We start from the raw sequence: 71,493 nt of genomic DNA, 5'->3' as shown, positions 1-71,493 counted from the left end.
TTGTGGGTTTTAATTGAATTGAGGGTTGGAGGTCCCTCCCTACCACAAATAAAAAATGTTTTGAAATCACTAGAAAACTTCCATGTTTGAACCAACTCTCAACTTTCACCCCTTCCTACCACAAAGTTCAAAAGTTGGCAGTCTCTCGAGTTTAACTCCCCAAATTCAATTCTGTCCTAAGCTGGGCTTTTCTATCTATAATGGTGGTTACATAGGTCAACCATTGTCTTAAACCCCTCATCCTCGATTCAACATTATGGAACCCATAAACCCACAAGGAAGCATTAGCAATTCAGAAAGAATGAACCATTTCAATAGGAACGCGTTTCTTCCTCCAGCCTCCGCTAGGAATCAGAAACACCTAACGTCAGCAAAGCTAGCAAGGCCTGTGTGGCTGTAACCTGCACATCTTTTCAACATATGAGGGTTGTGTGATGTGAAGAAAAGGATGAAACCATAAATATCTTTACGGCTCTGTGCCCCTAATAATAAGCTCCATGCAGGCAAATATTTCCACCCAGGTTATCCATAGCCTAAAACAGCTCCTGGCACATAACTCAGTAAATACTTCTTGAATGATGAACGAGTAGATGGGTAAATGAATTGAAAGCTTAGTATAAGTTCCAGACACTTTTCTAAATACTTGACGTGGAGCAACTCCTTTCATCCTGACGGCCACTTTATGAGGTGGCCACTAGTGTTGTCTGCTCTGGGATGAAGATACTAGAGGGAAAAGGGCTACCTTGTGCAGGCCCATGGAGCTTGATGGTCACTTTTTAAAGCACATTTACTGGTTGGGCCCTGCTGGGTCTCTGCTGCTACACTGGGGCTTTCTCTAGTTGCGGCAAGTGGGGTACTCTTGTTGGGGAGCACAGGTTCTAGGGTGCTGGGGCTCGGTAGTTGTGGGCATGGACTTTAGCTGCCCCAAGGCATGTGGAATCTTCCCAGACCAGGGACTGAACCTAAGTCCTCTGCATTGGCACGCTGATTCTCAACCACTGGACCTGCAGGGGAGTCCTGAGGTCACTTATAAGAGTGAGGCTGATCCCTTCTCTGGCCAGACCCTGAAGCCGGTGCTCTCCCAGGTAACAGGCCCAGTTCACACGGCCAACCCACACTCTACGCCCCCAGGTCTACGCTTCCATGCCATATGGATACCCAGCTCCATACATCTTCCCCGACTTCTAGGCATGGAGAAGAGCAGCCCGGCACATCCTACCACCCACCCCCCGCCCCCCCCAGTTAAAAGAGAGTCCGTCTACTTATTTTCTGTGCTGGGCTGAGTCACCCACCTGCAAAGCGTTCTATAAGCAGAGCAGGTAACTGGCAGGAGTGACAGGTCCTCGGGCTGAAGTAGAAGCAGCTATTCTTTGCTGGGGTCGCTTTTCCATATTCACTGGCTTCACTAGGCTGTGCCTGTGAAGTGAGGTCATGCTTATTTTTAAGGCCCGAGTACTTGTGGTAAAGACCCCGGGGCCTTCCTGCCCACGTCCATCCCGACTTTGAGCATCCACACCGTTGTCTCTGCTCTTCAGGACACGGCATCTCCCAAAGGCAAAGCCCTGTGTAAGTTACCCCACTTTTTCTTATAAAAGGAATTCCACCTCTTTCATCTCCCCAGCACAGATGACAGCAAACGTAGACTTTCACAAGAATGTAGAGGAGGTTCAAGGTCAGCAGAGAGATGGCCCCCTGGGTCACAGTCAGTCCTGGAACTGGGCACTCAGACTCCCAGGCCCCACCAGATCTCAGCATCCCTGCTCAGCCCAAGACACCCAGCTGGGGGCAGCCACCTCTGTCTCCATCAGCGGATATCTCTACGCGTCCCAGAGAGAGCTCCCCAAACTTGTCCCACGCTCATTCCGGCGAGAGTAGCCACAGCTATTTCCTCCAGGGTGGACCCTGGGGCCCACCCTTTAGCAGCAAATTCAGCAGGCCTGGACCAAACAATGACAGTAATTCACAGAGCAATACCCGAAGTCTTACGGATTCAGTGCTAAGTAACACCATGTGTGGGACCCACCAGCCAGATCCCAGAAACTGCTGAGTCCAATTCCATTGTCTGCGTCCCACACACGGGGAAAAAACACCAGGCCTGCTGGCTCACACCAGGGTCCAGGATTCCTACTTATCATCTAAGTGCTTAGAGAGGAACTCACTCACACACACACACACACACACACACACACACCCCAGGAACTAGCAAGGATCTGTAGACACAAAGCATTTAAGCCACAATTCAAAGGGGAGGAAGAACACGGTACACCATTCTGCAACAACGCAGCCTTGGTAAAGTCCACAGTTTTCATGCCTGGGCGGACAGTGATCCCCCCGGCACGACACATGGACCCTCACGTGATGCTGGGCGTGCAGGGCTGTCCAGAAACGGCCCACCTGCCCTTCCACACCCACTCCGCTCCCCACCCTCTGTGTTCTCTGACCCCCTGATCTGTTTGGTATACACAGGTCATGAAGCTCCACTTGGGCTTGGCCTATGAGGAGTCCAGAGGGAGCCTGGGAAGAAAGGCAGGGTCTTCATCCCCTCTGCTCCCTCCCTGTGTGGTCCCCCAAACTGGCTGTGCCCCTTTATCCTCCAAAAGTCATCCTCTCAGCGTGATGCTCAGTCGTGTCTGACTCTTTACAACCCCATGGACTGTAGCCCGCCAGGCTCCTCTGTCCATGAGATTTTCCATTGCAAGAATACTGGATTGGGTTGCCATGCCCTCCTCCAGGGCATCGTCCCAACCCAAGGATCGAATGCAGGTCACCTGCATTACAGGTGGATTCTTCACCGTCTGAGCCACTGGGGAAGCCCTGTGATGCTCCCAGGTCCCCGTAACTACCCTCACCCTTGTCTCCCTGGGTCTGGGTGATGGGCAGCTCTGGTCAGCACGGGTTACTGCTGGGGCTTTGGGGCTCCCAAACAGTGCGTCAAACCTTTGTGAAAGGTCCCTTCATTCCACCCTCCTTCACCCTCCGTCTCCTGGGGGGATGCCGACCGACACAAGAGTTTTCCAGGAATAGAGCCGATGACTGAAGAGCTGGATGTGTCTGAGCAAAAGAGGAGGCTGCTGGTAGCTCCTGAAAGCTGCCCACAGGGCAGCGATCCTAAACCCCTATTCTCTTCTGTCTCCACCCAATGCTCTCTTCCTCCTGTTGCAGCTGGGCTTTTGTTCCCGAACACAATAAAGAAAAGAGTCTGGAAGGGACCAGCACGAGTCTTGGCACCTACAGGCAAGATATATTATTATGCTTGTTTTCCTCTGACCTGGAAAAGAAACAGCAGGAGAAGGAGAGGAGTGTGCTTATGAGCTGGACAACCTCCATCCCAGCCTTCCTAGGCTGCGGTTCAGGGCTTGCTTTAGGCTTCCTTGTTTTATAGGGAACATTGGCTTGCAGGCATATTTCTTGCCTTTTCTAACCACTTGCTTTTTAGATATTATTAAATACGTGCTCCTAGACAGAGGTTCCATTGCATTTTTAAATTTTAATATTTATCAAATGATTTGGAAACGTCCCTATGGAGCTGTGTTCAAAGGGCCCTCACATATTGTCATGATGGCATGCTCTTAGCCGAGGAATGGGAATTGTTGCTCTCATGAAATACCCTTTTGGGGTCGAGGAGCTGCCTGCTCTGCTGAGGAGACAGTCCAGGGGATCAGATGGGAACAGAAGTTTGGGGCGGGTGGGGGGCGCTCTAGGCTACCCATGGGTCTGGAAATCTAGAAGCAAACTGGGGGTCAGGCGGGTGGGATCACTGTGCCATGGGCGGCACGTGGCCTGCCACTGTGCCTCTCCCCCTCTGTCTCTGGGTGGGAAGGACAAGCTGCCTGTGGAGACTGCAGGGAGGAAGGAGTCTTCTCTCTCCCTGCGGGGGGTTTTCTGTTCTCCCAGGAAGGCTTATGCAGGTGAGTGTCCAGAGTGCCCAGTGCATTTGTTTCCCCATGCCCGGAATCCTCATCTACCCCACTGTGGGGTTTTTATTTTTAGTTAATTTATTTATTCATCTGGTTGCACCGGGTCTTAGTTGCAGCAGGTGGGATCCAGTTCACGCACCAGGGATCGAACCCCGGCCCCTGGCCTTGGGAGCGCAGAGTCTTCCCCACTGGACCACCAGGGAAGTCCCTACCCCCCGTTTTTTGTGCTGATTGATTGGTTTGGATCATCAATTTGACCTTGGAAATTGCTTCCCAGATGGTGCTAATTACGGTAAAGAAACTGGCTGCCAGTGCAGGAGATGTAAGAGACGTTGAGTTCGATCCCTGGGTTGGGAAAATCCCCTAGAGGAGGGCATGGCCACCCACTCCAGTATTCTTGCCTGGAGAATCCCCAGGAGCCTGGCGGGCTGCAGTCCATGGGGTCACAAAGAGTCGGATACAACTGAAGCGACTTAGCACACACATTAGCAGACATGCGTGTCACTCACACAGTCTTTGCCTCCTTAGTTTTTGAGAGACTGACTTCACCTCCTTCATTGATAGGGACCCTCAAGCCTCCTGATCCCACCAGACCCTGCATGAAGCAGAAGCATCCTTCATCCCACTGTGGCCAGGGTCCCTTCCCAACCCGTCAGAGAAGGTAGGGGAGGCAGCAAGAGGTGGGTAGAAATACGAGGACAGGAGGATGGAAAGAGACCCAATATGCCCATCCCACCAGATGGACCTGGAGAAACGGCCTCGTTCGAAGTAAGAGGACCTACATTCAACTCTAGAACGCTGCCCTCACTTAAACCTCCCAAACTTCTATGTCTTTGGTAGGGAAACAGAGACAGTGACATCACTGGGCTGATGGGAAGAGTAGCCGAGAGAAGACAGGTGCAGGCGTCTGGCACCAGGACCGTCAGGCAAGGGGCACACTGTGATCAGCACAATATTAGAGAGAGTGGATTTTCGTCTCGTGATTCTTTCTGTTCTTATTCCATGGAATGCCTGTCACTTCCTCAACGGGAGTCTGCTGGACGTCTGGTCTCTGGAGGAAAGGGCTGGAACAGAGCACCCTCTCTGGACACCGAAACAGTTTCAGGGGCCAGTGATGAGGCTCCAAGGAAGCATTCCCCAACTGCTCTCCCGCAAGCAGGAGTCTAAAAAAGGATGGAAATGCGCTGGGTGAGAAGGGAACAATAGGGAACATGGAGAGGTCCAGAACCACAAAATCTGTAAAACCATGAAACACAGAGGCCTGTTAGCCTAAAGAAAAAGAAACTCTAGCGGAGATGACTAGGCACCTCCTTTCTTTCTCTTTTTTTAAGATCATTTTTTATGTGGATAACTATTAAAGCCTTTAATGAATTTGTTACAATATTGCTTCTGTTTTACCTTTTTTTGAGGGTTTTTTTGACAGTGAGGTGAGTGGGATCTTCGCTTCCCCACCAAGGATCAAACCCACATCCCTGGCACTGGAAGGTGAAGTCTCAACCACCAAACCCCCAGGGAAGTTCCTTAGGCACCTTCAGTAGTAACAACAAGGATAATCTGTTACTGAGCCCCACTGGATGTCTTCTACACATTTTCCTCAAATCTTCCCCACCGCTCTGTCGGTCAGGTCTGATAATCAGCACTGCACAGAAGAAGAGACTGAGGGTCAGAGAGGACAGGACCCTGACTGCCCACAAACCGTCCTCGCTCTCCTCACCGCCTCCCCCCTGAGAGCGGAGTGCCGTCACAATGGAAAACAGGGCCGGTTTCTTTTCGGGTAAGAGGCATGTACCTGGGAACAATGGGTGGAAATTACAGGAAGACAGATCTCAGTTTGATAGCAGGAAGAACTCTGGAACCCTGGGGTTGCTCACAGACGGAAGGTGCTGCCTTTGGAGACGCACAGTTTCCCATGACTGGAGAAACCTAAGCATTGTGTGGAAGTGGGGGGATGGGGTTCTGGGTAGGGCGGTGGAGCCGCAAAAGCACCTCTGCGTTAGATGACTGTTTTTTTCTTTCCTTTTGGTTGCACCACATGGCACAAGGGATCTTAGTCTCCTGCCTGGGAATCAAACCCCTGCATTGGCAGCCTGGAGTCCTTATCTCTGGACCACCACTAAGTCCCCGTGCATTAGATGACTTTTATTGGTCCTCTGCGGTCTTTTCCAACGAGTCAGTTCTTCGAATCAGGTGGTCAAAGTATTGGAACTTCAGCTTCAGCATCAGTCCTTCCAATGAACACCCAGGACTGGTCTCCTTTAGGATGGACTGGTTGGATCTCCCTGCAGTCCAAGGGACTCTCAAGAGTCTTCTCCAACACCACAGTTCAAAAGCATCAATTCTTTGGTGCTCAGCTTTCTTTATAGTCCAACTCTCACATCTGTACATGACCACTGGAAAAGCCATAGCTTTGATTAGACAGACCTTTGCTGGCAAAGCGGTGTCTCTGCTTTTTAATATGCATCTAGGTTGGTCATAGCACTTCGGTAATGTGTCCAGCCTGTGAAACGACCGACTCCCCAGTTCAGAGGAGAGAGGGCATCTTCGTTTTCCCCGCCATGTTCCTGCATGGTGACTGAACAGCAACTCTGACGTGCCGGGGCTCCAGAGAAGAGCTCCCCGACATCTGCCTCCAGCCCACCCCGTAAACTGAAGTGCTCTCAGTTCACAAGCTTTCAACAAGCCCTGAAACCCATCCCACTGTCCCGTGGGTGATCTTAGCTGGGAAGAGTCCTGAGCCCTTACCCTCGAGAGCACTGCTCCCAACTTCCAGACTCTTAGGATCATGCATTTGGGCGAAGTAATTCAATATCTCACAAAACCCCCAGCAAAACGAAATGAAATATAACATGCGAAACAGAACAACTTTCTTGCACACAAAACTTTCAAAAGAGAGCCAGCAAGTGTGTTCTAGACATCTCACAAAGTTCATATTGTATTGTGAACCTCTTTAATGAACCTGTTATTATGCTAGGAGAATGCAATAAAACATCTGAAACCTGAAATTTCCTATTTTTATCACCTCCTGTAAAATTTTCAAAAGGGCCAAAATGATTTGTTTCAAAATGTGTACAGAAATAATTGGATTGAGGGTTTTCATGCCAATTTTCCACTTGGAATGAAATCTAGAGACTGTTACTTCATAAACCACTGCAACTATGAGCACAAAATGAAAAGGGTAAAATATTATGAAATGTAAGTATAATCAAACATAACGTACCCTGGAAGGAACCATTGATTTACCATCTCCTGGTGTGGGGTTCGGCACAGGGACCTCTTTTACATCACAAATAATTGGTTTTAACTGAATCCCCTAATTACTTCTGGAAAGAGAAGCGTTATATACATGAACTTCTGTGTGTGAACACATAAGTGCAAATCCTACATTGCTTAATTTTTAAGCACAATAGTATTCTGGATTGTTCAGCAGAATGCTATCCTCGGTCCCTTAATTTTCTCTTGGCAACACAAATCCTTATTCCGTTACAAAACTTTGGCACAAATCAAATCCTTGTGTGCCAAGCCAATACATTTTAGCATACAAATTGAATATAAGAAGTTTATTTCAGATTGTGATTTGTTGTAACAGTCCTGCCAAATGACCAGGAATTAATCATACGCCCAAACGTGTAACTGTAACAGGAAGATGTTAGTTATCTCATGATTTCAGATTTAATTTTCAATTCGCACCTTTTTGAAAGTCATTCTGGAAGATCGGTCGCTTAGGAAACAGACAAACCCTCCTCGATTGCAAATCAAGTTTCTGGTTTGGGGAGCAATCTTTCGCAAAGCATTCATCTCTGTCAGTGTATCCAGTGCACTGTCTTTCATGAACAGCTTTCAGAATTAAGTAGAGCAATTCTGTCTACCATCTGGCTATCTGAGCAAAAAGGTTTTTTTTTTTTTTTTTTTTTTTTTTTCTACTATGTGAAAGTATAAAACTGATGTGTCCCTTGGACTAGACATATAATCTTTCCAAGGATATTGTCCATCTCCTCGTCCATTCCCAATGGATGGAATTTGAGATGGACCAGTCATCAGAGGTGAAATGAATGGAGTCTAATTTCATATGTTTACTTAAGTTGTTTTTAAAGGACATAGGGATTGGAATCACTTTTTTTTAAAGAGGACCACCATCCCTGGGAACTGGCCCAATATTTACTTTCTCCTATGTGACAATTGAGCACATTTTCAGGAGAAAACACTGCATAGTGGAGGCGGCAGGGGTCTTATTTAGCTGTTGCAGATGTTGGCGGTTAAAACCACAGCTTTTACTGGTTGATCTGCAGTTCGAACCCCTTCGGTCACAGTTTTAACCACATAGGTTTATGCTCACATGCTAGATAAAAATCACAGTTGGGAAAAAAAAAAAAAAGGCATAAAAAGCCACTACAACAAGAGTGTGATCTCTCTTTAACTGCTCTTTTAATGCAATGGATTGTCTGCATGGATTGGGTTGGCTGAAAAGCTTGTCTGTGTTTTCGCATGTCATCGTCTGGAAAAAGCTGAACAAACTTTTTGGCCAGCCCAGTCCAACGTGAGTGTGGGTTTCAGCCACGGAGTGGGTCTTCCCTCCGTCTTTCTTCCGCCCCGCCAGAGCAGTACTCTGGGTGGTGGAAAGCACAGTCAAGGTCGCAAAGCACGAGTACGCTGACTCGTGCTGCTGTGAAAATTTTAGAGTGGTCGTTTCTAAAACACTTCAACCACCAAGAAAAACTTTCTTAAAGAAATCTTGTCTGTGCTCTACAAATAGTGATTGATAAAACTGGTGCCCACGGGGGAGTAAGGAGCAATCTCATCTCTATCATGCAATCTGGTAGAAACTGAGGCCACCCAATTCCAACGAACTCAGCCTAGAATCCTGAAGAACAAGATAGAATTCTATGTGCTCAATCAAGCCGCAGTGAAACACTATCCTTTTAGGAAGAACTGATGTTCAGTTGCTAAGTTATGTCTGATTCTCTGTGACCCCATGGACTGCAGCACGCCTGGCTTCCCTGTCCATCACCATGTCCCCAAGCTTGCTCAAGCTCATGTCCATTGAGTCGGTGATGCCATCCAACCTTCTCCTCCTACCTTCAATCTTTCCCAGCATCAGGATGGACTGATAATCAATCAACAAGCCCTAAAAGGTCATGGAGATCTACTGCAAAGATCAGATCAGCTGATGCTTCAAAAGCTCAGCTCTGCTGCCCTTCTCCGCTGGAGGGCCAACTCCGGAACAAGTGCTAAGGTGCCAGCAGGGCTGGAATCCACCCTATTGCTTCCTCTAGGCAAGTGGCTTCACCGTCCTCTGCCTCAGTGCATCTCTGCAGTGAAGATTCTAACAGTGCATTCCTTGGCATGCTATTGGGAAGACTTAGTGCATTAATGCGTGGGTGCTAGGTTGCTTCATCTGTGTCCTACTCTACGCCACCCCATGGACTGCAGCCTGCCAGGATCAAGAATGCTCCAGGCAAGAATACTAGAGTGGGTAGCCATTCCTTTCTCCAGGAAATCTTCCCGACCCAGGGATTGAACCTGGGTCTCTTGAATTGCAGGGCAGATTCTTTCCCATCTGAGCCACCAGGGAAGCTGCATTAACACTCAGGTAAATGAAAGAAGAAAGGTCTTTCTCTCAACCCTTGACCTACACTGCTGAAATACGGAAGAGAGAAATTTTTTATAAAGACTCAGGAAATAGAAACATTTGAAAGTGGTGCCTGAGGACAGCTGGAGGGGAAGCTACAAGCCTCCCCGTGCCCCTACGAGGCTGCTCCCCCACCCTGTGTCCCCACGTCTCATCCTGTTCTTTAGTTTCCCGGGCACAAGAAAATAGACCCTGCTCCTTACAGAGCCCATCCCCACCTCTTCCCAGTGGCTCAGAGGGAGGCTTTCAGAGATTTAACAATGGAAGGGAAAAAGAGCCGAAGACTAATTGATTCTAATGACATCTGCCTCTTGATAGGAGCCTTTGCCTTTAGCTCGAGGTTAAGCTCATCATTTCAGACCACGTGACACTGGGTAACATTTTTTAACTGTAGAAGGCTCTTCCTAGTCTTCTTCATATCATCCAGCTCACCTACCCTCTTTTTTAAGTTATATTTTAGGACTACAGTTGCTTACAGAACTTGTGCGTTTCTGCTGCACGGCAAAGTGAATCAGTTACACATACATGAATCCACACTTTCTTAGGTTCTTTTCCCATATAGGTCAGCACAGTGTACTGAGGAGAGTTACCTATGCAATACAGTATGTTCTTATTGGTTATTTATTTTATATATTATATATATGAAAGTGAAAGTGAAAGTCGCTCAGTCGTGGCTGACTCTTGTCGACCCCATGGACTATGTAGTCCATGGAATTCTCCAGGCCAGAATTCTAGAGTGGGTTTCCAGTCCTTTCTCCAGGGGATCTTCCTGACCCAGGGATCCAACCCAGGTCTCTCACATGGCAGGAGGATTCTTTCTATGGACAGAGGATCCTGGCAGGCTACAGTCTATGAGTCACATCTATTTTATATATAATAGTGTGTATGTGTCAATTGCAATTTATCTCACGCCCCTCTTCAATTCCCCTCGGGTGACCATATGTTTGGTTGCTAAATCTGTGTCTCTGTTGCTGACCCCACTTCTTAGGACTATGGTCAGCCTTGGAAATACAGGCATAACCTAGCATTCTAACCCTAGGGTTCTCTTTCAGTAAACTAATTGATTCCACTCAAAAGGGCAATGTGACCAATGTCAGCTTTACAGAACCAGCTTCATTCAGATTGCAATTTAGATAAAGATGATCAGCTTAAGTTTATTTTCCATCAATTGTATTGTCATGTATGATAATACAAAAAACACCTAAAAGTCTTGATTATATGACAAAGTCTGATTTACATAGAAGTAATTTTTGGTGTTTAATTTCTTGTGTCTGTAATCAAACAATAAAGAACAAATACCTCACGATTTCCGAATGGACTGTCTGTTGTGCTTAAATCAGAAGCTGGACCTCCTCTCAGTGGTAAAGCTGGACTTTCTCTCCTTTCAGCATCTTTTCTATTTGCATACCAGCCTGGGAGCCTGAGCTGCCGAGACCCAGGCTCCCTCGAGGGATTTACCGAGCCTGCCGCTAGGGGGAGCAGAAGGGAAAGCAGTGACCAGGCCTGCAGAGGAGCTGGGTGGGTAGGAGGGAGGGGGGCAGGAGTGGAGGAGGGGGTGAGCAGGGGGGAGGGGTGAGCAGGGAGAGGGGTGAGGAGTGGGCGAGCAGGGGGGAGGGGGTGACAAGGGGGAGGGAGTGAGGAGGGGGAGGGGGAGGAGTGGGAGAGGGGTGTGAGCAGGGGAGGGGGTGAGCAGCGGGGGAGGAGGTGAGCAGGGGAGACCGGGTGAGTAGAGGAAGAGGGGAGGAGTGGGGGAGGGAGTGAGGAGGGGGGAGGGGGAGGAGTGGGTGGTGAGGAGTGGGGGAGGGGTGAGGAGTGGGCGAGCAGGGGGGAGGGGGTGAGAAGGGGGCGGGGTGAGTAGGGGGGGTGAGGGAGGGGGTGAGTGGGGGAGGGGTGAGCAGGGGGGAGGGGGCTGAGCAGGGGGAGGGGTGAGCAGGGAGAGGGGTGAGGGGTGGGGGAGGGGGTGAGCAGGGGGGAGGATGGTGAGCAGGGGGAGGGAGTGAGGAGGGGGAGGGGGACGGGTGGGGGTGGGGGTGAGCAGGGGAGGGGGTGAGCAGCGGGGGAGGAGGTGAGCAGGGGAGACGGAGACCAGACCGGGTGAGCAGGGGAAGGGGGCAGGAGTGGGGGAGGGGGTGCAGGGGGGAGGGGGGCGGGGCCGTGATGGTGCCTGAGCCCAAGCCCGGGAAGGAGGGGTGGCGCCAGGGTGCGGAGGAGCCCCGGCGGGGCCATCAGGGGCTTTTAGGGACTCTGTCATCCATGTCTGCGGGTTAATGATCAGGCGCCCCGAGAAACAAGCAAAGGTGGGGGCCTGCAAAGTAAGGTTGGGGGGGGCTCCCGTTTCTCGGTCGAGGGGAGATCTCTGTTCTTCTTTTTCCGGGCCCCCCGGCGAGGGGTGCAGAGAGATGAAGTCCTGGGCTCCGGATGAGAACCGGGACTTCTCGGGAATTATCAGCCACGTGGGACCGGCTCCTATCACGCTTGGTTTCCTTTGGCTGTTGTTTAGTTTTCCTATTTAATACAGACTTCCTCCATAACCTCGGTGAGGGGAATTGGGGGGGTGCTGGGCTGGGAGGGGACCCCCCCGTGTGTCCCTGCACACAGGCGCAGGGCCGGCTCAGCGGGAATGAGCGCTGCACCTGCGGTTAAAAAAAGCCACAGTTCTGTCCTAGTCAGCATTTCCCAAACCTCCGGCAAGAGTTGTCATTGAAGGAGGTTGTTCATGGTCTGGGTTCTGCCACTGATAAGAATAAACCTGCTGAAGCCAGTGCAGCTTTTGTCACTGGGGCTCATAGGGGACATTGTTCCAGCGCAGGGGGGTCGGGGGGGGGGGACAAGGGGAGACGGGGAAGGAGGACCCCAGGCCACCACTGGCCGTCCAGGCAAAGCTGACCTGGATGACCGAGTCCACAGCAGGAAGAACATCCTTAGTTGTCCCTGTCGGTGGGGGGCAGGGGGCATGCAGAACTTGTCTCCACGGAGCCTTCCGTTCCATGTTTAAGTCAACACTGGAGAGGGAACTGGCAACCCACTCCAGTGTTCTTGCCTAGAGAACCCCATGGACAGAGAGCCTGGCGGGCTACAGTCCATGGGATTGCAAAGGGTCGGACACGACTGATTGATTTACACACACACACACACACACACACAAAGTCAACACGGAACCCATTAGACAACAGACCTTTGAGAGCCTGGCCGTCACCCTCTCGCTTTATTCCAGTTCTTGGCATAGCGTTGACCACTATCCAGTACTGACTTACCCGTTCACTCAGGCATCCATTGGTTTCTTTCCCATCAGTGCCTGCATCTCCCCATGAAATGTCAGCTCCAGGAGAGCAGACTTAGTCTGCGCTGCGGGCCACGGCAGGCCCAGAGCACCTGGACGGGGGACCTGGCACGTGTTCAGTAACTACTCCTGCCTGAATCCGATCGTGTCTCTGAGGATGCATCCCCCAGCAGCAGCGTGGAGCGTGGTCTGGGGGAAGGAAGGAGGGAGCAGAATTGGAGACTGAGACAGGAAGGGAGAAACGCACGCAAAGCGCGTCCCGGGTCCGCCTCCATGAGGGCTGTGACATCCATGCCTCGAGGTGGGGCCCGGGTCTGCAGCCGGCATGGCAGGGTGGTGGTTAAGGCCAGGGTAGGGGCAGTGGGCAGGGGGAGACTCACGTGATGCAAAAGGTGGCCAGTCCAGAGGGGCCAGGAGCAAACAGAAGTGCAAACCAGTGGCCTGGAAGCCTGAGGACCAGGCATGGGGCAAGTTCAGGCCAGGGCAGTGGATGTCATGTGCCCCCCACCCTCCCCCAAAGAAAAGTGTTAGTTGTTCAATCATGTCCAACTCTTTGCGACCCCATGGACTGTAGTCCGCCAGGCTCCTCTGTCCATGGGATTTCCCAGGCAAGAATACTGGAGTCCATTGCCATATCCTCCTCCAGGGGATCTTTCCCCACCCAGGGATCGAACCTGGGTCTCCCACACTGCAGGCAGATTCTTTACTGTCTGAGCCACTAAAGACATGTGTGGCCAAGAAGATAAAGCCCGAGAATGGGGTCTGGGGTGCAGCAGTGCTCAGTGAGGGACAGGTGGGCCGCGAGGCGGTAACAGGGGACAGTGGTCGCAGGTACCCCCACAGTCCCCCAGCCGCTGGAAGTGTTGGTGGCTCCAGGCTCTCTGCTGAGTCCCTCCCTGGGAACCGGCCCCAGTGATGAAAGCCACCCTGCCCCAGTTCACAGTCTCCAGTGACTGGTCCATGGCGGGAGGTGACAAGACAGAGGCGTGGACCCCGGCCTGGCGGCTTAGTTTCAAACGCCGTCTCGGCTCAGGATCCAGTGGGGTTGACAGAGGTCTGCCACAACCACCAAGACAGTTTAGCATCTGCTGCTCGGGGTCACTTCTGCTATCCCTCTAGAGGCCAAGACCCCAAGGTCACGCCTCAGGAAGCTTGTCTCACACAAATCTTCCTCTCCACGTCTCTTTCCCAGAGAGCCTGCCACAGGGAGTGTGTGCCTGGAGCTACCCGAGGACACAGCCTCTGACACGGAATTGGAGAGTGGATCATCCAGCTCCCAGCTGGAAACAAAGCCCCGTCCCTGGAGACCGAGGAGACCCTGACCATCCTTGGTTCTGCTGGAGACGCATCGTTGTTAAAGCAGAGACGTTACTGATGAACTGGGGGGTAGGTACCCTTGAAACTGAATTGGCCATAACAATGGCAAAGCTGGATAATGGCTACAAGGAGATGCATCTATGTATTCTCTACTTTGTATGTATTTAAATTTTTCCCGTAATAAAATGTCTTAAAAAAAAAAAACAGAAAGAAAGTAGATATCAATGAAAACCATATAGGCAGCAAATACAGAAAACCAGAAAAGCAAGACTAACCTTTTCCTCATCTCTCAGCAGCACGATCCGAGGCATTGAAAATACAGTGATAAACAAACAGGTGAAAATTCTTGCCCTTATGAAGATTAGATTCTAGTGGGGGAAATAGACAATAAACAAAATAATCAGGACAGGAAAACTGTTTCTGAGCACCTTTTTGTTGACCCTGCTTTTTCTCCCCTCCCCTAAGTGCTCAGGTTATAGCTTTGAAAACAACATAACTGGCTCAGGGGTCAAGGCAGTACAATGAAAATATTCTGTTAAAGTACTAGGATCACAGATTACACATACGAGTTCTTCCTTGGCCAAACTGTTATGTACATAAACATAAACCCATAAAGCAGAAATATAGTTCCCTTCTCCTCAAATCTAGTAGTACTTTGTTAGTGTTCAGTCACAGCAGCACGCCAGGCTCCTCTGTCCTCCACCATCTCCTGGAATTTGCTTTAATTCATTTCCATTGAGTGGGTGATGCTATCTAACCATCTCATCCTCTGCCGCCCCCTTCTCATTTGCCGTCAATCTTCCCCAGCATCAGGGTCTTTTCCAGTGATTCGGCTCTTTTCATCAGGTGGCCAAAGTATTGCAGCTTCAGCTTCAGTATCGATCCTTCTAGTGAATATTCAGAGTTGATTTCCTTTAGGATTGACTGGTTTGATCTCCTTGGAGTCCAAGAGACTTTTAAGAATCTTCTCCAGCACCATAGCTCGAATGCATTAATTCTTCAGCACTCAGCCTTCTTCATGGTCCAACTCTCACATCCATACATGACTACTGAAAAAAACCATATCTTTGACTATGTGGACCTTTGTCAGCAAAGTGATGTCTCTGTTTTTTAATACCCTGTCTAGGTTTGTCACAGCTTTCCTTCTAAGAACACGCGTCTACAGGGAACCAGAGCCAAATAAGCATTCCACTGGGTTGAGTCTACAAGATTCAAAGTGACTACAGGCGTTCCACGGCCACAAACCCTGTCATTCAAGTAGGCTGGGAAGACTGCAGCCTCTTTCGCAGATATTAAGCAAAAGCTCCACCTGTGTCATCAGCTTTGATTGGGCCGTCTATCCTGAACCAACCGTTGTCATCAGATGAACAGTCTAAGTCCTCTGCTCCCTTCCCCGGCTGAGGGTGGAGTCCTGCTCAAGGGCTAATCACGCTACACACAGCGGGGTCTGTATTGACAGCTGAGCTGACAGGACTTGATGAAGAGTTTTAAACAATGGAGCAGTGATTTTTCAGTAGGGACGCCACCACTCAGAAGGGAGTTTTAAAGATTTGTGGGAGTATTTCGATTGTCACAGGTATGAAAGGGGAGCTGCTGGCACTGAGGAGGCCGAGCCTGGGATGTCAGACCTCCTGCCCTGAATAGGGTAGTTTGCATAAGGAACTAGCTCTCAATCCTGCATAATTTCCATGAATCTCATTAAAAACCAGGCCTGGGGCTTCCCTGCTGGCAAAGTAGGTAAGAATCCGCCTGCTGATGCAGGGGACATGGGTTCAGTCCCTGGTCCGGGAAGATCCCACATGCCCCCCTGGAGCAACTAAGTCCATGCGTCACAACTACTGAGCCTGAGTTCTAGAGACCGAACACCACAACTACGATGCCCCAGTACTGAAGCCTTCACACACAGAGCCTGTACTCCACAAGAGAAGTCTCCGCCGTGAGAAGCCCGAGCACAACGGAGAGAAGTCCCTATTTCTCGAAACTAGGACAGACTTCACGTGGCAATGAAGACCCAGTGCAGTCAAAAGCAAAAAAAAATTCAATTAAAAAAAAACTTAAATTAAAATTTTAAAAATTGAAATAAAAATTTTAACAATGAAAGGAAAAGCATGCCTGACTATGTACTCTACAGCAAGCTGTGTTGCAAAGAGGAGATTTGTTTTCCATAAGATGATCCACATCACAGTAAAGAAAATTATTTTGTCCCTACACTTACAAATAATAAACAAAGCTGAGCTCATTGATAAGATTATCATACTTGCTCATTTTTTTCACTTTAACAGTCTCAGTCTGTAACTTGTCTTGACATGCTATCAACTCAGTTCAATTAAGGATATTCCCCTCATCCTCTTATTTTGTAGCCCTGTAAGAAAAAGACTATGAAGCCCCTCTGAGTTTCTTCCTCTGGTTCGCAGGGAAGAAGGGGCCACAGACAATCAAATATGGAAGCCAGGACATCCTGCAGAGAAGGAAAAAGTGCAGCTACAGTCAAAGGTTAGCACATATTTAAAGGGAAGAAAAACTATTAAAAAATATTGATAATATGCAGCTTAAAAAAGATTACAGCATTTGGCCAGGAAAACTATTAGGTTTTTATGAACAAACCACTGTGCTTGTCCAGGAAAGTAAAACCTCAAGGATCTCTGGTTCATTAAGTTTTTAAACTTAGAATACATGGTATGATCACTTGGCTACTGAAAGGGATAATTTTTGTCAACACTGGAGTACTTCTAGTTTTCCTAAAACTCGTTTGTAAGCTATGGTTTTCCCGGTGGCTCAGTGGTAAAGAATCCACCTGCAATGCAGGAGATGCAGGTTTGATCCCTGGGTGGAGAAGGAAATGGCAACCCACTCCAGTATTCTTGCCTGGAGAATCTGACACGACTTAGCACACAGACACACACACTCACAGTTTATAAGCTGACACTGGTTTTTAATCAAAGTCCACTCACATCTCTGCTCTTTCCCATAATTTTCTGCTCAGAATGACTTCTGATCATATTTCCCTTACATCCAAATGATTCCCTAGAAACAGATGCAAGCATCTGACAACTTCATCATGGAGTGTTAGCTTCTACTGATAAGTAACTCATTACCCTGAAATGTGGTGGCTTAGAACAACATTTATTATCTCACTTTTTTCTGGGTCAGGAGTCCAGGTAGAGCTCAGCTGGTTCTTCTGCCTCAAGGTCTCTGATAAGTCTGCAATCGAGATATCTACTGGGGGACTTGCCTGGCGGTCCACTGCTTAAGACGCTGAGCATCCAATGGAGGGGGCTCGAGCTTGGTCCCTGGTCAGGGAACTAAGAGTTCACATTCCCTGGGGCAACAACTAGAGAAGTTCTGAGCACCCAACTAAGACTCGAGTCGGTCAGATAAATAAATATAAAATAAACAGCTTCAACAAGGTTCTTGGACATTCTGAAGTGTCATTTGCTAAGAGACTGCTTTTGTGAAGACATCTGTGCTAGATTTTTTGCATTCTCAAGGAGCTTATCCTTTAGAAGAAGAGAACTTTGTCTTTTCAGTTTATGCCCTGCTTCTGTGGGCTTCCCTGGTAGCTCAGACAGTAAAGAATCCGCTTCCAATGCAGGAAACCTGGGTTCGATCCCTGGGTAGGGAAGATCCCCTGGAGAAGGGAATGGCAGCCCACTCCAGTATTCTTGCCTGGAGAATTCCATGGACAGAGAAGCCTGGTGGGCTACAGTTCATGGGGTTGCGCACAGATTCGGACATGACAGAGTGACTAACACTTTCACTTTCACACTTTCTGTGGAAGCAGAAGTCAGCATTCGCTCAAAGATCCAGATCTTACAGGGCAGAAAATACCTACTAAAATGATGACCATATGAGGCAAATGGACAACGTACCATCAGAGGGCCAAATTACTGCTTCATTCAAAAATATGTATTGGATGTCTTCTGTTGCCAGATCTGTGTTAATTATTGGACACTGCGCTAGAGGCTAGTTACAATTTTCATAGCAAGCTATTATCTGAGTGAAACTAGGTCAGGGAGACAGAGGAATTAAGTAGAACATTTAGCTCCGAAAGTATCAGACACATGACAGACTGGAATCTTGGCAAAGGTTAACAATGACAGCAAAGTCTCCTATTTGACACAGATGTGGACACTTTTCCTCTCAACACCCAGCAATGAGCACAGAGGAGCTGTCTTGGGCTGGGTTCTAGGAGCCGAGCCTGCGAGAGGTTATCCGCTCAGGAGGCATATTCAGAGTGACCTTGGGAGAAGGGTCAGGGTTAGTGCGGAAGTGGGACAGAGCAGGAGGAAAAGCTAAGCAAGAAGGTATGACTCTCCTGAGATGAGCCCCCAGTGAGGCCCGGGGTGGAGATAGACACAGTCTTGTCCTACCTTGAGGTTATCTATGCCCATGTCACTAGGTCAGGGGCCACAGTCCATGTGGGTTTAGCAACCCGAATAGCACTCAGACCTTAATGATAGCATCAGTCAGTCCTAAAGGAAATCAGCCCTGAATGTATATTGGAAGGACTGATGCTGAAGCTGAAACTCCAACACTTTGGCCACCTGATGTGAAAAGCCGACTCACTAGAAGAAACCCTGATGCTGGGAAAGACCGGAGGCAAAAGGAGAAGGGGGAGGCAGAGGATGAGATGGTTGGATGGCATCACCGACTCAATGGGCATGAATTTGAACAAACTCTGGGAGATGGTGAAGGACAGGAAAGCCTGGCGTGCTGCAGTCCACGGGGTTGCAAAGAGTCTGCCACGACTGAGCCACTGAACAATGATGGCAGGCTGGGTAGTGAGGCAGGAGCACAGACCTGCTGAGTGTATTCGAGAGAGAACGGGAAGGGAGGAACCGCACCCAGCGGGTGTAGACAGCTCCTCCAGGAAACACTGCTGCAAATGGGGCAGAAAATGGACTTGCAGCCTGACAAGTACACAGGATCAAGGGGACTTTTCTTTAAAAAAAAACATTATTTATTTGGCTGCCCCAGGTGTTTGCTGCAGCACTGGGTATCTTTGATTTTTCCAGAATCTTTTTTTTTTTTTCAGTTGTAGCATGCAAACTCTTAGTTGTGGCATGTGGGATCTAGTTCCCTGACCAGGAACCAAGCTCTGGCCCCCTGAATTGGGAGCACGAAGTCTCAGTCACTGGATGCCCAGAGAAGTCCCAAGGAGGTCTTTTTTAAATGGAAAAAATGTTTGTTTGTTTTTTTTTGCTAATGGGGATGATCTAATAGAGAAGAAACATGATGATGCCAAGAGGAAGGATAGTTTGGAGGGCACCAGCAGGTGGGTCCTTTACCGCTGAGCCACCACGGAAGCCCCAGTTCACCTCTGCGAACAGAGGAAAAGACAGACTAAATATAAGGGGGTATATTCACCTGAACAGGAGGGCAGGGGAGCCGATGGGAGCCTCTGGAGGTTCTCTTCTGATTGCTTTCCGATTCCCCTGAACTAAAGGAGGAGAGGAGACTGAGGACAGGAAAGGGGTTGGAGGTTTGAGGTGTGCAAGAAAGTGCATGGGATGAGGAGGGGCTTCCCTGGCGGCTCAGCTGGTAAAGAATCCGCCTGCAATGCAGGAGACCTGGGTTTGATCCCTGGGTCGGGAAGATCCCCTGGAGAAGGGAAAGGCTACCCATTCCAGTGTTCTGGCCTGGAGCATTCCATGGACTGCAAAGAGTCGGACACGACTGAGTGACTTTCACTTTCACTTTGCTTTCAAGCAACTTGACTGATTCATTTTTGGTTGATGACTTCAGATTGCCTGAAATCATGACTTCTGTTCTTTCCATATCACAGCATGTCCTTTATTTCTGTTCCATTCCTTTTTAAAAAATATATATATATATATATATATATATATATGTATATTAAGTTTTTTTTTTTTTTTTTTTTTTTAATGTGGACCATTTTTAAAGTCTTCACTGAATTTGTTACATATTACTTCTGTTTTTTGTTTTGGCTTTTTGGCCACAAGGCATGTGGGATCTCAGCCCACACCAACCAGGGATTGAGCTGGCACCCCTTCCACTGGAAGGTGAAGTCAACTACTGGGCCACCAGAGAAGTCTCTAAAGTGAGTTTTCTATCCTTCTGTTGGGGTTTGGGAAGGGTGTGCGTGCTAAGTCACTCAGTTGTGTCCAACTCTTTGTGACCGCATGGACTGTAGCCCTCCAGGCTCCTCTGTCCATGGGATTTCCCAGGCAAGAATACTGGAGAGGGTTGCCATTTCCTTCTCCAGGGGATCTTCCCAGCCCAGGGATTGAACCCAGGTCTCCTGTACTGGCAGGCAGGTTCTTTACCACGAAGCCACCAGGGTACTCCCTTGGGAAGGGTATGGAGATCGTTATTTACGTGTTCACTGGGGTCGCAAAGAGCCAAACACGACTTAGCAACTAAACAACTGTGCTTAAAGGAAAAGTCCTATAGTAAGTTCTAACTGGAAATGAGAAGGGAGATTGGGTAGTAGTAATGAAGAAACCTTATTCCCTCTCAATTGGGATAAAGTTTTGCTTTTATTCCAACCTCTAAGTTTTCTAAATAAATGCTCATGAAGGCACACATGGGCAGTCCACCCACACACCCTCCCCCATGCCTGCAGATCTTCGGTGACCAACCACGGAGGCCCACGTTTAAAATAAAATGACTGCGGACTCAGTGGTGGTGCCCAGCGTGATATACAGCTTGTTTAAGCAAAAATAATAATGACTTTCCCCGCAGATATAAATGGACTCTACCCATGCATGACTTTGCATTTTAATCCTATCACTATCAAGTGGAACCAACCTTGAGGAAGCCAACTTAAGCCATAGCAAGAAATGTCAGTTATTTAAAAATGAGCTGGAGTCCATACTCATCCAAGCAAATAAGAGAAGCATAGACTTAAAAGTTCTGAATGGCCTCTCTTTGTTCTGACCTTCAGATATCATGCAGGTGAATCTTTAAAGTGGTGTTGTCTGCCAAACGCCAGGCTTTCAAAGGCCACTGAAGCTGCCAGTCTTATTCAGATCCTTCCTACCTTTCTCCCTGTCTCCCCAAACACACACCCCATTCAGCAAAACCAGAAAGTGTTGATGAGCCAATAGCATTTGTTTGGGCGGTGCTGCTGATCAGAGAGGTGAAGACTGTTTAAACAAGGCAGGGTTAGTATGAGAAGGCGTCTTGCAGAGATAATTCCCAGGACGTTGGAGAAAAAATAATCCTTAATTTTTTTTTTGGTAAAAGACAATGAACTTGAAGAAGAACTTGGATCCTCCAAGTTTAGCCCCAAAGTGGAAGTGACCAAGTAGAATGGCTACTAAGACTGTTTTATCCTTCTGTCATTGGTCTACAGGATCTGCTGCAGTGTTGACACATACATTTTTTGTTGGGATTCTGTACCAGCTGAGCCACAAGGGAAGCTCAAGAATACTGGGGTGGGTAGCCTGTCCCTTCTCCAGGGGATCCTCCCAACCCAGGAATTGAACTGGGATCTCCTGCATTGCAGACAGATTCTTTACCAGCTGAGCTATGAGGGAAGCCTGGGTAAATAAACAGAATTATTAAAGGAAAATAGTTCAATAACAATACTGTTCATGTGCTCTGGAATATTATGTAGTGTTTAAAAAACATGTTCAATCTCTATTTTATTGACAGGCTAAAACTCCTAAGACATGTGGTTAAGTCATTTTAAAAAGTAAACAAATAATACATTTGATAAATACAGGAAAACATCTAGAGGTATAAGGAATAAATATAATAGACGTTATCTCTTGGAAAAAATACTGAGGGAGACAGTCATCCATGTGTGCTGTCTGCTAAGTCGCTTCAGTCACGTCCGACTCTTTGCAACCCTATGGACTGGGGCTTCCCAGGCTCCCCCGTCCATGGGAGGCAAGAACACTGGAGTGGGTTGCCATGCCCTCCTCCAGGGGATCTTCTCAACCCAGGGGTCGAACCTGCGTCTCTTACATCTCTTGTGGTGGCTGGCGAGTGCTTTACCATTTGAATATTTTCAACAAGAGTATATTTTTATATTCAGTCAGTCAGTCAGTTCAGTCACTCAGTCGTGTCCGACTCTTTGAGACCCAATGAATCGCAGCACGCCAGGCCTCCCTGTCCATCACAAACTCCTGGAGTTTACTCAAACTCATGCCCATCGAGTCCGTGATGCCATCCAGACATCTCATCCTCTGTCGTCCCCTTCTCCTCTTGCCCCCAATCGCTCCCAGCATCAGGGTCTTTTCCAATGAGTCAGCTCTTCTCATTTGGTGACCAAAGCATTGGAGTTTCAGCTTCAGCATCACTCCTTCCAATGAACACCCAGGACTGATCTCCTTTAGGATGGACTGGTTGGATCTCCTTGCAGTCCAAGGGACTCTCAAGAGTCTTCTCCAACACCACAGTTCAAAAGCATCAATTTTTCGGCACTCAGCTTTCTTCACAGTCCAACACTCACATCCATACATGACCACTGGAAAAACCATAGCCTTGATCAGACAGACCTTTGTTGGCAAAGTAATGTCTTCTTTTTAATATGCTATCTAGGTCGGTCATAGATTTCCTTCCAAGGAGTAAGCGTCTTTTAATTTCAGGGCTGCAATCACTATCTGCAGTGATTTTGGAGCCCAAAAAACTTTGCTGGAGCAGCCGTAAAGAAATACCCCATGTCCAAGGTAAGAGAAACCCAAGTAAGATGGTAGGTGTTGCGAGAGGGCATCAGAGGGCAGACACACTAAAACCATAATCACAGAAAACTAGCCAATCTGATCACAGGACCATAGCGTGTCTAACTCAATGAAACTAAGCCATGCTGTGTGGGGCCACCCAAGATGGTCGGGTCACGGTGGAGAGGTCTGACAGAATGTGGTCCACTGGAGAAGGGAATGGCAAACCACTTCAGTATTCTTGCCTTGAGAACCCCGTGAACAGTATGAACAGTATATTTTTATATTAGGTGTGTAGAAAAAAGATAAAGCAAATGTGCTGATTACCAACTGATATTTTTCTCTTGTGCACTTATGATAAATTTTCATATTTTACTTATCTTTTAAATGTCCTATTTACATTTCATTTTTAATTTAAAAATTGTAAATTAATCTTTGGTAATTCATATTTTTCCTACTAAGAATACTACTTTTATTGTACTGGCATAGTTATTTTGCTATGATTTCATATAATAAACATGTAAACAAACACACTTAATAAAAATTAACAAAAACTGAACAATACTATCAATGTTTTTCAACCATTTCTTTACTATATATATTTCCATATGAATATTATACACCTATCAGTATTCATGGTGATTTCATTCTATTTCATTGGATATATATTATATGGATATATATCATCATCTTATAACCCCCTTCTTTTTGAGTATGTATACTGTATTCCTGTTTTTAACTATTACAAACAATTCCAAGAAGTATACATTTGAGCTTGATTGGCTTGCATTTTTAAAAAAAAATTTAGTAGTGCAAATTATTGTCCAGAAAAGTTGCACTATTTTAAACTTGCAGTGAGCAGGAATACATTTTCCCCTACCAGTAAAATAATTGTTGACGTCAGCATTTAAAAAAACCTTCATTATGTGGTAAAAAAATAGAACCATTTACTGTTTAAATGTATGAGTCTTTATAGTTATTAGTGACAATGTTAATATCTATCTTTCATTCTTTAGTGAAGTTCATGCCCTTTCCTTAGTGGGATATTCCCTTTTGTTACTGACTTATAAGCTATTTTTATATTTTAAGGTTGTTTGGTCTTTACAATGTGTTGAAATCTTATTTACCAGGTCATTTAATTTTAAACATTGTCTTAAAACTTTCATCATAAGACTCTTTAAATTCTTATTAAGCTTTAGAAATATTTTCTCTTACCACTTTTTCCTCAGTCACATTTTGACAGTTTCCCAAAATATACATGTAAGAAAATAAAAATCCTTCAAGCACGAGTACGGTTTCATTTTCTACCTTTAAAATATGTAAAATATGAATAAAAAAGAAAATGTGTGTCTAGGTGCATAAAACATAAAAACATTAAGGCTTTAATTCACCTTACATTTATTGATTTATTTACATGCAAACAGGTAGGACATGAAATTTATTTTTTCCCAAGTGGTTAGTTAGCTAATCATCCCAGTACCAATAAACAAATATCATTTATTGGCTGTTGCATAATACCACCTTCATTATATCAATAGAATACAATTATAAATAAACATGGGCTTGTTTCTGCATTTTTATTCGTTCATTCGTTTATTCATTCAGCCAATCTTGACTGAGCAAACAGTACGTTCTGGGCACTGCTTAGGCACGAAGAACACGGCATAAATGAGATGCACAGGAGCCTTGCCTTTGGGAGCTTCTGCGGAAGTCACAGGCACAACAACGAAGGAACGGTGACCAGCAGGAGGAACATACGGCAGAAGTCAGAGCGCAGCGTGGGAAGAGGGGCGGTAGAGAAATCTCACTCAGCACGATCAGACGCGTCCGGGAGGACGGGGGTCTCAGCACACCGGAAAGCAGCAGAGGGAACATGAATGACACGCAGAGCCCCAAACATAGTGAGGAAATAAACCTGTGACCATCTGGGGGTGGAGAAGCAGCCAGTGCAAAGGCCCCGGGGCAGGACGGGGTGGGGAGGGCAGGCCAAGGCAGCTGGACCGAGATAAACCAGCACATGTGCAGAGATTTAGATTGCTGGGGGCCCTTTGCAGCTGTGGATGAAAGTGAAAGTGAAAGTCACTCAGTCATGTCCGACCCTTTGCGACCCCATGGACTATAGAGTCCATGGAATTCTCCAGGCCAGAATATTGGAGTGGGTAGCCTTTCCCATCTCCAGGGGAATCTTCCCAACCCAGAGATGGAACCCAGCTCTCCCGCATTGCGGGCAGATTCTTTACCAGCTGAGCCACAAGGGAAGCCCAAGAATACTGGGGTGGGTAGCCTATCCCTTCTTAGGCGGATCTTCCTGACCCAGGACTTCGAACTGGGGTCTCCTGCACTGCAGGCAGATTCTGTACCAACTGAGCTACTAGGGAAGTGGCTGTGGATGAAAGTTCTGTATGTAGGAAGTGTGCTCTGACTCACATCACTTAAACAAGCGGCTTTGTAGCTGTGTGGAAAACTGATCACGTGAGCCAGTGACAGGACTAGATTCAAGCTGTGAAGCTGAGCTGGAGCTCACAGGACTTGGTGATTGACTGGACACGCAGGAGAGGAAGAGGTATGGCTGGAACAACTGAGGTGGGACGAACTGGAGACGCATGAAGGTTCCCTAAGGAACATCAGGAATCAGGAGTTTGGTTCTGAACAGGTTCCAGTTGAAATTCTTAGGACCTCTCCAAGTGGAAATATTAAGCAGGTGGCTCGATATACAAGTCTGAACTGCGGGGGAAAAGGTCAGGCTGGAAATACAAGTTTGGGAGGGTCAGGAGCATGCAGGTGGTGTGGTATGCAGGGCCTGTGGGATCTCCAGGGCAGACAAGATAATCAGAGGGTCTAGGGGAAGAGACGGAGAATGCAAAGGAATGGCCAGTGGGGGAGAGGGTGCGGTGTCCTGAGACGGAGCCAGGACCGTGTTTTCAGGAGGACGGCAGGATGCGAGTGGTGACTCAAGGTCAGGACTGCAAATGGACGGTTGGGTTCCTTGAGCTCAGGGCCATTAGTGACAGGGACAAAGCTCTTGCCATAGACGAGTAGGGCTTCCAGCTGAAGAGCTCGGGGCAGAAGGAATAAGGGTGAAGCTATAAGAAACAGAGGCTGTTCGAGAAGTGTGCATAAGCAGGCACTTGCATTTTTTTTTTTTTCCCTATAGAAGTTAATTCAGTATCCTTGCACACTGACGAAGTAACCCAGGAGAAAGAAGAAATTAACCATGCAGGTGAGGGGGATAAAGGCAGGAACGAGATGAAATAAGGGGCTTTTCCTGCTGGCTCAGACAGTAAAGAGTCTGCTTGCAATACAGGAGACCTGAGTTCGATCCCTGGGTCAGGAAGATCTCCTGGAGAAGGGACTGACTACCCACTCCAGCATTCTTGCCTGGGAAATCCCACGGACAGAGGAGCCTGAGGGGTTACAGTCCATGGGGTCGCAAAGAGTCGGACATGGCTTAGTGACAAACAACAACAGTTCTTGTTTTATTGGCTACTTTTATAAATATTACACTTACTTTTGATGCTTAATTGCTAAGTCATGTCCGATTCTTTGCAACCCCATGGACAGTAGCCCACCAGGCTCCTCTGTCCATGGGATTTCTCAGGCAAGAATACCAGAGTGGGTTGCCATTTCCTTCTCCAGGGCCTCTTCCCCAACCTATGGCTCGATCCCTTGTGTCCTGCATTGCTGGGGGTTTCTTTACCGCTGAGCCACCAGGGAAACCCCAAAAGAAGGATGCAAATAAATAAAGACTCGACAAAAAGCAAAGAAAGCAGATACTATAAGTGAAAGACTTTTAAAAAATATTCTAAAACTGGAGACAACAGAAAATAATGTGACAGATAAACATCAGCTGTATAATGCAAACTGGAACCTGTAACATTTCAGTTGGTACAATTACAGGAAGAACTATAAAACCACAGCTCTGCAGAGGAGCTGGGGACCTACCTAGTTCAGCCCTTCATCCCGCAGTTGAGGACAGTGAGGGCTGGAGAGCTGCAAAATCTTACTCAAAATCAAACAGAAGCCTTAGAGTATCTCCCACCTAGAATGCAGCACTACTTTCATTACATGTTCTTTGAAACATTTATTCGTGAAGGGTATTGTGATGATTTTTAAACACAGCTGCACATTCTGTGAGCCCTCAGGAAGAGGCCTCTTCCCCTGAAATCTGCACCAACCCTGGTGACTCAATGGTTACAAACAGAATACAGTAGAAGTGATGGCAAGGCTTTGGAAGTCACGTTGAGAAAAGGCTTGGGTAGTCTCTGCCTCACTTGTTCTCTTGGGTCACTGACATTGGGGGCACCGAGCTGGCTCGAGGCCCGACGCTGTGCCCAGGCCACAGGTAGGTGATGTAGCTGTTTCCAGATGATGCCCCTGGCCATTGAGTCGTGGTCCCCCTTCTGCTTTCTGCCACTGAACCTTCCCAACCGAGCCCCCAGACAACCTGGAGCAGAGACAAGCCACTCCCACTGTTGTTATTCACTCAGTCGTGTCTGACTCTTAACCAACCCATGGGCTGTAGCACACCATGCTTCCCTGTCCTTCACCATCTCCTGGAGTGTGCTCAGACTCAATGACCCTTGAGTCAGTGATGCCATCCAACCCATCTCGTCCTCTGAGATGGGTTGGATGGCATCTCCCACTGTACACAGAATCTCTGTGCATAATAAAATGGTTCTTTTAGGCAAAAGTTTTGGGATGGCTTGTTGCAGCAGCATGAAAATGAATACTATTTTTCCTCCACTACTATGGGTTTTTAAATGGAGAGCAAAGAGGAAAAATTTATTCCTAGTCTATTTTATCTTCGAGTCCAACTAAAGCCAAAAGGCTGTACTTGATTCGAGTAGAGAAATGAAATAAAACTTGGTTCTGAATTTTAACTTTCTGCAGCACAGAGGAACAAATTATAAGGCTAGTCCAAGAAGTTTTTCTTTTCTAAATGTCACAAGATTTTCAGACGATAAACACTTGCTTAGCAGCACAGGACTCAAGCAAATATCTTGGCAATTAATCACATGTATACAAGATTTTTTCCCCCCCTGGGGAGAAATTTTCTGTTGTTGTTGAAGAATAGAGCTGTACTTTAAAAGTATTTGAAAGCAAAAGCAAACCAGAGGCTTCTCTGCTCTTAAGTACAATACGACTGATTTACTTTCATAATGTAAACATCTTATTTTTTTTTTTCTAATTAAGCAAGTAAACAAAGCAGGATGAGGGCTGGTGTTGGTGTCAAGGGTTCTCGGGAGCCCCTGAAATGCCTGATGACAATCCAGCCTGGCAGAGACCTGCGAAACCAAGATACTGTATGAAGTGTTTCTGTCAGTTCCCTATGGCTGCTGTAACCAATTACCTCAAAATTTGCAGTTGAAAACAACAGACCTGGACTTCCCTGGTGGCTCAGCGAAAAAGAATCCGCCTGCCCACGGGTTCGATCCCTGATGTGGGCAGATCCCACATGCGATGGAGTCGCTACAATTATGCACCGCAACTATGCAGCCTGTCCTCTAGAGCCTGGAAGCCACAACTCCTGAAGCCTGTGTGCCCTAGACCCTGAGTTCTGCAACAAGAGAAACCCCCGCAATGAGATGCCCCCACTCGCTGCAATTAGAGAAAAGCCCTAGCTGCAATTAAGGCTCAGCACAGCCAAAAAAAAAAAAAAAAAATACAAAAAAACCAGAAATAAACCCAGCATAGTATTGTTGCAGTTATGGAGATGGTTACCTTTACTGCTGTGCTCAGTCATGTTCAACCCTTTGGAACCCCAACATAGCCCACCAGACTCTGTGCATGCAATTTTCAGGTAATCCTGGAGTGGGTTGCCTGGTTTCCTGCTCCAGGGGACCTTCCCCACCCAGGGAGTGAACCCAGGTCTCCTGCGTTGGCAGGCAGATTCTTTACCTTCGAGCCATCCACGAAACCCACTGTTATGGAGGTTAGAAGTTCTAAATTAAGGGGCTGGAATAGCCATATCCTCTCCAGAGCCTCCAGGGGAGACTCTTTCCCTGCCTTGGAGACAGGCTGGGACGAGGACCCTCTGCTTCAGAGCTGCAGTGCCGGCACCTGGACACACCTCTCCTGGAGCTACAAGGTGCAAAGAAGCTGTCAGGGACTAAAAATAACCACACGCATGCTCAGTTGGGCCAAATTCTGGACAAAAAGATACAGAGTCTAAAAAGCCCAACTGTTACTTCTGCAGAGCCTGGAGCAAAACCCAGTGTATCAGTCGTGTCTGACTCTTTGTGACCCTAAGAGCCACGAGGTTCCTCTGTCCATGGAATTCTCCAGGCAAGAATACTGGAGTGGATAGCCTATCTCTTCTCCAGGGGAATCTTCCCCACCCAGGGATGGAGCCCAGGTCTCCTGCATTGCAGGTGGATTATATACCAGTGAGCCACCAGGAAGCAAAAGCAGGAGGTGGCGGGAAGCAGCAGGATACCACACATGCCCTGTGCACACAACACGACCGGAGGGGAGGGAGCCAGAAGGGGAGCCTGTTACTTGTTCTCATTCCCACTGCTGCAGCAAGTGCCCCAATAAAGCCTTGTCGGAATTTCTTGTCTGTCGTCTGGTCAGTTTCCATTGGTTAAGGAGGCCAAGAACCCTGATTGGCAACACTTCTTCCCGCTCCTGGTGGTGATCCTCAGGGTTGCTTAGTTTGAGGCTTCATCACTGCAGTCTCTGCCTCAGTCTTCACGTGACCTTGTCCTCTCTGTGTCTGTCACCATCCTCTTCTTATAAGGGCGCCCAACATGCTGGATTCAGGGTCCCCTCCTCCAGTTTGATCTCATCTTGATTATATCTGTAAAGATGCTATTTTCAAATAACGTCACATTTACCCATAGGGGGTTGGGGTTAGAGCTTGAACATATGTTTGTGAGGGACACAATTCAACTGATAACAGTGTCCTAAACAGAAATCTAAATAAAGGGCTGTGATTGTGGGGGAGATGGGATGATTAACTGCAGGGATCCCAGGGCCACTTCTTTTTAAGAAGTCAAGTGCTCAGTTGCTTAGTCGTGTCCAACTCTTTGTGACCCCATGGACTATAGCCCGCCAGGCTCCTCTGTCCTTGGGATTTTCCAGGCAAGAATACTGGACTGGGTTGCCATTTCCTCCTCCCTTTGGAGTCAAGAACCTGGATTTAAATACTGACCAGCTGTGAAGCTGTGCAAAAGCCCTTTCTCCTCTCCGGTCTCCCAATACTTATCCGTGAGCTGGGATTAGCCAAGGCAAATGCAGTCACAGACCAGCAACCGGGCATCACCCAGTGAGGAATGCTGACACTCAGGCCCCACCCTGGACCAACTGAGCCAGAATGTGCATTTAAGCTGGCGCCCCAGCTGCTTCCAGTGTGCCTTAACGCTTGAGGAGCACCCAGCACAGTTCCTGAGGCATGATGATTTGCCAATAAACGCTAATCCCCCCTGCCTATAAACCCCACAAAGGCACTTACATAAAATGGCTGAGTTTACATTTAATTTAATAACTGAAGACTAAAAGGAAAGAAAGGAGGAGGGAAGGCCATTCTTAAAATGTCTCATTACAAAGAAAAAAAAAAGGCTAACTAGGAACAGGCTGGTACTGAAACACTAATTTCTGGAACTCTTTGGTATATGTCAACTTTTTTTTTTTTTTTTAAAGAAAAGATTGCTCACACTACATGGGGAAAAGAAACCCAGATATGAGTCACAGCTCACTCACATTTTTTTAAGGCTGTATTATCTGAAAGAAATAGGTGAATTCCTAGGTTACTGGTATATGATTCTTGTGGGAGTTAAAAAATTAAGTGTAAAAACAAAACAAAAAGCTTGGAACTCATGTCTCCATCCCTCAGAACGAGAAAAGAGCTGCATAAACTGAAAGCGTGAAAGTGTTAGTCGCTCAGTCATGTCCGACTCTGTGCAACCCCATAGACTGTAGCCCACTAGGCTCTTCTGTCCATGGGATTGTCCAGGCAAGAGGACTGGAGTGGGTTGCCATTTCCTTCTCCAGGGGATCTTCCCGACCCAGGAATCAAACCCAGGTTTCCTGCACTGTAAGCAGATTCTTTACCGTCTGAGCTACCAGCGAAGACCTGCACAAACTGAAAGTCAATGAATTGTCTTAGCTCCATCAGAGAATTGAGGTCCCGGGATAAGCCAACACCCTGAAAACTACAGACAGGTGAGGACTGAAAAAACAGGACTGCACAGCAGAAGCTCTGGGACCAGGAGCAGGGCTTCTGTGGTTCCCACAGCTCACTGCTGGACACTGACGACGGGCTAACAGATTAAGCAAGGATCCCCTACATTTTCATGGATTTTATCTCCAGCACCCCCATCAGGTTCTCATGGTGGAGATGGGAGAAAAATCCCCTTGTTTGGCTGGTGGGTGAGGTAGTAGCCATTTCAAAATATGTCATGACAGAAGTTTAACCAAGGTTTGACTAACACACATTTGCTCCCATTGATCAGCGGGGACAAAATAGTTCGGCTCATTTAAGAGATAAAGCATGGAAATTTGGAGGGTCTGTGTCTGGCCTTTTCATAAGTAATCAAGGTACTCCTATAAGTCTCATTTAGTCTTACGGGGGAGATGGGTTCCTTGCAGTGAGCTTTTTCTCCAAACACAAAGTATGAGAAATCTCTTAATTGTCACTGTTTTCCAGGAGTAGGGGATTCAGATAACAGTCAGCACCATTAACAGTAACAGCTTCCAAGGGCAATCTAAGATTCTTCACTATTTCTTCTCTGACTCTTCTTTATGTAGATCTGAGTTTCTGACCCTTATCCTTTTCCTTCTCTCTGATGAACTGTTAAAACTGTTTCTTGCAAGGCAGGTCTACTTTTGCTTCTCTGAGAAGATCTGTATTTCTCTTTTACTTTTGAAGGATAACTGCGCTGGATACAAAATTCTAGGTCACCTTTTTTTTTTTTTTCCCTTTTAAAACTCTGAATATGTCACCCCACTGTCTTCTACTATGCATGGTTTCCGGTAAGAAGTCTGATATGATGCTGACCTTTGTTTCTCTCCGTCTAAGTTCATGGAGTGTGCAATGCTGAAACTTTGATAAAGTGGACAACTGACGTGTGTGTGTCCCTCGTTGCTTCAGTGCATTCTCAGAGACAGTTCCCAGTAATTTGAGTGGCTTTGATCCACTTTTCTTTTCCACAAACAGTTGCTGATGGAGTGCCTCCAAGAGAAGCATGTGGGGTGCTCACTAAAAATGCAGACTCTTGGGTCCAAGCACTCTGTGAGAATCTCTGGGGAAAGGACACAGGATTTTGTATTAAAAACAAATCTCTAGGTGGTAAAACCACTGCTTCATAGTTACACATTTTATGTCTCATATAATTATTTAAGAGTGATATTTTATGCTTTTGTATATATTTAGATTTCAATCCATCTTAATTTTCTTTCTGTTATGACGCAAAGGGATTCCTTAGTGGTTCAGATGGTAAAGAATCCGCCTGCCATGTGGGAGACCTAGGTTCGATCCCTGGGTTGGGAAGATCTTCTGGAGAAGGGCATGGCAACCCACTCCAGTATTCTTGCCTGGAGAATCCCCATTGACAGAGGAGCCTGGCAGGCTACAGTCCATGGGGTCACAAACAGTAAGAAATGACTGAGTGACTAAGCACAGCACATGATGCAAAACTTTAAATTAACTGTATTTTTAAGGTTTTTACTTTAATTATGCCAGCAGCATTTATTAATAACCCATTTTTCCCCCACTAAATTAAAGCATCACCTTTATGATAGATGGTGGAGTTTCTCACAGTTTTTAAAAAAGACACATCCCTTTATTCTTTTTGTAAAATATCACGCACTAATCAAAGGATTCATGACATGCAGAAAAATAAGGTTAAGTTTAAAAAACCCAGCTGTCTTAGATTGAATAGTATCCCTCCAAAATTCATGTCAACCTGGATTTGTGAACTTATTTGGAAATGGGATCTTTGCAGATTAACTTACATTAAGATCAGACCATACAGGATTAGGGTGGGTCCTAATGAAAAGAATTAGTATCTACATAAGAAGGGAACCTGGGCTTCCCAGGTGGTACAGTGGTAAAGAATCGGCCTGCCAATGCAGGAAACACAAGAGACACAGGTTCAATTTCTGGGTCAGAAAGATCCCCTGGAGAAGGAAATGGCACCCACTCCAGTATTGTTGCCTGGGAAATCCCATGGACAGAGGAGCCTGGTGGGCTACAGGCCATGGAGTCGTGAAGAGTCGGACACAACTGAGCACACATGGATAAGAAAAGAACAGATGCACAGTGAATGCCATGTGAAGACACTGAGATTGAAAAGCCAAAGAAAGAGAGAATGCAACTACCACAAACTAAGACAGAAGCATGGAATATGGTCTCCCTCCGAGCCTTCCAAAGAACCAATCTTGCCGACATCTTGAATTTGGACAGCTGGACCCCAGAGTTGCAAGTGATTAAGTTTCTGTTGCTTTGTGCAACCAGTCTGACTGTGGTACTCTAGGAAACCAATATATCAACTACCAAGAGATAACTAACTTTAACATCAAATGGCCCTCATTCCAGATATGTTCAGTTCAGTTGCAGCACACCAGGCTTCCCTGTCCTTCACCAACTCCTGGAGCTTACTCAAACTCATGTCCATCGAGTTGGTGATGCCATCCAACCATCATCCTGTGTTGTCCCCTTCTCCTCCTGCCTTCAATCAATTCCAGCATCAGGGTCTTTTCCAAGTCAGTACTTCGAATCCGGTGGCCAAAGTATTGGAGCTTCAGCATTAGTTCTTCCAACGAATATTCAGAGCTGATTTTCCTTTAGGATTGACTGGTTTGATCTCCTGCAGTCCACGGGCCTCCTAAGAATCTTCTCCAACACCACAGTTCAAAGCATCAATTCTCCGGCACTCAGCTTCTCTTTATGGTCCAAATTTCACATCCCATACATGACTACTGGAAAAACCATAGCTTTGACTAGACGAACCTTTGTCAGCAAAGTAATGTGGCATTTAGCATGATGTACTCTGCATATAAGTTAAACAAGCAGGCTGACAATACACAGCCTTGGCGTACTCCTTTCCCAATTTGGAACCAGTCCATTGTTCCATGTCCAGTTCTAATTATTGCTTCTTGATCTGTGTACAGATTTCTCAGGAGGCAGGTAAAGTAGTTTGGTATTCCCATCTGTTTAAGAATTTTCCAGTTTGTTGTGATTCACAACATGTAATAACCTTTGCCTAAGTCAAAGGCTTTGGCATAGTCCATAAAGCAGAAGTAAATGTTTTTTTGGAACTCTCTTGCTTTTTCTATGATCCAACAGATATTGGCAATTTGATCTCTGGTTCCTCTGCCTTTTCTAAATCCAGCTTGAACATCTGGAAGTTCTCGGTTCAAGTACTGTTGAAGTCTTGCTTGGAGAATTATATGTAAGCATGAAGTGTAGTGTGAAAGTGTTAGTCACTCAGTTATGTCCAACTCTTTGAGACCCTATGGAGCCTGCTAGGCTCCTCTGTCCATGGGATTTTCCAGGCAAGAATACTGGAGTGGGTTGCCATTTCCTACTCAAGGGGATCTTCCTAACCTGGGGATTGAACCTGGGTCTCCTACACTGCAGGCAGATTCTTTACTGTCTGAGCCATCAGGCAAGCCCATAATATGTATACACATATTATACATGTAATAGACTGAGAGAAATATTTCCAGTACAAGGTAATTCTGTACACTCTATATTATTAAATGTTATTTTACTTGAATCTATCTTTAAAAAAAAAAAGGGGAGGGAGGTGGGCAGGGGGTTCAAGATGGGGAACACATGTACACTCATGGTGGATTCAAGTCAATGTATGGCAAAATCAATACAAAGCTGTAAAGTAAAATAAGTAAATTAATTAATTTTAAAAAAAAGAAAGAAAAAAACTGGATTTGTACTATTAGTCTGCTGATGGTTTTTCCTATTTCTGTGCTAACAGGTTGGTGTTTAATTTTTTTTTTATTATTACTCCTTTTTTTAAGGGTTTTCTTGATCATTCACAACTGTGTGATCCTCTACACAAAATTTAAAATTAGTTACTTTTAAGTCACCCTCGAGAGAATCTGGGATTCTGTTGTCAACCGTGCTAATTTTCAAATTTGACTTGGGAAGAATTGGCCTATTTTTGGTACTGACTTCTCATCCAAAGATCTGGCACGTTTTTTTCATTTACTCAAGTCTTGTTTTCACCAAGAGTGATGGATTTATTTCATCACCAGGATCTTCTAACTCCTTAAACTTTATTCCTAACTACTTTACAGTTTTTGATGCCATTGCAAAATAATTTCCTTTTTAATAGGTTATTACTTGTTCAAAAGGAAAACTGCTAATTTTCCCTCTGCTTATCTGTCGAGAGTTTTAAGCCTCTTACTAAACTCAGTTTTGATGGAGACATCTGAGTTTTTGCACTTGGCCTTTGAACCGCTGCATTAACCCCTGGCTTTCCTGTATCCCAGCCTTCTTGCCAGCCAGTGAGCTGTACAACCGCGTCATAAAGTGGGGCGTCGCCAGGCACAGCACCAGCGAGCTCAGCTCAGAGGAAAGTGGTCTATACCCAGGGTCACTGACACCATTTTGGCCTGCTTGACGAAACCAGAAATAACGCCGTCAGTCAGTTCGTACTGAGGCAGCTTTCACCTGAGCCAAAAACTGACGAGCCCAAGATCACTACAGTAGCATCTTACCAGGAAGCAAACATGCGCTGGAGCAGAGGCCAGGAGGTCGGCCTCCCGCGCGGCGGGCCGGCGGAAAGAGCCGAGCGCGCTCGGAAGCTGCGGCCACGCCTTCCGCAGGGAGCGTCAGGGGCGGGGCTCGCGCGACGGCGCGTTGCGCGGGGCATTGTGGGAGGGGCGGCCGGTGCGGCCACGGCTGCCATCTTAGCAACTCCTGGCGTTGCGGCCTTGTCGTTGGAGGCGGCCTTCGCGGCGGCCCTCAACCTCACGGAGAGACGAGGGAGTCAGCTCGCTGACCAGCTTTCCTTCCCTCGGCCTCGACAGGCCTGCCGGCCCGCGTCCGGAGGCGGAGGCGCGGGTAGCCCGGCACGTGCAGGGCCCGAAGCCAGCAGTTAGTCACAGCGTCGCCCGGAAGGATGGGCCGGTCTCGGAGCCGGAGCTCGTCCCGCTCCAAGCACACCAAGAGCAGCAAGCACAACAAGAAGCGGAGCCGGTCCCGCTCGCGCTCTCGGGACAAGGAGCGCGTGCGGAAGCGCTCCAAGTCCCGGGAAAGTAAACGGAACCGGCGGCGGGAGTCGCGGTCCCGCTCGCGCTCCACCAACACGGCCGTGTCCCGGCGCGAGCGGGACCGGGAGCGCGCCTCGTCCCCGCCCGACCGCATCGACATCTTCGGGCGCACGGTGAGCAAGCGCAGCAGCCTGGACGAGAAGCAGAAGCGAGAGGAGGAGGAGAAGAAGGCAGAGTTCGAGCGGCAGCGGAAAATGTGAGCTTCCGCGCGGGGAGGGGTGGGGGTGAGGGGGGGAGTGGTGAGGGGAGACGGTGACGGGGGCACTGGTGAGGTGGGTGGTGAGGGGAGTGGGGGTGACGCGGGGAGTGGTGAGGGGAGAGGGGGTGATGGGGGGCACTGGTGAGGTGGGTGGCGAGGGATTGGGGGTGAGGGGGGGAGTGGTGAGGGGAGACGGTGACGGGGGGCACTGGTGAGGTGGGTGGTGAGGGGAGTGGGGGTGACGCGGGGAGTGGTGAGGGGAGACGGTGACGGGGGGCACTGGTGAGGTGGGTGGCGAGGGAGTGGGGGTGAGGGGGGGAGTGGTGAGGGGAGACGGTGACGGGGGGCACTGGTGAGGGGGGTGGTGAGGGGAGTAGGGGTGAGGGGGGGAGTGGTGAGGGGAGACGGTGACGGGGGGCACTGGTGAGGGGGGTGGTGAGGGGAGTGGGGGTGACGCGGGGAGTGGTGAGGGGAGACGGTGACGGGGGGCACTGGTGAGGGGGGTGGTGAGGGGGGGAGTGGTGAGGGGGGGAGTGGTGAGGGGAGACGGTGACGGGGGGCACTGGTGAGGGGGGTGGTGAGGGGAGTGGGGGTGAGGGGGGGAGTGGTGAGGGGAGACGGTGACGGGGGGCACTGGTGAGGGGGGTGGTGAGGGGAGTGGGGGTGACGGGGGGAGTGGTGGAGGGGAGAGGGGGTGACGGGGGGCACTGGTGAGGGGGGTGGTGAGGGGAGTGGGGGTGACGGGGGGAGTGGTGGAGGGGAGAGGGGGTGACGGGGGGCACTGGTGAGGGGGGTGGTGAGGGGAGTGGGGGTGACGCGGGGAGTGGTGAGGGGAGATGGGGTGACGGGGGGAGATGGGGAAGAGGGGGTTGGGAGGGTGGTGAGGAGAGTGGGGGTGGTGAGGGAGAGGGTGATGGGGTCAGTGAGCGGGGAGAGGGGCTGACGGGGGAGTCGGGGTGGCAGGGGAAGAAGAGAGTGATGGGGTCAGTGGGGGTGAAGGGGGGTCAGTGAGAGGTAGCGGCGGGTGGCGGGGACACTGGGGGTGCCGGTGAGGGGCGGCGAGGAGAAAGGCGATGGCTGGGTCGGAGTTGGGGGAGGTGAAGGAGGTTAGAAGGGTCGCTGGAACCGGGCCCCGCGGGCCTGCAGCCTCGGCGTCTGGAAAGGCGAGGGGTCAGGACCTACCCGCGAGTTGGTTGGGAAGGAAGACAGTGGGGACCGGCCTGGGAGGGCTTGGAGGAGAGAGCGCGTTTTGGCGCGAGAGGCGGCGGCAGCGAGTCCCGGAAGTTGGGGGTGCAGTTCCGAGCGGGCGGGGAGCCGCGTCGGCCCCCGAGGGTGACGAGGGATGCTGGCCTCTGTCGCGTCGGAGACGTAGGACCCAAATTCTCGGGGATAAAGAAAAACACTCGAAAACCAGGCGCTGAACTTCCGTGTGTTCCTGCTGTTGAGTGATGTCGTGGTCGCTTTTCCCTTCTTGAGCCTCTCTTTTTTTTTTTTTTTTTGAGGTGTAAAAAGCAAAATACAATAGCTTAAGTGTACAGTGAGATGGGTCTTGAAGCGTGCGTTCACTTGTGTAACCACCATCCCGAGCAAAGCCGACTCCTTCCTTTTGCTGTGCTGTGCCAAGTCGCTCAGTCGTGTCCGACTCTGAGACCCCGTGGACTGCAGCCCGCCCGGCTCCTCTCTGTCCATGGGGATTCTCCAGGCAAGAATACTGGAGTGGGCTGCCATGCCCTCCTCCAGGGGATCTTCCCGACCCAGGGATCGAACCCAGGTCTCACACATTGCAGGCTAATTCTCTACCATCAGAGCCACCAGGGAATTGAACTGTATATTCATTTTGCTGTGTAGTTCTGTGTAGCACACTTTGGTGCAAGTCTATTGTTTCCCCTTGTGGTGTACTTGCTGTTGAGAAGACAGTAATTGCTTTTACTTTTGCATTGATCCAATGTAGAAGAGACACCGCTCCAGTTATCTTTTGATCTAAGACTAGGTGCACATAGTCCCAAGCCAAGGAAATGGCTTGGGATAATATGGTCTAATCATGAAATTTTGGTTTTAAAGTGTAGGGTTTTGTTCCGGTTCAAGACTATGGTATTCTGATGCTCTGGGTGTTCTTTCTCATCCAGAGTTGCCTTGCTGACTCTACCTGTTTAACCAGCAGTCTTCCTTGGCTCTTAAGTGCATGTTCTGAAAGTGCCCATGAGGCAGGACAATTACTGAATGTTGAATTTTCCCAAGACAAGTTTATCTTGTGTACTGATTGTGCAGAGGTTTTAACTTTCTCTGCAGTGTGACTTGTTTCTAAAAGCAAATCATTAAGAGGTCAGGGAATAGAAAACTAATATTGCCGTGGAAGCATTACCCAAAGAGTCCCTTCACTGCTGTTCCTTTAAAACACACGCAATGCTTTGATTTTTCCTTAGAAGTATCAGTGATTGTATGAACACCAAGTACACATAATTGTGTTGGAGGAAATTTCAGTTACATAAAATCCAGTTTTTTGGTCTGGAACAAGATCCTTAATTGTAAAGATTTAGTTCTCGAATAACTATCAACATATGAGCGTTTAAAAAAACTAAGACATCTCTGAGATAATATTTACATGCGAAACCAAAGGATACCTCCAAAGAGTAATGGTTGGCCACTCACTAGAAAGCTTAAGACTTATAGGAACAGTATGTATGGGAGAAATATTTAGAAGGATTTAGCAAACTTCACATGAATAGCAGAGAAGAAATCCAGAGATGAAATGAGAATTAGAGCAGTTATATAGTTCCAAGTTGATAGAGGAGGCACACTTCCATTAGCATGTATGAAGGGAGGAGGGGGTAGACCTAGCATCCACCTTACACTGAATTCCTGTGTGTCCTGCCGATAGTCACTCAGTCATGTCTGACTCTTTGCGACCCCATGGATGGTAGCTCACTGGCTGCTTTGTCCATGAAGTTCTCCAGGCAATAATACTGGATGGGTTCAGTTCAGTTCAGTTCAGTCGCTCAGTCCTGTCCGACACTTCGCAACCCCATGAATCGCAGCGTGCCAGGCCTCCCTGTCCATCACCAACTCCCAGAGTTTACCCAAACGCATGTCCATTGAGTTGGTGGTTTTATCCAACCATCTCATCCTCTGTCGTCCCCTTCTTCTCCTGCCTTCAACCTTTCCCAGCATCAGGGTCTTTTCCAATGAGTCAACTCTTCGCATGAGGTGGCCAAAGTATTGGAGTTTCAGTTTCAGCATCAGTCCTCCCGGTGAACATCCAGGACTGATCTCCTTTAGGATGGGCTGGTTGGATCTCCTTGCAGTCCAAGGGACTCTCAAGAGTCTTCTCCAACACCACAGTTCAAAAGCATCAATTCTTCGGTGCTCAGCTTTCTCCACAGTCCAACTCACATCTCTACATGGCCACTGGAAAAACCATAGCCTTGACCAGACAGACCTTTGTTGGCAAAGTAATGTCTCTGCTTTTTAATATGCTATCTAGGTTGGTCATAACTTTGCTTCCAAGGAGTAAGCGTCTTTTAATTTCATGGCTGCAATCACCATCTGCAGTGATTTGGGAGCCCAAGAAAATAAAGTCAGCCACTGTTTCCCCATCTACTTGCCATGAAGTGATGGGACCGGATGCCATGATCTTAGTTTTCTGAATGTTGAGCTTTGAGCCAACTTTTTCACTCTCCTCTTTCACTTTCATCAAGAGGCTTTTTAGTTCCTCTTCACTTTCTGCCATAAGGGTGGTGTCATCTGCATCTCTGAGGTTATTGATATTTCTCCTGGCAATCTTGATTCCAGCTTGTGCTTCTTCCAGCCCAGCGTTTCTCATGATGTACTCTGCATATAAGTTAAATAAGCGGGGTGACAGTATACAGCCTTGACGTACTCCTTTTCCTATTTGGAACCAGTCTGTTGTTCCATGTCCAGTTCTTAACTGTTGCTTCCTGACCTGCATATAGGTTTCTCAAGAGGCAGATCAGGTGGTTTGGTATTCCTATCTCTATCAGAATTTTCCACAGTTTATTGTGATCCACACTGTCCAAGGCTTTGGCATAGTCAATAAAGCAGAAATAGATGTTTTTCTACAACTCTCTTGCTTTTTCGATGATCCAGCAGATGTTGGCAATTTGATCTTTGGGTCCTTGGCCTTTTCTAAAACCAGCTTGAACATCTGGAAGTTCATGGTTCAGGTATTGCTGAAGCCTGGCTTGGAGAATTTTAAGCAATACTTTACTAGTGTGTGAGGTGAGCGCAATTGTGCGGCAGTTTGAGCATTCTTTGGCATTGGAATGAAAACTGACGTTTTCCAGTCCTGTGGCCACTGCTGAGTTTTCTAAATTTGCTGGCCTATTGAGTGCAGCACTTCCACAGCATCATCTTTCAGGATTTGAAATAGCTTAACTGGAATTCCATCACCTCCACTAGCTTTGTTAGTAGTGAGGCTTTCTAAGGCCCACTTCACTTCACATTCCAGGATGTCTGACTCTAGGTGAGTGATCACACCATCGTGATTATCTGGGTCGTGAAGATATTTTTTGTACAGTTCTTCTGTGTATTCTTGCCACCTCTTCTTAATATCTTCTGCTTTTGTTAGGTCCATACCATTTCTGTCCTTTATCGAACCTGTCTTTGCCTGAAATGTTCCCTTGGTATCTATAATTTTCTTGAAGAGATCTCCAGTCTTTCCCATTCTGTTGTTTTCCTCTATTTCTTTGCATTGGATGGGTAGCCATTCCCTTTTCCAGGGGATCTTCCTGACCCAGGGATCGAACCTGTATCTCTTGCAGTAGGCACTGCTTAATATGGTCTAATCATGCAGAAGAGACAAGTGAAAGGTCTAGGTTTCACAGCCGTGGGAATGGGCAGAAGTAGTTGTCTATCTACAAGTTGTGTTGGTTAGCTCATTCAGCTAATACTTAGGGAGCGTTTGAGAAGTGCCGAGCACTATGCCAAGAGCTGTTACTCTGAGAGACGATTGACCCTCCACGATCTCAGTCTGGCCTGAAGATGGGTAGATGGGTAAGTAGGTAGTAATGCAGTGTGGCAAATTCCGTGATAGTGATGGGACTGAAAAGGACGCATCCTGGACAGCTCAACACCTTAGTTCTCTTGAAGAATGAGTGGCAGATAAAGATAGGAGACTGTCAGGCTCTCCATAGGAGGATACGTGCGGACCCAGGGAGGGAGTGCCCCCACCCCTGCCAGAATAAAGGGAGAGGTGCAGATGGTCTTAATGTGGAGTAAAGAGATGAATATGGACTTGAACATGAAATTCCTTAGGCACTAAAGTCATGGAGTACTGGAAAGGTAGATAGAGGCTGGGAATCATGGGAAGGGTCTTATAGGCTGAATTACGGACCTTGGATTTCATCATAGAAACCAGAAGGGTTTAAAGCAGACAAATGGTGTGGGGTTGTTGGTTTGTTTGTTTTTAAACATATGTTTGTTTTTAAACAGATCGACTGCTGTGTAGGATAAATTGCAGTAAATACACGTAGGAGTAGTGAAGGAGCAGTTGTTGAAATGGACAAAAGGGGCAGATTTAAGAAACATTTAGAGCAAATAAAACTCGATGTGAAACATAAGGGAAGTAAAGCATTATTCTTGGCTCTTAAGTTTATATTGTGGCCGTTGCACCTCAGCTACCAGATGTTTAAGTCATGACACTGCGGGTCAGACTCAGATAAAATGTCAGAAGCCTGGTGGATGGTGGAGGGGGAAAAATAAAGGGAGTTTCCACTTGGCACTTCCAATGTAGGCACTAGATTTTGGATATAGTGAGTTTATCCAAGCTTGATAGTGGGGGACTGAAACCTGAGAACCCTTGACCATAGATAGAATGACCCAGGGAGAGTGGGGAAGAGCCGGCGGCGAGGGGTGGGTCACAGGGATGTGTGTGTTTACCATTGGACAGAAGGAAAGTGCGTGGTTGGGCAGTGAGTGAAGAAGGAGCAGAAGAAGACACACTGTTGAGTGTAGCTTCTTGTGAGAGGTCCAGTGTGACGTGGAGAGACAGCAAAGTTAAAATTGATTGGGCTTTAGCAATTAGAAAGTCTCAGTAAGATTGGAAACTAGGCTGTTTTGCCATTTACACTCTTGAGACCTTGAATAAACTACCTACCTTTGAGCTTGAGTTCTTATCTGTAAAATGGAGATACTTGTCTTGTTTATTGTGAAGGTTAGAAATAGTGCATTTGGGGTACCTAGGTGATATTTGTCATATATGCAGTGAGACTCAATAATGTTGTTTGTAACTTACATGTGTGCAACCAGGTTGAACCTGGTGAATTTAAGAAGTGATCTTACAAGTCGTAATCTTAATACAATAAAAGGCAGACCTTAAAATTAAAAAATTCTTGAAATTTTGAGGTTGATAATTCAGTTCGAAAGATCTCCTCCTCCTCATGTCCCAGTCATTCAGTGTTGTGCTCGCTCTCCGCTTCTGCACCCTTATCATTTCTCATGTTTTATTTTGAGATGCTTTATGCCTGATGTAATATCTGTTGGGGAAAGAGAAAGAGTGACTGAAAATGACTTGCAACAAATCAGGATAATAGTGGCATAGTAACTTTAGTGTTCAACTACATGACATCTTGAGCGCCTTCTAAATGAGAGTTCTCTGAAGTGAACTGGGGTCTGTCTAGTGATTCTGAGAATACTTAGGAGCTTATTGTGAGAGCAAATTCAGTGTGTTGGAACTGCATATCAGGGCGGGTAGGGCTTTGAGATGAACTTTAGGGAGAAAGGTCAGGCTGATGTTGAAAAGAATTTTATCAATTTTTAAAGTATTTTGTAGCTAAATTTTTGTGCATACCTGTGCCTTCCACATTTGTCTGGAGAAACAGTGCAGAGTAGTAGGTCATTACCTGTGGAGTAGCTAGGTTGAGGGTCACTCCTCAGTCACCTGCTTTGCCTCAGAGGCCATCAGAGATGTACATGATGCTGTGGTGTATAGAGCTTTGGGCAGAGTAGTCAGTACTGAGTAAATACTGTTTGCTAATGTTATGAAGCAGTTCCTAGAATTAAGCTCCTAGCACTGAGTTTGTACATTTTAAAGACTTAAAAATAATATTTCTCAATACTTTGTGCAAAGTCCCACTTGAATTAATGGTGCTGTGTTGCTGGGCCTTTGTTGTTTGTTCTAGTGGTTGCCATTTTAAGGTTGATTGTGATCAGTGTTTTTAAAAGACCTGAGACAATGGAGAAAACTTGGTTTTGATTCGCCTCTTTCATGTGTCACAGGTTCTTAGCAAGGGGATGAATTTAGCAAAGGACTTTGAGGGAAAAAATTAGAGAAAAGAATCAAGAATGATACTCCTATGACCAAAGTTTAACAAAGGGGTATGCAATGATTGTAGTGATAGGTTTCATAAGATACTAATGATGAAATTAGGTGTTTTTTTTTTTTTTTTTTTCTTTTCTTGAGAAAGTTTCAGTGCCTCTTTGGAAAGGCAGCCTAATAGCTGCCTTATCAGTGATTATGATAATAAATTTGTTTGTCATCAGTAAAAATGAACTCAAATTTTTTTTTTTAAGAGCTTTCCACCCATCCCACCTTCCTTCAGCCGAGTGGTACAGGAAAGCTATGTTGTACTAGCTTTTATTCAATTTTATACCATATATCTTTACCTTTTTGGGAAGACAGAAAAGAAAGGGATCCGGACACAAGAAGGGTGCAGTAAAGGGATACAGAGTCACAGTCAGGAGTCCAGGCTCTGGTTTCTAGCGCAGCACCTAGTACCCAGTGGGTGGTTCAACAGAGGCTTGTCCTGTCTCTCAGGTGCTTAATTCCCCTGTGCTTGTGTCATTGAGATTCTGGATTCACGTGTGTGGAGGGAGGGGAATTAAAACAGTATTGGGCTTTTAACTTTTTCAGAGCTGGATCTAGAAATTGATTAATTTTTTCTGATTGCTGAAGTGGCCGTTTTAACCTTACCAAGAATAACAGCGATTATATTGTTGATAATCCTTGTAGGGGGCAGCTTTGCACTGGTGCCCTGACCTTGCCTGTCTCCTGGCAGGGCACAGCAGCAAGGCCTAATTACAGTCCGGGGTGGGGGTGCCTGTTCCTCCAGGAACAGAGAGAGATAAGCAGCCTTGTGAGAAAGTCCACTGGGCCGTTTCCCATCTCCTGGTTTCAGTTAAGCTTGGTAATTTCCGCTTGCCCTCCCCTCGAGACTGTGAAACTGCTGAGCTGTAGTTAGAGTTGACTCCTTAGCAGCAGCCATCTCTTGCCTCCACTGCTTGTCACAGTGTGTAGCCTGTCACCTGGCCCCTCTGGTTTGGTGTCCGTCAGTGGGAGGAGAGACCCAGGGAGCTGATACCATGCTGGTGTGGCTTTTGCTGTAAGTAATAACACTGAATTTATTTAGGCTCATTTTGTGCTTACTGACCAAATCTGTGGAAATATGGCCCCATCAGCCATTGTGCTGTATTGCTGTCATTTAGGGACTGTTTGCTTGTCAGAAACACTAAATATATGTCAAATCTCTTCCACCTTTACCAAACTCCTTAGTTAATTAGTCAGCTTTTATACTGATAACCTAACTCAAAGCCTTATCCCCTTCTTTTCCCTCTTTACTACTTTGTGTGGAAAGTTTTAATTGGAACTTGGTTTATAGTGTCCTTCTTTTAAGAGTTGAGTTGTACCATTTTTGAAATTTTAAAATGAAATTTCTTCTAGACTTACACATTTATTAATTTTATAAGAACCAACTAACAAAAGGTGTGCAGGGTATGTGTATACTTTTAAACTTGGTGTTATGAAAGCTTTCCAGTTTACCAAAATGGAGTACTGTAATCCTCATACATCATACAGGTTCAACAATTGTTAGCCTTGCTTGTTTCTTACATATTTTCTTTCTCTTGGGATGAAGTAGAGAAACAGCATGTTTATATTTGAAATATAGTTTTAATTTGTATTGAAGTCACTGCCTGATTTCCTTTAAATACTCTGGTCACTCATTTTTAGTGCTGAAGTAGGTGTCTGTTCTCTTTTACTGAGCTGCTGTAGATGAAGGCTTATTGGAACTGCCTTAATACTATATTTTGTTGAAACTAAAAAAAGGTAAAGGAGCATAGTTAGAGTACATGTTAGGCTTTCATGTTTTTTCCCCCAATTATAATCACCAATAATGTAATGTTGGGAAGAGATAGTTAAGAAACAAGCAACAGAATCTTCAGAATGGTTATTGCAGATATCTGGAACCTAATAGAAATTATGCTTTTTCAAGAAACTACTATCTCCCTGGTAGAAATACGTAGAGATTATAAATGCAGAAACATATATGAATCGGAATGTTAGATATGCTGGTGTTAGTATGGTATCACTGAATAAATAACAGGAGTTAAGAATGAAAGCACCTTAGTGGGAGTTGAATCACCCCCCAAAATAGTTGACTTGAAGTGGATTAGGATATTTAAAGGTCACTTAGAAACTATGAAGTCTTAACTAAACAGATAAATTGAATGACTTCATACATACATAGGAGTCATCAAAAGATAGAAAGGTTACAGATTTTGTTTAATTTTGTGGTTGTGAGAAACTGAAGCATTAATGGATTGACCTCTTAGGATTTAGGTATACTTTCAGAGTTTTTTGCATTCATTTCAGCACAGATTGTCTCAAATAATGCTGTTCAATAGAAATGTAATGTGAGCCAGATTAAAAAGAAACCAGTGAAATTAATTTTAATATATGCTGTGTCTTTATTTTTTTCTTTTTACTAATCTTCAGTTCAAATTGGATGCATGTGACTATTGGCTGTCCTGTTGGAGATCACTGGTATAAAATGTGCGACGTTTCCACCATGGTGCCTTGATAAATGTCAGTATCTTCAGCACCAAATTTCACCTTGAGTAAATAAGTTCATATATAATATCTAAATGGGATTAGAATAATTAAGCAATATCATGCTTCATTGAACTTTTTAGAAGAAATGATGATAAAAATGCATTTCATCCACTTCCCCGTATCTGGAGAAGGAAATGGCAACCCACTCCAGTATTCTTGCCTGGAGAATTCCATGGACAGAGGAGCCTGGTGGGCTACAGTCCATGGGGTCGCAAAGAGTCGGACACAACTGAGTGACTAGCACTCCCCATATTTGGTAGAGCTTTGAATTGACAGTCAGTTAATGAAAGAAAGAACAGGTTCATTAAAGGGTAAAAGTTGCAAAGCTAAATAAGTCTGTGTTTTCTCTAAAAGCTGTGGTACTATTGCTTTCACACTCTGAATCTCTTTGAATCTGTATTTATTCTGACCTTGCTTGTAAGTGGGGGAGGAGGAATCAATTTAGCTGGTCTGAATTGCTTGCTACATAAGTTTCTCCTAACTTCTCTGTAACTCATCGCTTAGATTAAATGGATTGGCAGATGAGCAAATCATATATTTAATAGCTTATCCTTTCATTATAAAGCTGATAATGAAAGTAGATTCCCTGTTTCAGATTTACTCTGCGGTTCCTAAAGCTAAGGCATTAAGCTCTTTGTATATACTAGTCTTTTTGTATTTACTTTAGAGAGTGACAGAAGAAAAAACCATGATCTTATATTTATTTGAATTTTGGTATCACTTAACCTCTTGATATCTATCTTTTCCTTGTATGTTATGTGAGAATGAATTGTGAAATCATAGAAATATATAATCGGACTCTGTTTTACAGACTTAGAACTAGTTCTCTTTCAACTCTTGGTTTACTATATTATCAAAATCACCTTTCCCACTTTGTTTGCTAGTCGGCAGCAGGAAATAGAAGAAAAACTCATCGAGGAAGAAACAGCACGAAGAGTGGAAGAGCTGGTGGCCAAACGGGTCGAGGAAGAATTGGAGAAACGGAAGGATGAGATTGAGCGAGAAGTTCTCCGAAGGGTGGAGGAAGCCAAGCGCATCATGGAAAAGCAGTTGCTCGAAGAACTCGAGCGACAGAGACAAGCTGAGCTTGCAGCACAAAAAGCCAGAGAGGTAACGCTCGGTCGTTTGGAAAGTAGAGACAGTCCATGGCAAAACTTTCAGTGTCGGGTGTGCCTCCTGCTCAGTTCAGAAAGAGATGGAATACAGACTCATTCCTTTCTCGTCTAAACTTAACATTGCTGTGCAAGTTAATTTTTTAGCCTATTCAGATGTGCTGACTGATACTTAAAAGTTATTTCCATAAAACTATCCAAGGATACTTTTTGATTGAATGGAACTGGCTTACATATTTGAGAAGTGTTTGAAACTTTTGCCATGGCTGCAGGACTTACATTCTTCTTTGGGAGGGTGAGGGGAGACAGGGAGTGGTAAAGGAGAAGGTTAATAATCCACCTGTGGTTATGTGTTCTTTTCTGTTCATCACTCTTACTGCCTAGACTGTGAGAGGCTTTTTGCCTTCAGTCAGATTAAAAAGAGCAGGGCCTAACGTTGAGTGACAGCACCTGCTTTTGATAAATAGGTTTTCTTGCTCTTCTTTTTTTCCTCCTTTTATTCCTTGCCCCCTACCCCAAATCCTGCTTCAACACAATGGACTAATTCTAGCATTCTGATCATAAGGCCCTCCATTTTCCTAATGTGTTTCAAGGATCTTTTTAGGAAAAATGTCCAGATTATTCATCCACTTTTTTAGTATCTACTAACAACTCCTTTTTTCCTCTAGAGAGTTATGAAGGAACAGGTTGTCCTTGTCTGGAGTCAAGCTAAACACACGATTTGTTTTATCAGCAGCTGGAGCAGAAGTTGAAAATGTCTTTCTGTGAGACAGTAATTTGCTACTGAAGCTTTATGGCTTGTTTGCACTGATTACTCCAGGATCCTAAAACTTGCTGAAAGTCACTGAAACACTCGAGGCAAATTACTTTACAGCACTGAGTGTTCCTCAACATGGTTGCATAATAACTGAATTCCAATGATAGAAAATAGAACCCGTAGTTCTATTTTGTTGGACTTCAATGTTTTACTCAAAATAATGTGATTCATTGTCATTTTTAATCTTGGCATTATTGTGGACAAGTTGACCTTACGTTAAATCTCTGTTTTCCAGTAAGCTTAGTTTTTCAAATGCATTCTCCCTCGTGCTGTCTTTAACTAGATATACATGTCTATATTTAGTGGATGTCACAGCCTCTGCAATTGAGTATATGAAATTTTGATTAGTGTCTTTCATGACGAAGATACTTTTGGAGTAATGGTGCTGTCTTGTAGCGAGTTATTAATCATAGGAAGATTTTTTTCTCTTCGTTTGCTTTTTGTTTCATATTAACAAAATTTTTTTTTTACACGGACACAACCCTCTTGACAGTCTTCCCAAATATTAAAAATCATTTGAATATGTATGCTGTGATCTCAACACTGCCCAAACCATCAAGCAGTCTTCATATAGTTTGCATTATAAAATCTCATTAAATTCTCCAAGAAAAAATAAATTACAGAATTTTATTTCCTGACCATGCACCCCCTGGATTCCTGATTTTCAGTTCAGATTGTAGATGACAAGATAAGCTGCCTTTAGAAATTGTCAACAATTCTGAATGTTAAGTCCATTTTCCCCATGGAAGAAGCCCTTAGTTCCATGAAGTATGGATTACCATTTGTATTTTTCACTAACAGTAAATGTATTTTTCTTATTAATTGTTTGCCTTAGGAATGATGAATTACATTTTTTGTTCCTTCTTACCATAAACATCTGCATTCCTCAGCTCAGCCTTCCTTGTATGTTGTTTCTTTATAAATGGTTGAGCTGCTGATGCAGGTTTTGCCAAGCTAACAGTACAAATCATTTTAAAGAGGAAGCTGGCGCGTATGGCAGCCGAGGAGCACACTCTGCAGGACACTGGACAAGACAGTAAATATTCAACTTTTAATGCTGATTAAAGGAGTATAGGTAAAGAATACGTAGGTATACATAATTGGTGAGACAAATATTCACTTTATTTATCTTTTATATATTATTTTTTAATTTGGTAAATACTATCCAGTTTTGTAGTTGTCCTTGTTGATTTGTGTGATGTTAAAGTATTAGTAGTAACTGCCAGGAAACTGTCATTAGGGAGGGTGTAGTCGGTTGCTGTTTGGACTGGGAGGGATGATTGAAATTTAGTGCTAGAGACAAATGTTAGTGGCTGCACAGTTTATCATTTGTCAGACAGAAGGTAGCTATACAGCTGCCCTGTTAAGTCAGATCAAAAAAGTTCAGAGGAAGATTAGTAAGTATTTTATCAATTAAAAAAAAAAAAACATTTTATCTTTCTAACATCTTAACATGTCCTCCCCTTTAGGAGGAAGAACGTGCAAAACGTGAAGAGCTAGAGCGAATACTAGAAGAGAATAACCGAAAAATTGCAGAAGCACAAGCCAAACTGGTATGTATAAAGCATATATGAAAAATAGTCCAAAGTTCTCAGAACTGTTTTAAGGAATTTGAGGCAGGAGTAGGAATAGTTCACTAGATTTTAGCTACTATCTTTAGAGGAATCTCTTTGGGGCAAGCCAGAAATTCTGGTTAATCTGGAGAAAATTCCAGAATTCACAGTGGTTTAGAACAGATTTTCTAGGGAAAATTGAACTGTCCCTAATTTTTTTCTATCCTAACCTCATTCACATTTCTTCTCTACCTACAACACAAAAGCAAAAGTCTGAAGGTATTTACACGCACTAATATGCAATATTTCACTTGGCATAAGTTGCTGTTATCAATTACTAGACAGAATAAGTATATAGTATTTGATAAAGTGTACCCGGTTAGTAAGTGTTCTGTGTTTTTCAAGTTTATAATCTAACAAGGAATAGAGACTTAAATAATTGCATTATGAAATAGGCATATGAAAGGAGATACAATTTTTACATTTCATTCAAGTCAGCATAAGAATACCAAAGTAGATTTTTTAATAGAAAAGCTAATGCACATCACTTCTGTTTTACTTTCCCATTCTGTGTTTTAGTACTCCAGTTTTTTTTGTTTGTAGCATATACTAGCATTTAAAAGTAGATCAAGTTTTTGTTGTAGTAGGATTTTCCCGTTTAAAAGTGTGAATATATTTTGAAGCATACTCAGTATGATGAAAAAGAAAGCTAGAATTAAAGGAGTATAGATATAAATAAAAACAAAAAAGGATAGTCAGACACTATAAGGGAAAACTTTCTTATACAGATGGCACATAGGAACTCTACTTCAAAGTAAGAATATAAATCAAGGATGGAAGGACATGAACATAACGATGAATGAGCATTAGTGGTGGTTCCTGCCCAGGAATGAAAACATGGCCCAAGAGGGACTTTTGATTGTAGACAGGATTTGCCTAGTTAGAAATGGTTGTGAATAATATAGCCACAGGAAAACATTTGCTACTAAGTTATGCTGTAGACTGTGGGGGAAGCAAGATGTAGATTTCATTTAAGTGGTTTAGAAAAAAACAAATTCTGTGACTGTGTTTATAAAGGCACAGAAAAAGATCTGGGAGTGTCTAAGCAATTTGAGTTTGGGCAAACTCCAAGAGATAGTGAAGGACAAGGAAGCCTGGCATGCTGCAGTTCATGGGGTTGAAGAGTGGGACAAGCACTTAGAGGTGGATCCTTATGGCCAGGTAGGGGTGAGGGAAGACCGCAACTACTTGTTTATAATGCGTAAGACTGTGACAGTGAAACCACCAGCAGTTGGTCCTAGAGCATGATCTTTTACAAGATAATGTACCCCACGTAAGAGCCAAACTCAAAATACTCTAACCAACTTACCGAGCTTGACATAAGGACTCTTACTTAATATCACTGTCCTGGTTAAAGTGAAAGCCACAGGGAAAGGGGAAGACTCACTTCTGCTTTACCAAGGAAAAGACATTAAAATTTGCTTGGGTAGAAAAGACACCATGAATGTGAAGTGGATGAGAAGTTATAGTAAGGTGTATCACTGTATGCTGATGAACAAGTATGTGATAATTTTTTTTTTTTTTAAATAATTCCACATAAGGAAATCTCAGTACAAATAGTGTAAGTTGGAAGTGTGCCTCTTAAATTTAGTTTTGCAAGTTGAGCTTTGAATGGTACATGGAGTCTGGTTTGTAAGGCATGAATATTTGCAGAAGACAGGAGCAGTGTAGTTTAGGTTGAAACACTGAAGCAAAATTACCCAGCAGGTGAGGTGGTATTCCTTTTAGAACATGGTGTAAGAGATTGGATAGTAAAGGGGTTTGGGTTGTGGATGGCCTGAAACGCTGGATGGTGACTCTTGAAGTAGGTATATGCTGCCGAAGTCCTGATCCCTCCTGACCTGGGCTGTCTGGGTGCCTAGGGACAGCTCAGGGTCCGGTGTTCCTCTAGGAGTGTTTACCCACATGAGCCATAAATTCAGAGTCTTCTGTTTGTCATTACTGGGAAAGGATGAGCAAACATAGTCTGGAGCAGCTTCTCAAGTGGTAGTAAAACTGGCCAGATTTTATTTTTGTCTTCTAATCCTGGTTTGCCTCAGACCCCTACTTTTGCAAAACAACAGTTAAGATGCATTATTAAAAAAATGAGGTGAGAGTGCTGTAGAAGTTGCTGAAATGCTTACTGGCTTCTCTCTTGTGGGTCAGTGAGTTTGCGCGGTCCTGGGTCCCTGGACCATACTCAGACCAGTGCTGCTCCAGGGCAGCATTAACAGATTGTGCCGTGACACTACTGTTAACCGCCTATTGCCAGTGAAACTTGGGTGGGAAGAAAGGTATCGTACAGGGAAAGAAGCTTGAATTTCAGGAAAGTTGGTAAGAATTTGGACACAATTAGTTCATTTGTTTCTTGGGTTCAGTAAAGTTGAAAGTATAAGTTACTGTTCATGTTGGAAAAGATTAATTTTTGTTTATTCTCTTGGTGAACATTTCCTTGCAGGGAAATTAGAGTATCCTTTGTGTAGGAAGAGGCAGAATGTATATTTTATAAAACATTGAGTTTCTTTAATTTTTGTTTTCTCTCCTCTTCCTCTGAATTTTGAGTACAGTTCTTTAATCTTCATACATATTTACTAAGAAATAGGCTTACTTGGTGGCTCAGTTTTAAGGAACTTGCCTGCTAACGCAGGAGACACAGGTTCAATCCCTGGGTCAGGAAGATCCCCTGGAGAAGGAAATGGGAACCCACTCAGTATTCTTGCCTGGGAAATCCCAGGGCTAGAGGAGGCTGGCAGGCTACAGTCCATGGGGTCACAACGAGTCAGGCATTACTAGGGAATTCTACATGGAATATATTGAAAATCTTGTTAAAATGATAGATATAATGTATAAAGAGCAATATGGAGATAAAAAAAGAGTCAAGTCTCTTAAAAACTTTAATGTATTAATTGTGGAGACAAGGACAGTTCCAAGAAAAGTCAACTAATAATATGGAACTGCCTGGTAAGGAGTATGAATTATGTGAGACAACTGACATAATTGCCCTGAGAACCTTCCTGGAAGAGAGACCCCGGATGTGGACCCTGATGGACAGTTAGAATGAGGACAAGAGTGTGAGGAAACGAAGTGTAGAGCAAAGGCCTGTAGGGAAGTAGAATTGGAGAAAGCTCTTTGGGGGATCTCTTGGAATAATGGGAAGAGCAGTAGCAGTTGTGGTAGTAAAAGCACTTTGTGCGTAGCAAGCTGTGTGATAAGTGTTGGGAGAGTAGGTGTAATGGGTTCCATAAAACCCCTTCTTAGTAGGGAAACAAAGAAATGGCCCTCTCTCTGCTCTTTCTCTGACACGACGTGCCACATTTGAAGGTCTTTTCCTCCTGTCAGTGCCCAGTGCTGCTGGCAGGGATGTGGTCACAGGGACCCTTTGTGCAGAGCGCTGTCCTGAGAATGGAAATGGGCATGACCATTTTCAGTTCAGATCAGTTGCTCAGTCCTTTCCAACTCTTTGCAACCTCATGGACTGTATCCCACCAGGCTCCTCTGTCCATGGGCTTCTCCAGGCAAGAATACTGGAATGGGTTGTCATTTCCTTCCCCAGGGATCTTGCCAACCCAGGGATCAAACCTATGTAATACAGGGAAAGTAGCTAAATACAAAACTTACATATATACTTTGATTTTCCTATTTTGAAATGGACATTTGCACATTTAATAGAAAAATATGCCAAAGTGCTGAGAATAGATCTAATTGGTAGGCTTGTAAGTGATTTTATACTTTTCTCCAGTGTCTACATTTTGTCCAAGAAATACATGTCACCATTGTGATCATGTAAGAGTAACTAGTAAAGAAAGTAAACTTAAGCCACACTTAGACTAACTTTTTAGTAGGTCCTCGTGACAAAACTACAGAGATTGATCCCAGTAATGTCTATAGATAAGGAACACATTAGCTAAGCGCTGGGCTCTCATATGTGATAATCGTGTTAAGTGGTCTAGACCAAGAGTAACTTTTGCTTATTTCGATTCCACATTATCAAGATACTTTATTTTATCTGTTCATAAGGAGACAAAATATTAACTGACATACATACTTGATTTATAAAATCAAATGAAAATTAACCAGAATGTGAATTGACTTGGCTTGGCTTTTTGGCAGATTGGGTTCAGTTCTTGGGTTAGTATTGGCAGTGCACAACTATCATCAAATATTTGCAAGGCTGTTAGCACGATGAGATGGAGAATTTTAATTTTCTTCAGTGTTAAAATAATACTTAAAAACTGTGTGAAAGTCTTCTTCTTTGCACTGTTTTTTAGTGATATGTCTGGGAAGAGCCCAGATACTATTGTGAAATGTATATGAATCTTATTCAGAAAGGGAAACAAACTAAATGAAGGTGATAGGTGTTGGCATGGAATAAAATGTTCTAGGAGGTTATGTCAGTAGGAAAAATGACCCTCAGGTGGTTCCCTAAAATTGTAGATCTATCGTATATTTCCTCTCTTTAATGTTGAAATAGTTTTCTCCTTTTCCCCTTATCGGAAAGGGAGATTTCCCATGTTCATTGTGCTGCATGACTGTTGGTATCTCACCAGTTTGAGAGATTTAAAAAATAGTACCATTGTTTACTATATATGAAATGTATCCATATTCTTAAATCGGATCTTACTTTGCAGTTAGGAGAGGCTGTAAAACAGAGTTTTTAGAAAGGTGCAGGAAAGCGCTTTTTTAAAGTATGTGTGTGTATGTATTGAATATAGTTACTCTCAGTGTTTCAGGTGCCCAGCAGGGTGCTTCAGGTACACATGTACAGATATATTAGTTTTGAAATTATTTCCATCACAGGTTATTATAAGATATTGACTATCTTTCTCTATGCTATACAGTAATAAACCTTTGTTGCTTGTTGCATATCTATTTTTTAATTAGAAATCTAGCATTCCATTCATACCAAGACAAGTGGAATCACAGTGTCATAATTTTTTAGGCAAAAAGTCAAAAAGTTTTCTAAAATATATATTATGTGTACTATGTATGTATACAAAAACTTTTTAACTATACTTGATAAAGCCTTGAAAAAGAACACCAAAAAGAGAGATGGAGAAATTGGAGAACAAACTAAATGAAATGGGAGTGCTGAATATGAAATAGAAAAATAGAAACAAACTAGATAAAAGTAAAAGGTCATCATATAGTCCAGTTGTTTAAACGTGACTGCTCATTAGAAACATATCTGGGGCTCTGGAGAAAAGGCAATTCCTGAGCATTTGTATTTTTCAAAAAAATTTCAAGATAATTCTGATATACATGTGGATTTTAAAAAATGTTTACAGGTTTTTCTATTAGATTCTAGTTGTGATGATACAGAGTTCTGTTATTTTTCTGTTGACCAATCATGATACAGTGGTATTGAGTAATAGTTACATAATCACAATAGTAAAAATGTTTTATCAGTTTTCACAATCAGTACCAGACACCCCCCCCCCCCAAATAAAGATAATTACAATTACAAGCCACAATAGGAACATGTTTAACTTAACAATATAAAATAATCACATACAATTTGGGGTGTTAGGCAGAGTGATGTGGTAAGTGGAAGTGTGTGCATACACATGTCTTCATCCCCTCAGTCAGTCAGTGTCTTTTGGTTGGTGCATTTAATATGTTTACATTTAACATAGTTATTGATATTTGTGATCCTGTTACCATTTTCTTAATTGTTTTGGGTTTATTTTCTGTGTGTCTTTTCCTTTGTGTTTCCTTCCTGGAGAAGTTCCTTTAGCATTCGTTGTAAAGCTGGTTTGGTGATGCTGAATTCTCTCAAGCAAAAGCTTGTCTGGAAAGCTTTCAATTTCTCCATCAAATCTGAACAAGAGTCATGCAGGATTGAGTGTTCTTGGTTGTAGGTTTTTCCCTTTCATCACTTTAAGTACATCATGCCATTCCCTTCTGTCTTACAGAGTTTCTGTTGAGAAATCAGCTGATAGCCTGATGGGAGTTCCCTTGTATGTTATTTCTCATTTTTCCCTTGTTGCTTTTAATATTTTATCTCTGTCTTTTAATTTTTGTCCATTTGATTACTGTGTGTCTCAGTGTGAGACACCTTGAGTTTATCTTTCCTGGGACTCTGTGCTTCTTGGACTTGGTTGAATTTCCTTTCCCATGTTCCGGAAATTTTTAGCCATTATCTCTTCAAATATTTTCTTAAGTCCTTTCTCTCTCCCATCTCCTTCTTGGGACCCTTGTAATGCAAATGTTGGTGCATTAAATTATCCTCAGGTTGTCCCAGAGGTCTCTTCGGCCATCTTCATTTCTTTCATTCTTTTTTCTGTATTCTGTTCTGCAACAGTGATTTCCACCATTCTGTCCTCCATTTATCCGTTCTGCCTCAATTATTCTGCTGTTAATTCTTTCTGGTGTATTATTCATCTCTATTTGTTCTTTAGTTCTTGTAGGTCTTTGGTAAATGTTTCTTGCATCTTCGCAATCTTTGCCTCCATTCTTTTTCTGTGATCCTGGATCATCTTCACTATCATCATTCTGAATTCTTTTTCTAGAAGGTTGCCTATCTCCACTTCATTAGTTGTTTTTCTGGGATTTTATCTTTTCCCTTCATCTGGGACATAACTTTCTGCTCTGTCATCATGATTAACTTTCTGTAATATGGTTTTTGTTTTAGCCGCTGTGAGACTGTGCTTCTTGCTGCTTCTGTCTGCCTTCTGATGGAGGAAGCTAAGGGGCTTGTGTAAGCTTCCTGATGGGAGGAATGGGTGGTGGGAAAAACTGGGTCTTGCTCTGGTGGGCAGGGCCTTGCCCAGTAAAGCTTTAATTTGATTATCTGCTGCTGGGGCGGTGGGGTGTCACACTCTGTCCCTGGTAGTTGTTTGACCTGAGCTGACCCAACCCTGGGGTCTCCAGGGCTCTATGGTAGGGTTAATGGCAGACTCCCAGGGGGGTTACACTACAGGGGACCCTCCAGTGCCCCTGCCCCTGTGGTGAGCCCCTGGCGACCCACGCCTCCACAGGAGGCCCTCCAACAGTAGCAGGTAGCTTTGGTTCAGTCTCGTGTGGGGTCACTGTTCCTCTTCTCTAGGTCTTGGTGTGTGCAAAGTTTTGTTTGTGCTCTCCAAGACTGGAGTCTCTGTTTCCCACAGTCTCCTGGGAGACCTATGATCAAATCCTGTTGACGCTCAAGGCCAGATTCCCTGGGGATTCCCAGTCCCTTTGTTGGATCCCAGGCTGGGAACCCTGATGTGGGGTTCAGAACCTTCACAACAGTGGGAGATCGTCTTGGGTATTATTGGTCTCCAGTCTGTGTATCATCCACCTGGCAAGTATGGGGTTTGATTTTATGGTGATTGCACCCCTCCTACCATCTGACTGCGGCGTCTTTGTCTTTGGACGTGGGGGGTCTTTTTTTGGTGGGCTCCAGTGTCCTCTTGATGGTTGTTGGACAGCTAGTTAAAGTTTTGTTGCTCTCGCAGATGAGTGCACGTCCTTTTACTCTGCCATCTTGAACCAAAAGCACTTTTTAATGTTTGTATAGTAGACTGAAAAATACCTCCAGCCGCCTAAAAAAAGATAACCATGTTCTAATCCCCAAAACTTAGGAATGTTATCTTATATGACAGATGAAGAGTTTTACAGATATAAGTTCAGGGTCTTGAGGTGGAAAGTCTATCCTGGTTTATTACTGTGCCCTGAATGCCTTCAGGCATTCACCAACTCATCACTGACTCCATGGACTTGAGTTTGAGTAAACTGGGAGTTAGTGATGGACAGGGAGGCCTGGTGTGCTGCAGTCCATGGGGTTGCAGAGTCAGACACAACTGAGCGACTGAGCTGAACTGAATGCCTTCACATATATCCTTTCTCAAGAGGAAGCTAGAAGAGGTTTTACCACAGAACACACAGGAGATGGAAAGATACTAGCCTTGAAGACAAGAGTGATGTGGTCAGAATGCAAGAAGTCCTCCTCGCAGCCCCCAGGAGCAGGAAGAAGCTTGCAGTGGACTCCCCTAGACCTTCGTGAGGGAGCACAGCTGCCAACACCTTGGTGTGGGGATTTTCTATTTCCAACCCTTAGGTGAACTTTGTGTTGTTTTCAGCCTACCTAGTTTGTGCTAACTTGTTACCTTAAAACATGGGCATATTTTTGGAATTGGACAGTGGATAGAGGCTGGAAGAATTTTGAGGCACATGATAGAAAATGCCTGGACTGCTTTTGAGAGACTCTAGGTAGGAATATGGACTTTATAAAGTGCCTCTGGGCACTTCTGGTTAGGGGTGGGAAGAAAATAAATAACATGTTAATGGAAACTAGAGGCAAGGAATTCCTTATTATATAGTGGGAGAAAACCCAGCTGGATTGTATCCTACAGTTGTGTGAGAGGCAGAACTTACGTAATGATGATCTTCATGTATGATTGAAGATACTTGTAAGTAAAGTGCAGTCTTGTTTCTGCTCATAATTTATGTAAAATGAAAGAAGAGAGAAATTGAGCAAAGAACCAGGAAGTAAAATAGATGAGAACTTGATGCTTGTTCTAGAAAGAAGGCCAAGGGTATGACTGGACATCTTCCTAATGCTGAAAAGGTTATGCATGTAACTCAGAGGCTACCTCAGCCATTTTAGCAGAAGCCAGGAGTAGGTGAGATTATCCAAGAAGGACCCGTGGCAGAGCCTGTTGGCTCATGGCCAGATGTGCCTAGGAGATCAGCAGAAGCACTGCCAACACTGACTGATAGAGAAGACACCGTGGCAAAAGACTTTCAGACTCCATAACAGATGAAAAGGTGGTGTGAAGTCAGAACAGAGATGGAAAGATGCTGGCGGAAGGAATGTGGCCCCGGAATGTCAGCACCTTGATTCTGCTGCAGTGATAACTGCCTGCTGGATTCACTTCTGTCGTTTTAAGCTCTCCAGTTTGTGGTAATATGTTATAGTGCCTACCGGAAACTAACGGTTATAAAGAGAACGGAACATTTGTAATAGAGCTGAGTGTGTGTAAGTTGACTAGTAACGACATGTTTATACATTTTAAGAGATGGGAAAACATGATATGGCATCAAATTTAAAGGTCAATTTAAATATCTTAATTTGAGATGGGATGGTGGGCAAGTTAGGGTTTTCAGGCATTGAGAGGCTTGTTCCCAGATGATAAAGTAGAAAACTGATTTAATTATGTTGTATTTTCGGCAACAGTTTTTTAAAAAACTGTGAACATTAAATGTATTGACATTGTGCGATATGGTGTGAAGGACAGAGGCTATAGAAACAAGAAAGCCACTGAGGTCAGTGAAAAGGTGGGCACTTGATAAGGTGGAAATAGAAATAGTAAAGAGAATAGCTGAACTCGGTGAGTGGTGAGGGTGTGCAGAGGGAGGAAGAAGAGGAAAATGCCAGAGAAGGAAGTCCGCACTAGGAACCTGGAAGGCTGGGTGTGATCATGCTAAGAACCAGGGGTCACCAGGCATTGAAGGAAAACTCACAAAAGGGATGAGTATTGAACAAGACAAGCAAAAGAACTGAGTAAAAGAACAGAGAATTTAGGGCACAAAATTAAAAGAAGTGCATCTAGAAGAGTACAGTTTCTTTTTTGTGAAATTTTAAGACACGAATGGTGGAATCCTGAAAGTGTCAGCTATCTCTTTTGGCAGTAATGACGAGCAGCCTCTCCAGAGATCTGGAAGGCAGTGATTTCTGTACCCAGTGTTTCATACCATGCTCAGTATGGTATGTTCATACCATGCTCAATTACCAGGCAGTTCTTGAAGCAATTGTTTGTACTTTAGGTAAAATGAGAGAGGAGATGTTATCTAACATTGAAGTTTGGAAAGTATGTTTGTTACAAAGGTAGCAAAGGGGAATTAAACTGAGCAGAAAGGGGACTAGATGGAGGGTGGTTACTATTTCTCTTTAGATGAGTAGCTAATGATACAGTGATGGTATATATCCTCAGAAGGTGTCAGTCAGAATAACTAAATTAACATGGGCCCCTGGGGGGAAAGAGGGTATCACTTTTTTCAAGCTCCCTGCCCACCCCCCCCCCCCACCTTTTTTTTTTTTTTTTTGGCCTTGTGTGTGAATAACATAGTTTGCTAAGGGTCAAAACTAATTACATCAGATTTTCTTTTTAATATTTTTTAATCTAAAATGGAACCTATGTTGTACTTGTTAATACAGGGGAGGGTGTGTTAAAATTGCAAAATGGCAGAGTGAAACATATGCTTTGGAAGGTTAAAATGCAGAAATTCACATTTCCAAGTTAGGGGCATGATTCCTAATTGTAATTTTTTTTTCCCCCATTATTCCTGTTATCACTCCTGATACATATTTCATAAAAATTCATACATATTCCAAGTAGAGAGTGATGGTTTTCCGTATCACTATTTGCTAAAGAAATTGTAGCTAAGAACCTTGATCCACAATTGCAGACAGTGTAAGGAGAATGCTTAGAAAGGAGTTAATTTTTAAAAAGGTAATAGAACCTCTGGCTAAAGAGGGACAGGGAGACAAAATCCTGGGAGAGGGGCTAGGTAGACCCTTCTATTATGGCAGTATACTCTGCTTTTGTGTATTTCATCTCAGCAGTCGTTCTTTTGAATAGGGTGAGGGTTGAAAACCTTTCTGAGACCAAGCAGGGCCCTGGGTGCAGTGGCCGGGAAGGCTGGCCCCGCTGTGACGACTGGCATCGTCGGTGTGGACCTTTCTCTCCGGGCGCCGTGGTGTGAGAGGACTCGGTGCTGTCCCTCGGTGTGAACACGCCTGTGCGTGCCCTCCCCCTCCTCTGGGATAGTGGTTTCTTCTGCGCACATTGGAAATGAAGAGGGGAGAGGGGTCGTGTGCACTTGCCTGCAGACGGGGTCGTGAGAGACAGAGCAGCAGGCCAGTTACCTGAGAGGGCTGCACGGCTCCGAGGAAGCCCTGGCCAGGCGGCCGTGGAGCCCGCCACACGCAGGGGACAGGCAGGCTTCATCTCCTAAACGCCACTGCGTTAAGATGAGCGAACACTGGTTTTTCTCAACTGGCCTTTTTTAATATGAAATGTACTTTATTGTCAGGGTTTATCAATTTACCAACATACTCGTTAACTTGCAGTTGAAAAGGACTTTGTAATTTTATCAGTTCAACATAATTTTCTTATTTTAGAGGTAAAATAATGGTTTTTCTTCTTTGGTCACTGTACTTAGGCCTCAGATATTTTTTGTTTGGCTTAGAGGATAATTTGTAGCATTTATAAAGTATTGTACTTTACCGTGTGCTCTCATAATTATCTTATTTCATCTTGTAATTACCCTATGATATAATTACTCTGTGATCATTTCATTGTTATTGTCATTGCTATTGGAGTCATTATTTATATATAAGGGCCAAAAAAAATTAAGATTTCCCCAAGATTATTGAAGTACTGAATCTTAAAAACCAACTTTTATGCATGTCAAATTCTTCTGTGTTTTACAAAAGCCTTGAGTGTTTTACAAATAGGGAGCCTTCCTTAATATATTAACAATTGTTAAAAAACTTACTTCAGGCCACATTTTGGGATACATGTTCTTTACACAAAGACACTTATTTCTGCACTGTTTTATTTGAAAATGTCTGTTTTGTTACTCTCTATTTTCTTCTTGCAGTTCTGTTGAGATATAATTGACATACAGCACTGTATGGGTTAGTGTATAGCCTAAACATCTGGCTTATGAAATGATTACCATGATAGGTTTATTGAAAATTCTATATTTTTTCTTTTTTTGCCAAAAAATATGCTTGGTTTAAAGCCGTAACGACAAACTAGGAGTGTGTGTGCATGAGGACAGGAAAGATGTGCTTCACGGCTGAGAGAATCGTGCCCTGTCTGGTGCTGGGGAGGCGCCGTGCTTCGCTGGCCTTGGGCATCGTGTCTCAGTGCTGAGCACCACCCCAACTTAGTCATGCTCCCTGCTGCATAGACTCTGCCCTCGCCTGTATCTGTAGACTTAATGAAAACGAACCTTTTCTTTTTCTTCACTCAAATCTGAAGTTAATTTCAGTACAGTTGGAATACTTTTTTCTGTCTGTGAAGGAAGTTGCTTTTTAAATCTTGTTTAATTTCTTTGATTGGTAATATCACATGATTCTGGATTTAACAGCTACACAGTATTTTCTTTTATAGGGTTTTTCCAGTCTTTTACAAACCATGTTGCAATAAATTTGTTCAATTTTGCATGTATGCAAGTATATTTATAGAATAAAACTAGTAGAAAATGAAATTGCTGGATATAAAAGTGCTATGAAAATGTAGTTTGGGGTAGATAGTGTCAAAGTGCTTTTCATAAATTTCTCAAGTGGGTTGTTGAGGTTGTGATATAAAATCCTTCAATCCCCAGGGTTCTTTCTAATATGCTTTCCTCGAGGCTGAGTTAGAACCTTAGGGATGTTTGTATTGGTGAAAGTTTCAGAAGCACAGGCATGCACCCTGAGAGTCTTTACTCCACCTTGATTCAGCTGCATGTGCCATGCCCTGGCCATCTAGAAAGGAATTTCAGGAAAACAATGGAGATGAAAGCAATGAATTTTTGACTTTGGAAATATAAAGGCATTCAGATAACGTAGTGAATATTTTACGATCAAGGTCAGATAGGGAAAAAAGGACAACTCAGTGATAACTGAGATTCAGAAGTCCAGGGTTAGAGCAGGTTTTCCAAACCTTGGCACTCTTAAACTTAAGAGTTAGACAGTTGTTTGTTGTGGGGGCTGTCCTGTGCCTTGTAGGATGTTTGGCAGTCTGTTTCCTACCCACGAGATGCCAGCAGCAATCCCCCAGTCGTGATGACTCAAGTCACCACCACACACTACCTGATGTCCCCTGGGGGAGAGTGGAGTGGAATTGCACCTAGTTGAGAGTTTAAGGAAGTGGATGTGGTATCTCTGGAGAGAAGAGCGGCTTGAGGAGGAAGGAGCTGGCGAGAATGGCCTGCATTTTCTTGGTGCAGAGAGGAAATCTGTAGAGAACACAGGAAGTTGGTTGCTTGAGACTGAAGGTGTTGAAGGCATTGCAGGAATTAATTTTATTGGTGTCTATTGAAAATAGCCAAGGAATCTCAAGAATACTGGCGTGGGTAGCCTATCCCTTCTCTAGGGAATCTTCCCGACCAGGAGATATACCTTTAGGTTAAAGATAAACCTTGTGGTTAATTTTCTTGAAATTGGACTGCAAGGAGATCAAACCAGTCCTTCCTAAAGGAAATCAGTCCTGAATATTCATTGGAAGGACTGATGCTGAAGCTGAAACTCCTAATACTTGGGCCACCTGATTCAAAGAACTGACTCATTGGAAAAGACCCTGATGCTGGTAAAGATTGAAGGCAGGAGAAGGGGACAACAGAGGATGAGATGGTTGGATGGTATCACTGACTCGATGGACATGAGTTTGAGCAAGCTCCAGGAGTTGGTGAAGGACAGGGAAGCCTGGCATGCTGCAGTCCATGGGGTCGCAAAGTCAGACACAGCTGAGCGACTGAACTGAACTGAACTGATTGAAATTCACATTTTATAGTCAGCCAAGTCAGAAAGGTTTTGTTGTTTTTCTCTCCAGAAAAAAGTTTATTATTTTTTGGTTGTCAGTATGACAGTATAATGTAGCACCATTGAGGATCTTTTTATGCCTTTCTAATTACAAATTTAATTAAAACAAATTGGTGGATAGCATACTGTTTAGAATTCATGCCTCGATTTGTAATTGACAGTTTGTTAGTCCGGTTACTAAAATGGTAAATAAAAATAGGTAATAGGACAAAATGTATACTGAGCTCAAGGCATGATTATAGAAACTTCTTTTCATCTTCAAAATGTTCACGTGCTTTCCTAACGATTTGTTCATGTATTTTTCATAAAAAACAGTATTGGAAAATGTTGGAATAATTTATAAGGAGTTCTTTTCTACTTCGTCAGTATTTTTCCCTGATACCTTCTATGTCATCTTCGGCAAGATTTTTTTAAACATATACTTTTGTATACCCCTTTTGATTAACTTGTCAGAATATTACAAATAAAAGATAAGATTCTAATTTTTTACTTTGAACTTACAGGCTGAAGAACAGTTGAGAATTGTTGAAGAACAAAGAAAGATTCATGAGGAAAGGATGAAACTAGAACAAGAGCGACAGCGTCAACAAAAAGAAGAACAAAAAATTATCCTGGGCAAGGGGAAGTCCAGGCCGAAACTGTCCTTCTCGTTAAAAACCCAGGATTAGACTGCAAACTCTGAACTTTTTACAAAGAAATATGGAAAAACTTTGTATGGTAGCTTCATGTTGAAGTGGTTTTTTTTGTTTTGTTTTTGTTTTTTTAATTTGGAAAATCTGGAAAGTTAGCTTGTTTTAATAGGGGCTATGCTCTACAGTTCCTTTTTTCCCCCCCACCCACCCCCCCCCCCAACCCCCTCTTAACATCCATTAAGTCAGATCCTTATCAGATCATTGGTACCTTCTAAAAAGCGATCTATTTTTCACCTGTTGGACTGTTGTGTTAGTGGTCTGAGGAAGAACAGATCACTGGTAAACTATGGATGGTCTGATAAGGTTTTTACTGACCCACTGACTTTAGAGTTATACTCTGTTTACTACATCATAATGCTGGTTTTGCTGACTTTTTGTTTTTTTATATATTTATAAAAAAAGAAAAAGTTGGTGATTGCATTGGAAGCCCCAGGGTGTCACTGGACCTTTGTGGTGTATTGTTAACCAGTGTCTCGTGATACCGTTGCTCTTGGTGTTCCTGACACAGGTAAGGAAACAGTTGGTCAGCTCTGGTACAAAATACATATACAATTCAGTATTGTCTCTGTTCACCTTGTTTTTATTTCATTGACAGAATCAAACCAGCATTCCCCACTGTGTAAATAAATGATTTTGCTGAATAAAGTAAAAGTCTTAAATTCATATGTTGAAGCAATTTTTTTTAAAGTTCTGTTAAGTCTTAAAGAGGGTGGTTTACTTTTTGATGTCAACAATCTAGAAATCCTAGGACTATGCTATATATTTCTTCTAGCTGATACTTTTAACATAGGATTTATATGTACTTTAAATATACTTGAGAATTAGTATTTAATGGCTATTTTTACAAATACCTAATTTATGCTGACACAAGAAATTATGGCAGCAGTATTACCTTTAAGAAAGATTAAGCACCCAGAAAAAGATTGAAATTCTCAATCCTGCACCTCTATTTTAGGATAATAAGTATTGTCACCACAAATTATACTTAATAAAGACTAGAAAAATGCTTCTAAAATTTACAGTATCTTAAATTATTTTCACAGTGGGCCATCAGAAAGAACTTAGCTCTGTTCTTTTACAAAAGGCTAAGGAGGTCAGATCGCCCTCAGTGGAGGGTACCTGCACATTTATTTTTGGGAAAACACATTTCAACTTAAAAGTTTTTCTTTTGTTTTTGCATGTGGTATCTTATAAATGACTTTTATACACTAGAATCTGCCTCATTTATCTTTACATATGTTTAAGTCAACTGGCATTACAACATTTATTCAAGAAAAGGAGATAGATATAAAAAAGCTGCCTGAGATACATAGATAGGTCATCAAAGTAGAGAAACCTTCCAATATTTTTGAGACAGTTTGACCAGTCTTTTAAAAGTGAAAACGTAAGTTAATGATATGACTAAATGCTAGATTATTTTGTGTGTGCATGCTTTAGTTTGAGCTCTTCATGAGTCTAATTGTGCTAAGGAACAATAAACTAGGTTTAAATATCTTTAAAGATAGAATTTTAAATAGGCATGAACTGTAGTGAGAACTGACTTTTAGTAAACATGGTACCTTCTACTCTTAATAAAACATTCACTTTATTTACCCTAAAGAATTTAGGTTGCATATGAATCCTTTTTTTAATCTCTAAATTAGGTTAGCTTTAATTATTTTATGATTCTTAACACTTTTTTAAATGTAACTTTTTTTGGGGGGGGTGCAGATCCGTTGTTCCTAAGTTGTGTATTCAAGTTTTTGGAAATGTTTATTTAAAAATTGTTTTGCTATACAAGTGTTCTAAACATTGTATCTAAGAGAGTAGTCTGGACTTTAGAATATATGAAATCAGCTTATGCGTGCCTTTTTTATTTTTAAAAAACTTCTTCCTGCCTCATATGGTGTGAAATCACAGTGAGTTGCTTAGTAACATATTGCAGTATCCCTTTGCTGTTGGAGACTCCCGTCCAATAATGAAATTGTTCCTGCTCCAGGCTGCAGGAAAGAGGATGGAATTGTTAATAAAGTACACCCAATCTTCTCTGTGCGACAGCAATGTGTAGATTTGTTTTCTTCATTTCCACTGCTTTTGTATACATATTATAAAAGTTCAAATTCTTTCCCAAACTATTAGCAGTTCAGATGTTCCTTAATTTATTAAGTATGCTTTTCTTCATAATTTGTTTTTTAAAGTTATAAATTCTTACTGCATTACAGAATTAACTAATGATTTTGTTTATTTTTATTACAGTATTTAAAATATGTAGTTATTGCCATTTATATTGTGGAGTTTGCAGAATGAAATCAGTTGTATAAACTAAACCTTTAAATTAGCTATGTGTGAGGACTCTTTAATTCTTGCAAAGAGGGGAAGGGGTTTGTAGTTAAAGATACACTGCTCCAGTTTCTCTTGTGAAGACAGCAAATTAGGCTCTCCCTGTCTTCAGTTAATTTCTTAGTTATACTAGTACTGTCCATAGCTTTTCTGTGTAGCCACCAGTAATTTTAAGAATATGCAAATAATTTAGTTTACAAAAAATAAATTTTTTTTTTGCAAAAGAAAATTTGTACTACTTTTTAAATTTTCTGAGGTAAAATGAGCATGGAATCCTGGTCAGTTGAGGTGTATATATTGTTTCCAAGGCTTTGTTTTATATCAGAGTTCTCAACTAAAGTTTCTCCAAAGATGTTAATAAAACCAGAGTGTCTGTCATCGGTTGTCTCAATTTTCTGCTCGTTTACACCCAGAGCCATCCATCTGTTTTATCTGTTGGCCATGAGGAATTCTAAGACACAGTATCAATTTTTGAGACCATCCAGGAGGCTTGTGAACGCTCAGGTACCAAAGTATGACTGATTAGCGGAAGGACCAGAGCCAGTGAAGATGCAGGCTCTGGGAGGAGTATGAAGGCCGAGCAGAAGGCCCACTCTTTCATTGGTTGAATTGCCACTTGAGGAGGTGTTGATTCTTCACCATCACCTGTGGTGTTCATAAATGTTTTTGTTTACCCTTGCGCTTTGAGTGTCACTATTTTTTTTTAAACAGCCTGTGGTCCAGAGGCACAGAGTTGCCAGTGGAGCTGTAGTTTGTTTTATACTCAGTGTTCCGCATTGTATGTTGTGTAGCACATAGCCATAATTGCTTTTCAGATGGTTAAATCACGTTGCCTGATCCATCTACTGTGTGTGTATAATGACTAGAAAGAGTAACTTGCAGCTAGGAAGCAATGGAAAGGGGGATACAGACAAGCCAATAGGATTTAAAAGTTGGTGTGTGTGTAATTGAATTTCATGGGAAGTTGTTTTATAAGATTGTTCCTTTCCTGAGCCTCTGGTGGTTGACCAAGGGATGCTGGAACAGTTTCACTATTTATCCTTCCACGTCTGAAGCCAGTAAGTTTCAGAGTAAAAGTAAAATCAATGTTCAGGTAGTTTTCACTGCCATTCAAGCAAAGGTGTGTGTGTGTGTTCAGTAGCATCAATAACCTTGTAAGATTGCTGTAACTGCTGATCACTAAGCCTGGTTTATTAGGGTTAGAACTAAATGGATTGATTCTTTGTATACATTTGGGTAATGATTGTTGCCCTCCTCATTTTCCGGGCTTTCAGGATGGATTAAATTAATGACAACATGAATTAAAGGAATATATAATTCCAATTGGTTCTAGGTACTAGGAAATCTCTTACTGCAAAGTGGGATAAAGGAGCAAAAATGGTTTGATGGAGACTGCTGGTCAGTAATAACCCTTACATGTTGAGAGCAGAATTTATTATAATACACAGTATGTCTGTATCTTATCGGTGCACGAAGTGGGAATCTCAGCATGTTCAGTCACTAAGTTGTGTCCAACTCTTCCCAACCTCACGAACCATAACCTACCAGGCACTTATGTCCTCCACTATCTCCCGGAGTTTGCTTAAATTCATGTCCGTTGAGTCGGTGATGCTTTCTAACCATCTCATCCTCTAGTGCCCCCTTGTTTTGCCTTTAGTCTCTCAGCATCAGAGTCTACCAGTGAGTCAGCTCTTCGGATCAGGTGACCACAATACTGGAGCTTCAGCATCAGTCCTTCCAATGAATATTCAGGGTTGATTTCCTTTAGGGTTGACTGGTTTGATCTAAAGTGAAGTCTTGTGCCAGGTTCCAGAGGTAGTTGGAGCCATACCTTTCTTTCCACATACAGTCCTTTTGCATTAATAATATTATAAAAGCAGTGATCATTTGAGCTAGAGATTTATTAGATTACTGTATGTTTGCCCAGTCGTGTCCAGCTCTTGGTGACCTCATGGACTGTAGCCTGCCAGGCCCCTCCATGGAATTTCCCAGGCAAGAATACTGGAGTGGGCTGCCATTTCCTTCTCCAGGGGATCTTCCTGACCCAACGAGCAAACTCACTTCTCTTGCATATCCTGCTTTGGCAGGTAGATTCTTTACCACTGGAAAGTCACCTTGGAAGCCACCTGTAGTAGAAAGGAATGGTATTTTGGTTCTTTAAAGAGTATGTTAGGGTCTATAAAGTATGAGTTGTCATGAAACTTCCCAAAGGGAAAAATAACTTGACCAAGAACCCTATGTAATGACTAATAATTTTTTCCTACCAAACTAATAAGTAGACACTAACTTAGCATGCTGCAATGTGTAATAATGAGAATTTTGTAAGTTGATAAGGCAGGAATGTGTGGCAAAGTTGGTCTTACCAGGGAAGAGACCAAGCAAAGTGGCACTCTGGGGGAAGAGCTCTTACAACTTTAGTAACTTGTATGAGGTGAACTGCATGTAGTGCTGCAGAGACTTCCAGCTATGTTGGAAAATTCATGGCTTTGACAACATTTAATCAACAAGAAGCAAACATCAGCAATTTTTCTGTAATGTTAAACTTAGATACAACATTTCTTTATAGTTTTTTGAAAGTTAAAGATGTCTTTCAAAGTCTTGGAATACTATACAAGGAATATGTAAGAAAACAAGTTCTAAAGACCAAAGCTTGAGTATGAACCCCAAAGGGGTAGGAACATGACTAGTAAGGTACATTTACTTGAGCAAAATTCATTGCCCTCTTATTTTTAAAACTATTAACTATCAAACTTTTATATCTATGTTTATTCAAATTTATATCCAACTTTTATATTTTGGTTGTCTCTGAAGTCACCCAAAATTTGACTAGACTTTTAAAAATTTCTTCCTTAACACTAGAAGTAGTTGAAGTAATGTTTTTTGCTGAAATAAAATGTCATTTTTAGATGTAGGGTTAAATATATGCTGGTAGAATTACAGGTTTTCAAAAACCATGTTTCTCTTAGAATTGTAAAGAAGTCCAAATACAAAGAGCTATTAAACTGACCAGTCCAGCCAGATGGGACTGGTTTTTTTCCCCTTGTATGATAGGCGTAAGATAGAGACAAGTGACTTGGGGTAATGCTTTTAATTATTGAAATTAACTAAAGAGCAGTGGTGTTGCTACTGCTGGTACTTTAAACATAGTTTCTACAGTTATTTTATGTTTACTGAAAGTAAGTTAATGCGTATTCACACTAAAGTTATGTAATAGGAATCTTTTTGTGTAACTTTATTTTTTGGTCAGATACACACTTCATTTTTTAAAAATGAAGCCATTTAAACGTGCATTTACATTTCCCCCAAGGTAAAATTCTCTGGATGTGAGAATATTTGATTGACTAAAAATGGAAGCCAGGGTTATTTTCAGACAATGCAAATTTCCTTTATTTCCTCTGGTTTACTTGGAGAGAGGATGTAGGCTCTAAGAGGTCAGAACTTAAATTTCACAATTTCATAAGTTCGATAAAGGTGAAACAGCTATTGAGACACTCGGTTTTAGTACTTTTTAAGGGTTATAAGCTAGCTTTATATTAAATTTCAAATGAATCCCTTAAATGTTTGTGAGCTTATTTAAAAAAAAAAAAAAAAAAAAAACTTTTGCTTTTGTGAAATATACTGCCTGTTTGCTCCGGGTTTTTCAGTCCTCTGGGAGTCAGGATGACTTCCAATAGGTGTGCTGTCTTCGAGACTAAAATATTTTCGCAAGTTGGAGTCTTTCATTGAAAACTAGCAATTGCAGAGAATACAGTTGTTTTCTTCTTGTAAAGACTTGTTTGGAATATGAATGAATTGGGTACCTCGCCTGCCTTGGTATTTTCAGCCTTAACAAAGTAGTCTTCACAGAAGTTTTAACATTTAACATTTGGACATTCGTAATGTCCAAAAACCGAATGCTGAATGCACCATAAAACTCTTCCAAACTTACTACAAAGAAGAGGGAAAGGGAAACTCATAACTATCTAAACGAGATTTTTTTAAAACCATATAATTAGTTATGTTTTAAATTTAGTGGATAATCCGTCTTAAAAATTTAGAATTCGTAGCAATAGTAGTGACTGGTTCTTTGCATTTAAAACATTAAGGGCACCCTGGTGTAGAAAGGAATTTTTTAAAGCATGCTGTAGGTAGGTATACAACATACATTTTTCAAACTGAATCGTTGCAATCAGTACGGCGCCTCGTCCCCGCCGCGCTCCCGCGGCGGTTCCTCACTCGGGCGATCTCGCCCGCGGCCCCTCTGCGCGGCGGGGCGCGCGCGCGCGCGGAGTACGGGCCGCCCGAGGGTCCCGCTCCTGCCGCGGAGCGCGCAGACCGGCCGCTAGTGGGCGCTGTGGGTCCGCGGAAGCCGCGGTGCGGCGCGTCCCGGCCGCTCAGGGGGCCCGCGCTCCGCCGGGACTCGGAGCGAAGGATTCCCGCCGCCCCTCCGCTTCGGCGCTGTCTGTCCCGGTCACCCCCGAAATTCGCGATCACCTTGGGGAGGTGTGAGCGTGTCCCAGTCAAGGAGACGGTCCGGCGGCGCGCTCGGGGAGAGGCGCTGCCTTCGGGGAGCCAGCGCCCCGGGGCTCGGCCGCCCCGCCGGGTCCCCGGCAGACGCGCTCTGCCTCTCCCGGCCCCCGCGCACTGGGATCGGGCGCCCCGGCCAGCGTTTGGGGCAGAAATCAGGTGTGCGAAGCGTCACCGACAGGCCCTGGAGAGGGGGTGGCTAGGGGCTGCGCGAGGGGCCTCGAGCCCCTCTGCGCAGTTTGGGGGGGTGTCCCCCGCCTCTTAAGGAGGAAGACCCTCGGGAAACCCACCGCCTTCCCCTCCGCAGGGAAAAGGGGCGCCCTCGCCGTGATGCTTCTGCCGAACTTTAGGGCGCTTGCGGGGCCCTGCGATCGCGGCTTCTGGGCGCTGCCGGGCGCTGCTGGGCACGGGGACAGGTGGCCCGCGCTGTCCCCGCTCCCGCTCGCCCGCCGGGCCGAGCGTCTCCAGGCCGCCGCTCCGGGGGCGCCGGGGGCTCGCGCGGGCGGGTCCCCCTTGGCCCCGGCTCCTCCGCGTTGCCGCGCTCGCGCCGCCCGCCCGGGGCCGGGGGCGGGGCTCACCTGTCAGCTGGCACCGCCCACTGTCGGGTGGGGGCGGGACGGCGGCTGACGGACAGACAGGCCGTCCAACCAGGTGGCGAGGGCCCCGCGGCGGGCCAATGGGTGGCGCGGCTCGGGGCGGGGCTCCGCGTTTATAGCGCTCTGACAGCGCGCCGACCGAGCGGACTCAGCTCGGCGGGGACGGCGGCGCCGGCCGGAGCGAGGAGCTGCGCGCGGAGCTGCTCCCGGCGCCCTCCCCGCGCACAAAGGGCCCCCCTCAGCCCCCAGCCCCGCGCGCGCGTCTTGGCGCCCGCGGCGAGGACCGAGCCACCC

The 71,493-nt window shown here is 44.5% G+C and overlaps 1 protein-coding gene and 1 long non-coding RNA gene across 4 annotated transcripts; one reads left to right on the top strand and one right to left on the bottom strand.

Annotated features, from left to right (window-relative positions):
• Positions 1-30,233: 30,233 nt before the first annotated feature.
• On the bottom strand, positions 30,234-44,535 carry LOC133049429 (uncharacterized). Its single transcript, XR_009691318.1, has 2 exons — positions 37,388-44,535; positions 30,234-32,012 (listed from the first exon to the last, which is right to left on the bottom strand). It is a non-coding gene; the product is annotated as an uncharacterized LOC133049429 (long non-coding RNA).
• On the top strand, positions 35,617-64,441 carry ARGLU1 (arginine and glutamate rich 1). Of its 3 annotated transcripts, XM_061133425.1 has the most exons (4): positions 35,622-36,202; positions 46,934-47,159; positions 49,448-49,531; positions 63,590-64,441. In XM_061133425.1, the coding sequence occupies exons 1-4, from the start codon at positions 35,856-35,858 to the stop codon at positions 63,752-63,754; spliced, it is 822 nt and encodes a 273-aa protein (XP_060989408.1). In that variant the 5' UTR covers positions 35,622-35,855; the 3' UTR covers positions 63,755-64,441. The 3 variants fall into 3 exon arrangements, 2 of the variants coding, with proteins under 2 accessions (XP_060989409.1, XP_060989408.1); XM_061133426.1 differs by lacking the exon at positions 63,590-64,441 and having other exon boundaries at positions 35,617-36,202; positions 48,957-49,529; XR_009691317.1 differs by lacking the exon at positions 63,590-64,441 and having other exon boundaries at positions 35,619-36,202; positions 46,934-49,014; positions 49,448-49,530.
• Positions 64,442-71,493: the final 7,052 nt, after the last annotated feature.

The sequence above is a fragment of the Dama dama genome, chromosome 30 (assembly GCF_033118175.1).
Source record: "Dama dama isolate Ldn47 chromosome 30, ASM3311817v1, whole genome shotgun sequence".
Classification (NCBI taxonomy): Eukaryota; Metazoa; Chordata; class Mammalia; order Artiodactyla; family Cervidae; genus Dama; species Dama dama.
This window is presented reverse-complemented; position numbering and strand designations above follow the sequence as displayed.

Coding starts and splice junctions, on each gene's coding strand:
- ARGLU1 (XM_061133425.1), top strand. CDS start 35,856: ATGGGCCGGTCTCGGAGCCGGAGCTCGTCCCGCTCCAAGCACACCAAG. Junction 36,203..46,933: donor TTCGAGCGGCAGCGGAAAAT/GTGAGCTTCCGC, acceptor TTTGTTTGCTAG/TCGGCAGCAGGAAATAGAAG. Junction 47,160..49,447: donor CAGCACAAAAAGCCAGAGAG/GTAACGCTCGGT, acceptor CCTCCCCTTTAG/GAGGAAGAACGTGCAAAACG.